The sequence below is a fragment of the Lagopus leucura genome, unplaced genomic scaffold (assembly GCF_019238085.1).
Source record: "Lagopus leucura isolate 7727_CA_CO unplaced genomic scaffold, USGS_WTPT01 Super-Scaffold_100002, whole genome shotgun sequence".
NCBI lineage: Eukaryota > Metazoa > Chordata > Aves > Galliformes > Phasianidae > Lagopus > Lagopus leucura.
In genome coordinates this window covers 69,845,756-69,917,844 of record NW_024962263.1, presented here as the reverse complement: position 1 = coordinate 69,917,844, position 72,089 = coordinate 69,845,756, and the positions used below count along the sequence as shown (strand labels likewise).

At 42.4% G+C, this 72,089-nt stretch overlaps 1 protein-coding gene across 1 annotated transcript; it reads left to right on the top strand.

Moving 5' to 3' along the window:
- The first annotated feature begins 18,134 nt into the window (after positions 1 to 18,134).
- NIPAL2 (NIPA like domain containing 2) lies at positions 18,135 to 66,130 on the top strand. Its single transcript, XM_042869584.1, has 11 exons — positions 18,135 to 18,247; positions 35,215 to 35,283; positions 37,039 to 37,210; positions 47,777 to 47,836; positions 49,812 to 49,933; positions 55,170 to 55,266; positions 59,432 to 59,567; positions 62,041 to 62,129; positions 63,835 to 63,898; positions 65,141 to 65,235; positions 65,549 to 66,130. The coding sequence occupies exons 1-11, from the start codon at positions 18,161 to 18,163 to the stop codon at positions 65,641 to 65,643; spliced, it is 1,086 nt and encodes a 361-aa protein (XP_042725518.1). The 5' UTR covers positions 18,135 to 18,160; the 3' UTR covers positions 65,644 to 66,130.
- Positions 66,131 to 72,089: the final 5,959 nt, after the last annotated feature.

Below are 72,089 nucleotides of genomic sequence, written 5' to 3'. Positions count from 1 at the left end.
AGCAGTCTATTCTAGCTGAAACTGCCATGGGAAGGATGAGCAAATGGCTGGAAAACATAGTCAAAGAAGTAGTTCTCAAGAATTTGCTGACAAACTGGACAAGTGGCATGCATGGTATTTCATAGAAATCTGTCCTGGGCTTGGTACTGTTCAGAATTGTCATGAATTACTTGAATGATGGAAGAAGAAACATGCTTGTGAAATCCACACAACACCATGCTGGCAGGCACTGTGGAGGACAGGAAAAGAATTTAGAATTGTCTTGATAAATTTAAGATATGGTCTGAAATCAATTAGATGAAATTCAATAAAGGCAAGTACAAAGTTCTAGATGTGAGAAGGGAAAAATCTATCATACTAAGATGAAATAGATTCAGGGATGTCTCTTTCTAAACATAAGGCAATTTTTTGAAGTAGAGAGAACTTATGATTGCAGTTCAATTTTCATGAATCCTGAGGGCAAAAAGTGCTACACAAAAGTGCTAGATACTACATGAGCACTCTTCTAAGACTTTCTCTTTAGCTTTCCACCTGAACAATGATCACAGAAAATTTCACATTTCCATTTCCTAAAAGCCACGGAAAGGGCAAAAGGCCAGCTTTGTTCTGCACAGTGCTGGAACCCTTCCTGGCTACTGCTATAAGTTAAGGTTCATTTGGAAACCCCTTGAACAAAGACTGATGGAAAATATGTACCTTTTGTTTTCTTCATAAATATCAATATATCAATATAATATCAAGAGCCTCTCTATTTTCCTGGCTGATAATATCCTGCCTGGCCACATGACGTTAAATCAAAGCAGGCTTTTAGTGAGAGACTAACAGGAAATGAAATGATATAAAGGTAGAAGCATAAATGAATAAGTTCCTATCTTGTAAAATAGCAATAGTACCTGAGAAAGCAATGGCAGTGATTAATGAGAAAACATCCCTTTCCATGCGCACACACGATTTTCTTTCTGTTGGGAAGGCACTGTTGCCACCAACAGAAACCTTTTTCAGTGACAGCTTTGTGAGGGGCTTTTCTGCTTGGATCCCAGCATGGGATCCAGGGACATGTGGAAGCTTCTGCTGCCTCCCAGGGACAGAAGGGGCTGAGCAAGGAGGCAGGGGCAGTTCTCAGAGCAAGGCTCTCTTGCGCTCCTCTGCTGCTCTGCAGCCCCATGAGAGACAAAGCTTTGTGCTAAATGTTGGTGTTGGCTTTGGAATCAACCCTCCCAGGCTGCTGGCACACAGCTTTGGGGCAGGCAGACTTCTGGGCACTGGACCAAGGTAGATGTCATCACTCTCCCCTGGGGATTAAGTTGGTTTTTGAGTAGTTGTTACTACTGAGGCTCCTTTGGAGCATGGGATAGCATGGAAGCCTTCCTCTGGAGCAGAAGGATGTGCTCCATGTAGGGTAACTTCCAGCTCCCCCATGCTGTCGGTGGGGTAACCACTTCCGTTGTCATTTATGAGAAAAAGCTGTCAGGGGTATAAATGATGTAGGCCTTCCAGAGACGTTGGGAGTTAAGTGGGTGTAGGAGAAACAGTGTAAGTCCTACACAAATCGGCTGAAGAATATGCCGACAGAGGAAAGGAGAGACGATGCAGCACTGGAAAAACTGAGAAAGTGACAAATTCTCTCCTTCTTAGTAAATGAGTAAGCAACAAAAAAAAGTAAATACAAATCCACTGTTTTAATTCAGAGCCAGCTCTCAACACCTTCAGCATGCATACTCTTCCCTGGACATCAGAATCATTCAGCATCATGTGAATTTAATGCTGCTTCTGTGGATGCAGAGGCACATTCTGAGGAGATCAGTGGCTTTACATAGGACACCTATGTCACTACTGTTTTGTTTGCAAACTTGGAGAAATTGGTGACAATGTCACAAACAAGTTGAAATCACAATGCTGATGTGCTGCTTGCAGCCACACAGCACCTGATGCCCTTGTTTGAGGATGACAGCTGATCAGCAGAAAAGCTTCCACCGAAAGCCAAAATAACCTCAGCACTAATTCCAACAAATGGTCTTTTTTTTTTCTCCTTGTCATTGTGATGTAGGGGCAAAACAATAGAGAAAGTAGAGACAATATTTTACTTATTATTAATATATCTGTGTTTAGTTAATCTGAATTAGCAATATCACAAAGGTTTTCAGCTGACAGCCAGAGAGAATCAGGCTAATGACAGTATGACTGCCCAATATAAATGGATCGTGGTTGTGTGGTGGTAAGAGGCTGTGTTAAAATCATATTTGCTGTCTGAAGTGATGACTTTTTGCAGAGGAAACTCTTTCCTGTGTAGAGGTGTTTGAATGTGATTCAAGCACTTAAGATTTCACAGATGGGTGATTTTCCTGCTGTGTATTTACCTTCCCTTCTGCTGACACCTGCTGAAGAAGGAAATCCCTGCTGTCAGCTCGGAAGCATCAATGCCTTTGGAGAGAGAAACATCACCTGCAGGTCCTGTGCTTGCTGCCTATGCTATGGAATGGAAATCAAGTTTTCTTGAATACTTCAGCTGAAATCATGGTTGTGTTCAAGCACAATGCTCTCCTGGATTTACTACATTTACAGCTATTGTGCCTCTGCCTGCCAACTTTAAAAGAAATAAGAAGGGTAAATTAACTCCTTGTCTAGCAAAGATCTTTTCAGTACTCCACCTGCCTTGGAAGAAGTCTATGAAAAGCCTATCTCTACAAAAGTGTATTGCTACGTTGCTATGACTTTCTTTCAACAGAAAATGCTGGCTTATCAATTAGCTAGGAAAAACTTCCTAAGCCATGCTCTTAACTCTAGATTCTCCTCTCTGTTTTAACAGAGCAAGGCAATCCAGCAACTTCTGCTTTTACTTATAAAGGTGGAAAGCAGCTGTACAGCTCCTTGTAAGAAAAAATGTGAGACCCAATGGATCACAAAATTCCTTGGTCTCCCTTCTGACAGAGTAAGGTTAGTGCTTGCTTTAGGCCTTGCAACATACCAACTGCAAAATGTTATTATTCTCATCATCATAATTGTTTTTAATTCCTACAAAGCGAATCCACATGGCAGCAAGATGCTGAGTGTATTGAAGCCATCTGAAATGCACTTTTCCTTCTGTGCTCTCCTGTCTCTCTCCATAGCATCCTGAAGGCAGTTTTTGTCCTGTGTAAATGTCAAACTGTATGTGAAGCTGAGACATGATTTTAAGGCACCCACTTGTGCCTGTAGGAAATCATTAAATACCACTGGTCAGCAAGAAGGCCAAGGGAATGTCAGCATCAGTTGGTGTATGCTTTATAAATCTTCAAGTAACTTGAGAGCTATGAGACTGAGCACTCTCACTGTGCAGGTGAATGTTGCTGCTGTAGGAATGGTTTTAACGCTGGGCTACTTGGGCAGAAGGAGTGCTTACATTCCTCTACTCAGAGTAACTTGGAGTACTAACAGAGGTACTAGTACCTATGTGATAGCTACTCGGAGTGCTAACAGAGGTGAGGACAGCAGTCACAGCTGCACACAGAAAAGCAACCTGCAACCCTGGCATTGGAAAAGTCAGTCATAACACAGAATAGAATGGCTTGTATTGGAAAGGATCATAAAGACCACCCAGTCCCAGCCCCCTGCCACGGGCAGGGTTATCACTCACCAGATCAGGATTCCCAGGACCCATCCAACCTGGTCTCAAACACCTCCAGGGTTGGAGGATACATGTGTAGAACAGGTATGAAATCTCTCACCTGTGTTTTCTACCAATGCACTAGATTAGATTAGAAGCATGAAAGAAAAGAGCTTGTAGCTTCCTTGCACTGTCATTTTTGGATGCTTCTGCAATCTTAGCAACTGATCACAATGTTAATGCTATTTGTTGGCCTTGCAACTGGAAAGAGACACCAGTGGGATGGTTTACAATGAGAAATTACATCATGTTAGAACATGTTGCTTGGGACTCCTGGTGACTACCACAGCGTAATTTCCCGTCATAAACAAGGCCTGGGAGACAGCTGTTGGGAGACAGAGCATAGCAGAGTAGTAGGCTGGGCTGATCCTGCCCATCTATGTGTCTTGGGCAGCAGTGATTCAGCGCGCACCGCTGGGCAGAGCTGAGCCCCAGCCCCAGCATAGCTCAGGATTTTTTTAGTGGTCTTCAAAGATAATGGCATTTTATCTTATTTTTTTTCCACTCTTGAAACAAGTAGAATCTTCTCCCAGTATCTTTGGCAGACTGCCACCAAGATCAGAATAGGGAAGTGTTGATAAGCAGGCTGTGTATGCTCTGTTCTGTGACTCTGTTCTGTGACTGGGTGTCAGTGCTTTTAGGCAAGGCTATATACGGCAATACACGTGTTTTGAAGCAAGTCAAGCTGCTGCAAAAAACAAGGATTCATTGGCTCCTTGCCATTAGACAATAATGAAGAAATTAAAAAATAGCACCTTCAGGAATTTTTCAGTTAAACAACAGCTTGTGACATAATGACTCAGGAAAAGTGAAACACCAGAGGACAGTGGGTTGTATTTCAGGTCAGGTTCATTATTCCCAAATGGTGCTAAAGCACTCAGGCCCTGCTCACACATCTTCTGCTGTGTGCAGGCTCCACTGCGTTGTGCAAGCCCATCACTTTGTGTAGTCCCTATCGCTCTGCACAAGCTCCTTCACTCTGTGCAGGCCCTTGGTGAGATGTGGTGCCTGTGGTTCCTGAGAACCCTTCAAGTAGTAAGTTATTTTTGTGTACTGTAGTGTGTGCATAATTTACAGGGGGGATTGGGAGACTTCTACATCAAGATAAGCATAACTATAAGCAGAAAATCTATAAAAGTAACCCAGCAAAACCCAGTCAGATTGAGTCATGTCTGACAGTGGTTTCCAGTGGCAGTACCTGCTGGACTGCTTCAAGTTTTCTTAAAATCTCAGTACCTGCCACATCCTTTAGGATCAATTTTTGTCCAAGGACAAAATTTGGAGTTTTTGAAGAGATGAGCAGAATAAATCTGCGTTGTCTTTGGGGTGAAAAACCTTAAAACATTGAGAAGTGTACTCCTGAAGTGGCAGAAAGACCAGGTTGGACACAGAGTTCTCCTAGTGCAACATGGCACTTGGGCTTGCTTCATATACATGTCTGTCATTTAATCCTGCACTGCAGCACTGAAAGGTGCTGTGAGGAGCAGATGGTGCTTTCAGTCTTCCACATCTGAATGGAGAGCATGGATGCATTAGAAATCTTCAAGATGAAATGTACAAAGCTCCCACAAAGCCAGGTCCATAGGTAGCACTGCTGTAGCTCATTGCAGAGCACTGGCACAGGTTGCCCAGAGGCTGTTGGGTCTCTTCCTCAGAGATGTTCAGAAGCTGCCTGGACATGGGCCTAGGACCCCTGCTCTGAGTGTCCCTGCTGGAGCAACGGGTGAATGAGATGGACCCAGAGGGCCCTGCCAACCTCAGCCAACCTGTGGAACTACCCAAAATGAAAGCCTATGAAACTTCTAGCCATGTGAAAGTCCTACCTTTATCCTCCTTTGATATGATCAATATGAAATTGTGGGTAAAACTTAAGCCTTGCAGGGACACTGTATTTAAGCTATTCCTAGAAGAGGTTTTTAAAAAATTTAATTAAAAAGCACCTTCCTTTCATTTCCTATTTGCTTTTCCCCATGCAGTAGGTTTCACACACAATTCTATGGAGAAGCTCACAACAACTTCAAAGATAATGCTACATTTGCAAAGGAAGGAATATGTCTCTGACAGTACAGCAGCATCAGCATGTGCTGGAAAATAAGCATGCACTACTAGGTAATGTGCTACACATGGGGAATCATAAACAAACAAACTGGTTTCAGTGTGACCGCACGCAGAGATCTAACATGATTTCGAAGTAGCTGTTCTCAGTACCTTGGAGCACTGAATCAAACTGCAAGGAGCAAATATGCAAAAATTGCTGTTTGCCTCCATGTGACAATCATTATTAGGGGAAAGCATTATTATTTTGTACAGTGGAGTTTTTGTGTGTGCCGAGGAAATGTAGGTGCAACCAGAATGCAAGTTATTAGCAGTGTCAGACACAAAATACATCCTTCCTTGTTGAAATTAGTGGGTGAGTGGAACAACATTTAACCTAGCTGCTGGGGTGAAAAGGAATAAGGAACTCTTTTATAAATACATTAACAGTAAGAGGAGGAAAAAGGAGAATATCCACTCTTTGCTGGATGAGGCTGGGAATGTGACCACTGAGGATAAGGAAAAGGCAGAGGTTCTGAATGCCTTCTTTACGTCTGTCTTTAAAAGTCAGACCAGTTATCCTCAGGATACCCCTCTCTCTGACCTGGTAATCTCAGCCGGGGAGCACACCAACCCCCCTGTGATTCTGGAAGAAACAGTCAGAGACCTACTGCTCCAGCTGGACTGCCACAAGTCGATGGGGCCAGATGAGATCCACCCGAGAGTGCTGAGGGAACTGGCGGAGGTGATAGCCGAGCCGCTTTCCATCATCTGTCAGCGCTCCTTGTTGACTGGTGAGGTCCCAGAAGACTGGAGGCTTGCCAATGTGATTCCCATTTACAAGAAAGGTCGTAAGGAGGATCCAGGGAACTACAGGCCTGTTAGCCTGACCTCGGTGCCAGGGAAGGTTATGGAGCAGATTGTCTTGAGGGAGATCATGCGGCATGTGCGGGATGAGCTGGGGATCAGGCCTAGCCAGCATGGGTTCGTGAAGGGCAGGTCCTGATTGACCAACCTGATCTCCTTCTATGATCTAGTGACCCATCTGGTGGATGAAGGAAAGGCTGTTGATGTGGTCTACCTAGACTTCAGCAAAGCCTTTGACACTGTCTCCCACAGCATTCTCCTGCACAAGCTGGCAGCCCGAGGCTTGGATGGGTACACTCTTGGCTGGGTAAGGAACTGGCTGAAGGGCCGGGCACAGAGAGTGGTGGTGAATGGAGTCAAATCCGGCTGGCGACCAGTCGTGAGTGGTGTTCCCCAGGGGTCGGTGCTGGGGCCTGTCAATATCTTCTTCCTCTATCCTTCCTTCTATCCTCTTCAATATCTTTATTGATGACCTGGATGAGGGCATCGAGTGCACCCTCAGTAAATTCGCAGATGACACCAAATTGGCTGGAAGTGTGGATCTGCCTGGGGGTAGCGAGGCCCTACAGAGGGATCTGGACAGGCTGGAGAGCTGGGCTGAAGCCAATGGGATGAGGTTCAACAAGGCCAAATGCCGGGTCCTGCACTTCGGCTACAACAACCCCAGGCGATACTACAGGCTTGGGGCGGCATGGCTGGAGGACTGCGTAGAGGAAATGGACCTGGGGGTATTGATTGATGCTCGGCTGAACATGAGCCGACAGTGTGCCCAGGTGGCCAAGAAGGCCAATGGCATCCTGGCTTGCATCAGAAACAGCGTTGCAAGCAGGAGCAGAGAGGTGATTGTTCCCCTATATTCAGCACTCGTGAGGCCGCACCTCTAGTACTGTGTCCAGTTTTGGGCCCCTCACTGCAAGAAAGATATTGAGGCCCTGGAACGTGTTCAAAGAAGGGCAACAAAGCTGGTGAGGGGTCTGGAACACAGGCCATATGAGGAGAGGCTGAAGGAGCTGGGAATGTTCAGCCTGGAGAAGAGGAGGCTCAGGGGAGACCTTATTGCTCTCTATAACTTCCTGAAGGGAGGTTGTAGTGAGCTGGGGGTCGGCCTCTTCTCTCGTGTCATTAGTGATAGGACCAGGGGGAATGGTTTCAAGCTACGGCAGGGGAGATTCAGGCTGGACATGAGGAAGTATTACTTTTCAGAAAGGGTGGTCAGGCACTGGAATGGACTGCCCAGGGAGGTGGTGGAATCACCGAGCCTGGGGGTGTTCAAGGAAAGACTGGATGTTGTGTTGAGGGACATGGTTTAGTGGGAGCTGTTGGGAATAGGTGAACGGTTGGACTGGATGATCTCTTAGGTCTTTTCCAACCTTGGTGATTCTATGATTCTATGATTCTATGATTCTATGTGTTTATCTCCAGACAACATGAGGTTGAGCTAATGGTACAGAACTGAATTGGTGCTAAAGCTTGATGCTTGCAAAATTTCATTTAAAATTACTGACGTATCTACACAGGGAACACTTTCAAGCTGTACCTGAGGCTGATGGGTGATCTACAAATGTCAAAATGCCTGGCAAATATGTTTTCTATGGAAATTTTTCAAATGAAAATTTCATTTTTATTTATTCTTTTTTTTGTCTTCTTGATGTCCAACTTGTCTTTTCAGGACTTCAAACGTTCATTAGGAAAACTGAGACTCAGATGTGCTTTATATTGAGTTTAAAAGCCATGGTATCCTTGCAAAAGAAAAAAATATCCATTTTCCAAGCAGCTCTCTCAAGGGATAATACCAGTAATGATAGGAAATTCACTTTCAGTTGTAGGTAAGGCAAAAATAGCAGAATGCTATTTTCGACTGCTTTGTCCTGAATGTCCGCGCTACACCACAACCAATGTCAAAGTAAAATCCAGCCCTGTCAGCACCATGCCACGCAGCGTGCCCCAAGGTCCTCTTTCTCCTGCCACCAGGGATGTGCATTTTTATTTGGGCTGGCTTGGTGCCTGCCTGTCCACAGGGATTTCCCATCTCAGAAGCTAAACCTGCAAATCTTTTAGAAGTCAATTTCAAGATTTTTTCTTCGTCTTTTTAGTGGTCTTTGTCTACATTTTGATTTTCCAAAGTAACAAACTCGGAGCTTTGCAGGTTAAATAAACGTGATTTCAGAAGGCTACCACAGGCTTAATGCCATAACTCCTGCTTTGCCATTCCTATATCTGAGGAGAGAGGGAATGGGGAGGATGTACCCATATGAAATCTTTATCCTGAAGGAGAATACAAAAATGGAAAAGTCAGGGGGATGAGAAAAGTCCTTACAGAAGTTGAAAATGCAGTTTGCATTCAGTGTAAAAAGCTAGAGGAAACCTGGCTTAGCCTTCAAACTCCAAAATATCATTTCTCGCTAAGAATCTAAATCATCCTCAAAGAAATTGGGGAAAAAAAATCAAAATTCCTCAAAATGTCAGAGACCACTAATCCCCATGGCTTATAGTTTCTATGTATATCTCAGCTATTTGTAAAGCCAATCACCACAGTTTCTGCCATACATTTCAGTTACACGTGTCGTGAGCTAGCAAATTAGTGTATAAACTCTGATCTACAGAACCATGGTAATAAGCACATATCTCTGTGCGCAGGCTAAACTGTGCTTATTTAAACAACAGTAATTGCCACATTTGATTTATAAAGAGATGAGTGGGTTTCTGCATGAAGTTCCACTGTGGGCTGGAAATGGGCTCTCCTCACCCACACATGCATCTGGAATTTGATCATCGACCTTTAGGAGAAAGCCACAAAACCTGTTCTGCTTTGGAGAGTATATTGCAGGGCAAAGGAAAACGTTGCAGACTTGAGATTTGGGTGGAATCCATTTATTCCACATGTGCAAAGACTGGATGAGGAATTGGAGGATCTGCAATGACCAAACTGAAACCTCTCCATGTGTTATACACATAAACCACTCTTGATTGAAATCCTGTAAATCTTTTCCTTATATAATATGTTTCCTTGTCTGGTACAGCTAGATTTGAATTTATGCTGCTCTTTTTTTCTTTCCATCATGTTCAAAACTATCATAAACAGTCTGTAAACTCTGTATCACAAATGGCTTTCTAATAATAAAAAAGGTATTTTCAGAAGGAAGATCAATTCCTCATGGCTAAGTTGAAAAAGGGACACTGTCACACATTCTAAAGTTAAAAAAAAAAAAGATCGATATGACTTAAAATTATTATAATATGGTAAAAATATAATAAGTACAGGGAGGAATGTTCTACAGACTCTAATAAGGACCTAAATTTCTGGCAAGAAAAGAAATACTTTCCCCTAAAGAAGATAAATCTCATGCAGCATCCCTGATGGAGGTACTTTCTATGCTTTTGAGAACAAATATGTATTTTAACAAAACTGTTTAGGTTTACAGAAACCACAAATCACAGACCAAATACATATTTTCTCCACTAATGTAGTTACTTTTTTCTTCAGTGCAGTGCAGTACAATTCCATCAGTTGTCTGAAGAAAGTGTAGCCCCTCTGCACTAGACACCCCTGCAAAATCTGAGTCCTGTTTGCTTACACCTGGTGATAGTATTCCTCACCAAAATAAATGTCTACGCTTCAGGGAAGCAAATGCTTCTGGGATGCTCCTTCAGGAAACATCTGTGTCCATACACCTCAGTGAGGATGCTCTCTGAGAAAGAAATCTGTCACCATGCTCTTGATTTATTAGTATTTAATGTTGCGTTGTCCAATAACCCAACAAGTTTGTGCTCATCTCTGAAGATGTGTATAGGTTTTGTTTGCAATTTACACTGATTAAAGCAGCATTTCCAAAACACTCCAGTGAGTATTTCTGTAGCTAATGTAAAAAACACCGGACTTTGATCTGTGGTGTTTATAAAAGCTAGTTTATAATCAGGATATCCTATCTATTTTTATAAGGCAAAATAGTACATTTATGAAATCAGGACTTGTAAGGAAATAAATCTCGAATCTTAATTTGAAATGGAAAGGCATAAAATCATTTTGTTCTTTGTAACGTGAAGAAAGCTTGTTTCCAATTCCCCAAATATTTTAACAAGCAATATTCTGTATATACAAGCTTTTCAATATACGTGCACTAGTTACTAAACATATTTGAGCTCCTCCCCTGCTCCCAGCACACTCATACACACACATACATATGTGATATTCATGTTAACAATAAATAAATTTTATTGAAGGGAAGAAACCAGTGCTTTCTTAGTCCATTTCTCCTGGAGGTTGCCTCAGGTTTAGTTTTTATCTTAAATATTGAAGGGATTTTATGGATTTACCAAACTACTATAATTTTTATTTTTTAATCTTTCTTCTGATAGATCCAACCCAGATCAGATCTTATCATTCTCTGTTTCAGTTCACTGCCACCATATGTAAGTATTGTCAAGGCTATAATACATGAAGTATCCGGCTCCAGGGTTGTTTTCACTGTGGTTTTGGAATAAAGAGTTTATGATATGCTGTATCCTTCCTCTGAAATCAGTCTATTCAGTGGATAAAGTTACCAAGGCACAGGTTGGATCTTCTAAGACACATAGGCATCCAAACTGTATCTAAGGATATTCCGCTGATTTGAAGCAAGGTATCTGTCTGATACCCTTCAAATGTGGGAGGGCTCTTCAGGACATTAGATAGAGACTGTTTAAACAGCCATTTGATCAACCTCAGGCAATCTCATGGCTGCAAATCCCCTAGCCTTGTGGTGAACCCACTATGTCTTATATAGGCAGAATGTGCACTCCTTCAGATGAGACTTAACTGAGGCAGAGGCGTCCCCAGATTTCTCTGGCTTAGGCTGTGAAACTGAGAGACCTGATGGATATTTTGCTTGAGAATCTGAGATGTAAATGCATGCACATGTGCACTGAGCTTGCTGTACAGATGGTCTGCAGACGTGCCTCTGATAGGGACATCTGATGCTCCTGGGATGCACCAGACCAGCTGAGCAGGAACAAGGCAGCTGAGCAGCATGTAGGCAACAGTGCTGATAGTGTCCAGAAGCACCACAGTTTTTGTCTCTTTCCTATGAACGTATGGCCGCTAAAGCTGCCCCAAAGCATCAGATCTGCCATGGTGCTGTGTGGTGACAAGAGTACGTGCCTGCAGCACAGTTCATTTGCTACAGCACAGTAGCCATGACTGAGAAGTCCAAAGGGATGCCAGTGTTTTTGCACTGGATCTTCAGCTAAATCTGCTGTACATCAGAAAGTCAGCCAAACACAGAGAAATCCTCAGAACTAACTTAAATCTCAAAGAAAGGGGGAAAAAAAAGAAAAAAGATAATGTCTGAGAAGCTCAGCTATAAGCTATTTCGACTCCCACATCCAGAGGAATATCACCTTGCCCTGCTCCCCTGGGGCTCTGACTATATTACTTGGGCTCATTCTTTCTCACAGAGTAATGCTCTTTAACCACTTGAGATGTTTGTTCTCAGTGGCAGATTGAGGGCAAAATCTGAGGTGGCAGAACAGTGTCTTCAGCTCTTCATTAAGAAAATGTATCAACATTTAAATTGTTGAGTTATGAGGATGTACACTGGGCACATTTGGCATATCAAACAGGCAAGAAAAAGACAGGGTTGGCTGAAGGTTCCCAAAGATTTGCTATTAGTCTAAAGAGGTTTGTTACTGATTTCAGAACAGAGCATAGAGCCCTCATGTGCCTGAATGAATGTCTAAAACTGCTATCACTCGATCTGCCCAGGATTAAACAGGATGATGCTTTGGTTTACTGGCATTTACCAGAGTGGGAAAGTGTCTGTCAGGAAAAAAATGACAACACCATTTTCCTGCTACTCGTTTTTTTCCCTAAGCCAGCTCTAGTACTTCTCTGTTCTCACCTCCTCAGTGGGTTCCTACTTTCCTACACAGCCAGAGTAGCCAGTGCTGCAGTATTTGGAGTCATGTGTATCTTCACTATGTATATGCAAAAGTTATCTGGATCCACACCAAGTTCCTCCCATGCCCTGGATCTGAGGGAAATGCCATGGGGGACAGGTCTGGTCCCCCATCTGCAGGCTTGTAGATGGAGAGAAGGTATTAGGGGGCAGCACTCTGCTTGGAAGGGTGAATGGACACCCCCAAGTAGAGAAGAACTGAGCAGATATTCAAGCAAAATCTTCCAGCCAACTTCTTCCAGCACATCCCAGGCATAATTTTCCCATCAGCAAAGCTGAACTTGTACATCATTTCCATGAGATAGAAGGCTTAAGTTTTATCATCATTCATTTTTAAGAGGTCTTAGGTACTTGCTCACAATCATATAGCGTATGCTGACATCTGGTGGCATTCAGTAACCAAATCTTCATTAAACAAATAAGTTTCAGCTTGAAGGAGTTACTCTCATTTTCCTTCAGTTGGATCAGGAAACTGAGGGTTCCTCCCAGACAGTTTCAGGTTGAGGAGTTAGCCTGATGCCCACCTGTGGGACTGGAATTGTTCAAAATCCCTTGAGCGACATTTAAATGGATTTTGTCCACTAGGTAAGGAAGGGAGCATTAGCCACTACTTGCCTTCAAATTCAGTTATGCCAGCGCAAAATAGAACAAATGGAGTCTTGACTTTTCTCATTCTAAAGGTGGATGATCACTACACTAAGTGAGGCAAAACTACCAGGAGCATGAACAGGAACTGAAACACTGTAAATTCTTAAATGGCTGCACTTTTCATGTAATTTATTTTATCTTTATTTCAAATTGGAGAAATATAAGAAAAATAATGTGTGAAGAGTGAGTGAGATATATCAAAACCCCATTTCATGGCAAGTGAGAATAAATGGCATGGAGTCAACTGTCATGGTTTAAAAGATATCCATGATGTAGCTGTTCCATTAAAATTTGGATTAAAATCATGTTTAAATCTCATTTCCTCCGGTCCCTATACTGCTTTTGATTAGTTTTAAGAGCAGTTGATGGTCTTGTGATTTGAAGATTTTGCATTTTAAATTTTGTGTACATGGTCTGGAATTTTATGTGAAATTATGGGTTTGATCTTTGACCTCTGTTTACTGCAGTCCTGATTTGCCACTAATTTGATAGCAAGCCATAAGAGCCTACTGTAAACAAGCTGCTCACTTTACATAGCTATGTTTGGCTCCTAAATGAACAAGTATGTATGGAGTATACTTTGGGTACCATAGCCTCCTAAAGAGATAATAAAAAACACATCACTGCTTAGCTCTCCAGGTAACGTTTACATTTGGAGAAAATCAGTTGCATACCTAATAGAGAGAGAAAATGCAATTCTTATCCATCTTTGTTTGTTTGTTTAAAATTGTTCTTTAAAGTATTTTAGAGCTCAGGCTGTCTCTTTTGAAGTTAGTGGGAACTTTGCCATTTTTTTTTTGGAAAGGATCAGTATTAAGCCCAAATTGGTAGAGTCTAAAAGGCAAAAATGAAAATATCCAAAGTCTACAAATCTCTCACTGATCCACCATCCAGAAAGAAAAGACAAAAGACTTTTCCAAGGTCTGTAATGTACATCTTGATTCCAGGACTCCTGTTTCTCATACATTTCTAGGCTTTAAGATGGAAAGTAACTTTCAGAGATTCACAGCATATGGAGTAGGACACACTTGTACTGTGGACTTGTAAAAGTTCTGAGGGAAGGGAGATGAAAATTACTTGTAAGTATCAGTGCACTGTCCGCACAAATCTTGCACAATTTGTTCTGTGCTAGTACTACACAATATACCCAACCTGTATCTCACACTGAGCAGATGCTCCAGCTCATGGAATCAGTCCTCCAGGTACCACCTTTACTTAACACAGTAAATGATCCAGCAAAAGCCTGCTGATGGACACTTAACTTAGAAATATTTCTGCACAATTTTTGTGCTTTTAGCACTAATATGACACTAGCAGCCACATCCTCAAAGCCAAGGTCTTCACTTTCTCTTCTGTTGTCCAGTTGATACCATCCATCCCAGAAGTGAACTTTCCTTTACCAGGACTCTGAACAGTGGAGAGCAGACAGTGGTAGGAACACCAACATACCCTGAAGAAAGGGGTGCTTTCCTATTTGACTGAGAAAGTAACCATAACTTCAACCATTTATGGCTTAAGGAGTGTTCATAACTGACCAAAATCCATTAGACAAGGAACGTGTACTTTCCTTATCTAAAAGTGTGATTCATCTACAGTGACAAGGTGTAAACTCTGAGAAGTGATGGGATATTGGCCAACAAAATTTAATTTCTACAGTGCAACCACAGTGCAGTTCCAGACTGTTCCAGCTGCTATCAAAATTACACCAGAAACAAAAAAGAGCCCAATGGGCACAAGTGCAATTAAAAAGAAAGAACTTTTGATGATAAGAACTAAGGCATTTCTTGTATTTGATCCTCTGACTGGCAGTGAGGCAGGTTCTTAGAAGCTTGCTCTTCTGCCATCCTATCTTATAATTGCAGAAGCTGTAGGTACCCACCAACCAAAATATAATCTTAGAAAGGGTGTAGGCTTTGGGCACCTCTCAAACAAGAAAGGCTTTAGACAACCAAGTGCATAGAGTGCCTGAAATGAAGAAACCCTAATCTCAGGGTTTGTGACTCAACAAACATCATCTTCTGTTAACGGAGACCCATGCTTGGCCAAGGAATATATGATATAAATACAATATCCAAGTAAGGGAAACCATACAATTAAATCCCATAATAGTCTACTGTGTCTCCTTTGCTCAGAAGTAACACAAGCTGATAAGAACTTGATGAAAGCCACCCCTTCTTTCCTTTCAAAATGACTCTCAATAGGATGAGAAGTGTCGAAGATTCCCATCTTATGCATGACTCAATTTAAACATCCTTGAGATTTTCTAGCAGCACTGCCAACTCAGGCAGCATCTACTCCATCTTCGGCTACACTGAAGACTGGAAACACTGCTCTCTGTCAAAACATCCTACTGATCCCATTTTCCATTTTGCCCCCATGGAACATGTCCTTAGAATGTTCTGAGCACGGGTCTCAAGGGATTTAGTACCTTTACACACATCACTTCAGTATCACTAGCAGCCTGAAATCCACAATGTACATGTACAGAGACGTGCACATACTGAATTGGTTTAAATAATGCAGGGTGGTAACTGAGCAGAAATTGTTTCTAAAGTGCTGTTTACTTTCCTGTTAGGACTGGCTTAAAACCTAAAGAAAGGTTAAATTAATCTGAGTAACTTTGAGCTCTTACACATGTGAGACAATCTGAGATTTTAATAAATAAAGCATGCCACGGCGGCCCCTGGAGTGCTTAGACAGAGCAGGCATGTCTGGACCCAGTGCAGAACAGTGATCCATCACTGCTAGATCAATTTCCAAAGCAATTCAACAAGGGCTCCACGTAGACAGCATTACAGAAAACCTGTTCCAGTAGCATTCCTATGCATGAGAAAACCACAGTCACACTGTGTTTTAGGCAGGGAACCAATGGGAATGAAGGAAAACAAGACTATCCTCAAGAGATATTCTGGGCTCTCCACTCCTTCACTCCCCTTAGCCTCTGTTTCAATCTCTTAGCAGTTTGTGAATTTTTGGCAACAGAGGACCATGTTGCATAGGTCACTGCCAGCCTGGTGGAGACTGCTGTGGATTTTGGCCACCAGAGTTAGTTTTGGGCCCCTGCCTGCTGAAATGCCAACCTCTTTTCTCCCCATTTTGAGCTAGAGCAGAGGCGACTACGGGTGATGGAAGAATGGGAGAGTCTTCCTCAGCCCAAGCAATTTTTGTCAACCGGTTAATGCTTTTCCTCCTTGCCCCAGGATCTGCCATCCAACAAGTGCAAATTGAGGATGACAAATAAGAACATTACCCTGGCGTTTCTGCTAAAATGATCCCCCTTGAAGTAGCTGATGTTGACACTTAAATTGTCAGCAGACTTCCAGTTTAGCGCTCCAGTTAGAAGAATGAGTCCATTCACACTTCCCTCTGAGCTATTGTTCCAGCTCTCTCTGGACCAGGCAAATATCACTGCAGCAGTTTACACTCCAGTTCCACTTTAAAGTAGAAGGTTGTTAGGTTTTTTTGCAATCATAATACAAATTGCCTAGAAACTTTTTTCTAAATGTAAGCTTGGACTCCAGAGAATAATTACACAACACTGTAAAAATAGTCTGCAGCAATTTACATAGCCGTGAACTATTGGAGCTGTGTTTGCTATTTTTTCAGTGTACCTACCTACACACACTGCAACTAGCTGCAGTATTTACAGAGGACTAATGGAGCTGTAGTCACAGAAACTGGTATTTCCAGTTAGACCAGACACACGAACAAAACATTTCATGTTATAAAGCAAGGTTTCTTATTGTGAGGTGTTATGTCATCATCTAAACTGAAGCACTGCTTTGCCAGTTCTGCCTCTCCCATATTCTAATTCACCTTTGGCTGGATTCAGATCCCATTCCTGTGGGGAATGCAGGAATTATTGATGTAGTGAAGAAGGAAAGTATTGATTTAATTTGGTTTCCTTCCTGTAAGTGTGCTTTCCTTTCATTTTCAACCAGCTTAATCATACTGGGGGGCTGTATCTTCATTTGTTTCTCTACAGCCATCATTGCTGTTGTGATCCATTGGGTATGGCATCTCCTTGCCTTCTGGACCACACTCCCCAGCCTGCTCTCCTGCATGCTGGTTTTTCTCTCTAAAAACTTTCTGTTGATGCTGGGACCACCAGTCCCTCTGCTAAGGGGGAAGAATCAAGCCCATTTCTTCTGCAAAAGAGCAGGAGAAATCTCTTCTGCAGCAGGTGGTACAATCACTGCAGGCTGAGCCTCATCTGTTACAGAAATTGTCACTTTGGACATTTCCAAGCCCAGCTGACCAATATTCCAGTACTTCCACCGTAGAGCATCTTCTGAGCTCTCCAGGTAACAAACAGCTTACATGCCTGGAGCCAGAAGATGCAGTAGCTTAATTTCCGCCTTCTGTACTCCTCTAGGAGGCCCTTTTTGTCCCTTTGTGCAACTCTGCCAAGCTCCTACCTTGCTAGCTGCTAGTCTACCTTTTAAGAAGCTTTTTCAGCTGTCTTCTCCAGGAGAGCTTAAGTGATTGTATTAGAAGTAACAGAATGAATGGATAAAGCCACAGGTTGGAAACAAACCCATTTCCTGAAATCTGTAAAGAATCTACTCAGGATACCTATTCACAGGTAAAGTATACATGACAGAAATAAGAATTTCTGCAAGTGAGTACATGAATATGGAAACAAAACCCATAACCTAGCAGTGAATATTCTGGCCATGAAATTTAGGCGCTGATTTGAAGGAGTTAAATTCCCAGGCTGCCTTTTCAGAGCAGGGTGGGGCACCAGGCAAGCCAGAGAGGGGGAAAAAAGGCACCTGAGAGCTCTGGGAAGGAGCAGCAACACTTGTAGACCAAGTTCCTTTCCACTCCTGTAGTCTTTGATGCAGATCTTCTCTAGCTGAGCATCTGTCAGAGCCCTTGGCTGTGCTGTGCTGCTTTGTGCACCCCTAGGTGTGGGGTGACTTACCCGCACAGCCCTGTCTGCACCAGGAAGCAAGTGCCACGTCCCCCACTCGCCTCGCCTCCAGCCGCCTATCCCTGCTGCTGTGTCTGCACATGGCATGGCCAGGGGGACATGGGCATCCTCCCCGAATCAGAGTGGGCATCCTGGAGCACGTTCTTTGAGGGCACCTTCTCCAGCTCCTGGTACAGCAAACACAAGGTAAGTGCTAGCCCTGCGGCACTAGGAGAGGGGAGAGGGGAAATCATTTCAGCTTCTCCACGTTGCTCTCTGTAAAGCACCTTCCAGCACCTGTTTGCTGCCAGTACGTGCTCCTTCTGCACCCCCTAAGCAGTGGCAGTGCAGGAGGCTGTGCTGTCCTGGTCTGGAGCATCTCTGATGTTGGAGTTTCTGATGTTGTCAGTGATGGTCATTGTGGTGTTTGGGCGACTGGAAAACAGAGACTGAAGCGGCCCCCAAGATCTAGCAAGTTGAAGCATCTGCTAACAATAAAAATGAATTGGAGACTGATTAAATCCTTTACTTCTTCCTTTCTTTTTGCCTCATAAAGTAGGAGGCATGGCAGGGTACTCAACATTCTTGTTTTTCACTACGTAAGAAGCAAACCACTTTTTTATGATGCAAAGTATTAGTATAAATTGTGCATAAAATGGCTTGTTGGTAACTGCTCTCCTTTCTCTGTGAGCAGCCCAGTAGCAGGTTGTAACTCAGGGAAGGTCCCCAAAACGTTTCCCTCTGGATTCTGCATGTGCTGCTGGCTGGATATCCAGGTGGCAGGAGGTGTTTCTCAGTTTCAGAGGGAGGAAAACCCCTCTGCTGGGGTCCCTGAGCAGTAGTGCTCCTGCCTGATGCCCAGTGGCAATGCTTCTGGGAACCAGAGCTGGGACCCCCTAAGGAAAGAAGAGTGTGGAGCCAGGAGTTGGTGTGGGTTTGGGAATTAGGGCCCTAGGGCTTGGAGTGCTTGCAGATCTGTTGGGGAATGCAGGAATGCCTGCACATCACAATGGAGTTCTAAATTTGCTTGCAAAGCATCTCAGCCCTGCTCCTGTGTTTCTTAGAGTAGTTGTATGAAAATGGCTGCTTTTTAGAGTTGGCTGTTTTCTTGCTCTGGTTTTCTGTGGTGGTATAGTTGAGGCTTTGGAGCAGACAATGCATAATTCTGAGTCATGAGCTGCCAACAACCTTCATTTTCCCAAGAGTTAGCTTCTTCTGGGCACCCTTGTTTCCACATTTTACATTTTTTGGAAGCATTGCAAACCTTTTCCTCCCTCCACTCCTGGCAAATGGATTATTCTGGTTGTCTCTGTGGATCAATCATTTCAGGTCTGCAGGCAGAGGTTCTGTCCTTTCCCCTTGGGAACACAAGGCCATTTTGTCCTCTTCATTAGGTTTTGAAGAGGAGCTCTTTGTTTTCTGCCTCTGCCAGCTCTCATCTACCTGGAAACATTACAGGAAAGAGGAAGTGGATTGTTTTGGGAGGAGCATTTTTCAGCCCTGTGAGACATGAGGAGTTTAAAGATCCCCCAGACATGAGGGCCTTGGCATGGCTGGTGGCCACAGCTGCCTCATGCCATGTGAGTATCAAGGACATCCACTGAGGCAAGAGGATCTAACATATACGATAGGGAAATGCATGGCAATCAAGTAAGTCCTGAATGATGTTTGTAAACACGAAGCTCTCTGGAAGAAGTTAAAGTGCCTGTGCCCTTACTGATCCTAGATATTGGCACAAAGGTAGCTGGAGATTGCGTGGTTGCAAAGGCTGGAAGTGGGACTTGCTGGCATCACATGGATGCAGCTTGCTTGGTGCTGCTCTGGGCCATGCACTGACAGCCTTCCCTGTCACAGTCTTGTGTTGTGCATCGTGGGTCATGGACGTGTTTAATGATGTAGCAAAATCTGACGGAACACTCATTTACCTGATGTATTTCCTGACAAGCTATCACTTCTGTAATATTTTGAGTCTGTTGGAGTAATGAGCATAGGAAGCCACCACATGTGGAATTTGTCTGCTTAATTTAAAGTGTATGTAATTGCTTCGGTTTAATCCTTTTTTTCATTTCTCTTGGCAAATCTCAAAGGTTGTTTATTTATTTCCAGTGTTGTTGTTTATGGGCAAAACCATTTTGCAGCATTAGTTGAGGTTGTTAACTATCATATTAATCAAGGTTTAACTTTGTATCAGAGAAAGAGAAAAGAGCTTGGGTAGAAATATTCAATGAAAGCTCAGAAGAAATGCTTCCTCCATTACTCAGTATTTTATGTGACTGTTGTGTATAGTCACTGTGTGTGGTTGTTCAAGTGTGGAAGCTGAGCCTGAGAGGAAAAGTCTTTTCTGTTTTTTTCCCTTCTTTGCCTGTCTTAATAAGCTTGGGGTTATTACAGGCTGCCCAGACACTCACATCAAGAGGTTGTTTTATTTCATGGGCTGTAATAAGTCATTTCAGCTCTAACCTTGAGGTTTGAAATGCTGACAGCTCCTTCAGACGGACCCGTGGCCTCCTGTCCCATGGCAATATATCAGCATCTGTCACAGGCTCACTATGCAGGTGGTGGCTGTGTGCAGCCAGAAACCCAATCTTCGTGTGCTCTGATCTGCTGGCAGCAGTGGCTGCCATCAGGTGTGGTGAGAAATCCCCAGGATTAAGCACATTGCTGTGAGGTCTTTTCTATGCCGCCTTCTATCATATACATGAAATGTAAAGTGTTACAATTAAGGCTTTAGCTCATTGTTTTGAAGGAGGAAGTCTTCAGCACTTCATCTCACCTCTCATTGCTATGAGCTCGATGCAGCCTCTTGATGTTCTAGCAAGGTGAAAGCATGGTTGGCCCTAGAGGGAGTTGCCAGAGAAGGGTTGTCTCCTCATATCCCTTGGCTGAGGAAGCACCCCAGAAACATGAGATCCTCTTCTGTGAGAGCTGGCGCTTGCACCAGAGAAAGCTGTTGTCACGTGCTGTTGTACAAGCTTCCACCAGAATGTTTAAAGCACTTAAAGAATGAATTTTCCCCTGGAAGGAGCAACCACCAGGTATTATCAGGCTGTTAATGGTGCAAACCCTCCTATTTTTGTTCCATTTTATGTGTTTTGTAGGGTATTGTTTTTTTTTTTTTCTCTTCCCAGTCTCTAGTTTCCCTCATGCCACGCTCTGCTCCCTGATAGACTGCAGATGCTCACTGTTTTAGGCTGATCGGGAAGCCAGTCCCTGAGCACAAAGAGAGCAGAAACAAGCATGCCCTCGCCCTGCTTTCTGCTGCCATGCTCATCTGTGTAGGCTATGGTGGAAAGTTTTCCCCTACTCCAGCTCCCTCTTCTAAAACTATTGAAAGCCAACAAGGGTATCAAACTGACTCTACTTCCTCATATCATGCTCAACCTGTTAGGCTTCAGAGTTCAAAGGGTTTCCATTTCCTTCATTACACAAGGTAACTGCATGGGAGAAAATGTGTGCAGAATTCTCAGTGGAAATGCATGTTCTTCACAGCCCTTGAAGTTATAAAAAGGAGCTGCCTCTCTCTTTTAATCTGTCATGGGGAATCCAAAAGTCAAAACTTATAATTAAAAAAGCTCTGTGAGCACTTGCTGTCAGTGCTGTTACATGCTCTTTTGGTGTGTTGTTCTGTCGGGAATCCAGCAGCAGTTCCACTGCTCTGTCCGCATTTAATTAAGCTCTTCTAGAAAAGGACATGTTGCTTAGGATCACAACTGCAGGGCTGTCAGCTGGGCCAGCTTTTGAGCACAAGCTTTCAGATTCTGCCAAAGCTCCAGCTCTGATCTACACTCTCCAGGTTAGAGAAAGAACAGCTGCTGCATGAGAATTTATTAATTACTCACAGATAAAGGAAATAACTACACAAGAGCCTTACCCTTGTCCTGTCCTCCTTGTGCTCATACCATAGAAAAATTTGTATTATTGCAGCTCTCAAATTCCTTTTTTCCTCTACTAATTGTAGGAAGAATGAGAGTAAGCCATGGGGCAGTTTATACCTTAATATAGGGAAGGCAGGGCAGCAGGTCTGGAGCAGATGCCATGGATGAGCAAGTAGTCCAAAGACTGGAGGCAGCTTACGGTTTTCTCAGCCAATTTAAGGAATGATCTGCTGATCTGGTTTTCACCAAGCACTGCTGTGGGTCCAGAACTATATGTGTATAGGCCTAACTAGTGCTCTGCTGAGCGTATTTCCTGATTCTCACTGAGTTATTTTTCCCACATCTCAGACTTCTTCCAGTGCTTCCCCTTCCACCCTTGATAGAGTAAAATGAGTTTTTCAGTTTTTCTGAGGATATTAAAGAGCATATAAATTTGATTTCTTTTTCTTTCTTTCTTTCATTTTTTTTTTAATTGTTCAGGAGATAGAGTTAAACTGAGGCTTCTTAATCATGCTAATCCGTTTTAATAGATTTGAGAGCATTAATTTGGAATTTTCTAGGCATTAATAACACCTTACCATCAGTTGGAAAGGGGGAACAGAAGACCAGTGCAAGAGAACTTTACTCACCATTTTACATATCCTGCTTAGTGTATAAATTAGTTTTGGTTTGGACTGCTTCAAAATGGTATTTAACTGAAAGATTTTCGTTATAGTGCAGACTCTGTCAGATATCCAGCTCACGCTGATTGCAGAGCTTAAAACAGGCACTGTCCTTCAGGACAGTGATTCAGAGCAGTGGAATCAGATTTATTCTGGAGCAGAGCAGGGTGGTTGCTTCCCCTTGTCATCACCAAGTAGGAAACGCCAGGCACAGGACAAGCTTCAATCCCTACCCTGCTTTGTCCTGCCCACCCTGAAGCTCTGTAAACAGTGGGCTCGAAATTAAACTGGCCATGGCTATTATGTTGATTTTGGTGTCCCACAGTCTTGCCTCAGAGTTGCAAGGTGTGGTTGAAGGTCTGGCTGCTCATGCGATCACCAGTCTGCAGGTGAGATTTCATGAAGGTGCTGCATGCTTCTGGGACATCACTGAAGATATTGAAGATATCAAACCTGTGCTTCTGCTGCTTCACTTGCTGTAGTGCCTCATTTAGTGAGACAGTTTGGATAAATGGGCGGCAGAATACTCATCTAATTTCTTAAATAGAAGTTGCCCTTCTCATGAAATCCCACCTACGATCACATGGGCACTTACGATTTTGTGATCCAAAGAAGACTTCGTTGTTCTTTGAAGCTAAGATACAATGTTCATCTTCTTATGTCCTGGAAGTCTGCTTTGGGCATAAAAAAATCAATGTCTCAATCTTACCTTTGCATCTCTCTAGCAGTATGTTGGGACTGATTAACTCCTGTTTGAAGGAATTAAAAAAATCCCAGTGACTCGTGTAGAAATTTGACCGAACTCAGGAAACAAGGCTTTAGAAATATGAGCAAACTCCAGAATGTGCACTTCAGCCATAAGGGGAGTGAGGACCTTTGGCTAACCTAATAACCAAGGCTGTGATCATTCCATTTGGAGTTTTGGTGACATGTATAAACTGTTACGTCCATGTTTATAATGTCACCACACGTCGTCCCAGAAGAATGGCATTTATTAATGTGAACAGTTGGGAGATATGCTTTCCATTCTGTGACTAATCTAGACTTAGAAACATACTGCCAGCAGCTTCAAAAGACAGCCAGTTGGTGTGCAAATCAACGCCAGGCCTAGAACAGAGATCTTGAGAAATGTGGCACTGATATTTGCAGAGTAAGCTCAAAAGTAAATAATATCAAACACACAGATGTGTATTGCAAAAATTGGGGTTACACCAGTGTAACTTCACTGTTTTCTGTGATGCTCATGGCTAATTTACGTTATCTAAGCTAGAAGCTTTGGCCTCCTTTGGTGATATGAACTGTTTTGCCTGTAAGGTGAAGAGATATTGTGGAAAAGTGGAGAGAAATCATGGGACTGCTGGACTTCAACGCCTGAATGAGGCACCCAGTAACTGTCTAAGAGAAGGCCTGTATCATCCGTTGTATCCAGCAGTGTTTCTGCAGAAGCAATCCCGTGGTGCATGGGCATGTGGGATATTGGCCCACCATACTGAGTGCAAGATCTGGAGGAAGACACTCCATGTGTGAAGGTCATGACTCACAGGAAAGCAAGCTGGCTGCTTGGACATTGCTGCTTCAGGATGGCTAAGACAAAGTAGTTAATAAGCCTAATTTGCTGACTTTAATTCCTTTAACTGAATCAGCTCAGAAGGAGCTAAAATCTACACCGGAGTCTTAGCTAGCATGTACAATGATTTAACCTTTATCTTGATCAAAATGCAGTCATTTTGCCAACTGATACGAATTGCACTTGAATCCTTTTTCATCAACAGCCAAAGATATCCACACTGGAAAGAGATTCCTGTAAAAACAATCAAAATATGAGCTTTGTGTACATAACAGACTTGTAACCAGAGAGTCAACTGACAATTAAAACCTGCTTTAAATTTTAGGGATTCCAACCTTGGAGTGAGTGAATTCTGATTCCGTTTACTTTGCTTTATGACTCTAACCTACTCTTTCCAGGCATTTTATTTACATATTTATGTTTTGGACTTGTCACAAAGTTCTTGCATTTATTGACTTCTAATGACATTAATCTTTTTGCTTTTTTTTCCTATTTCAGTGACAGTCTGTTGCTCCTTGCAGTGATTAAAGTACCATGAACATTCATTGTCTGTGTTATCATGCAGTAGTGACTTAGTCATCATGTCAAAATGATGGAGAACAAAGCTTGTAGTGTCTGCTAAACCTTGAGTCAAACAAAGACTAACAGCTTTTATCAGATCAAGGCTCTAGCATCTCTTGGCTATAGATCAAAAGCTTCTAGGACAAACTAGAAGCTTTTGATCATTATGTGTTTTACAAGAGAGAGCTGATAGCACCTAAAGAAAAGGGTGCTCAGTTCTCACTTTTTCTTTCAATTTCTAAAACAGAATGGACGGAATTTATCTGTATAGGTCTCATCTCTCTAGTGCTCCCCGTTGAGTGGAAACTGTTTTACTACATAGATTGCTCTGAAAGTAATGCCTCCTATTTATTCCACAGAAACTACAACAGATAAAAAAAGCACAACAACACTGTTTGGTAGAGCAGTTCATCAGTTACAAAGCAATATTTTTAAGCCTAGTTACTGTTATTAGCTATGCATTTTTGCCAGTGATGAAGAAAAGCCTGCATGCAGCACTTGTAAAAATCTGCACTAGCACAGGTGACCTGCTTTCACCACTGCTGAAATGCACCACCACTTCACTGTGCTCACATCCACTGTTTGGCCTCCACATTCAGAAAGTATCAATGGATATCAGTGGGTGCCATTTTTTCCAGACAGAGGAATGCAGTAACACACATTCACTTCATACACGTTTCTATGTCAGATGCCATTTTGTCAGACTGGCCTTCTGCTGCCATGTGTCACACAGCAACAAAACAGAACAGAATATTGGTGGGAAGTTTCAACCTTTACTGCCATACTGCCCAGCTGCCTTTGTCATCACGGGCCAACTTAATAAAATAGGAGGCATTAGTCTTGGAGCAGCGCTCATACTGTATTCAATATTATATTAAAATACCAATAAGAAGCCAGCAAATTCTATAAGACAAACTTTCTGGAAGAATGCTCCAAATTAGGTGAAAATACTTTTTATCTCATTTAAGAGCAACAGAGAGCATAAAAAGTAGATAAAGGTACCTAGAAGGAATTGTCCATCTAAGCTGATTCCTGTTTTCTCCAGCAGGTCAAAAAATGTTTTGGTTTGTGGTAAACTAGACATTCCTTTGTATACCAGCCAGCACCCATCATGAACTACAGTTGGCTCACAGTGCTTTAAATCAAGTTACAAATCAAAGTAAAAGATCAAAATGTACAACTGTAATGTGTCACAGGAAAACAGAAAGGGAAAATGAGGCCATTGTCTATATCCCAGGCCCCTGCAAGAAGTTGGCGTACGAGATCATTTCTCTAAGAAATGCATTCGTTATCCTAAACCCCAGATTTACATCTTAAAGTTTTTACCAGAAGCATCTGCGAATTAAAAGCATCCAGTTGTGTTTGTGTGTCTATGCACCCATATACATGTGTGTGAATATTTTAGTGAGTGCAAGACCTCTTGTTTCTAAATCATCACTGATAATCTAACAGTTGTTTATATTTAAATGAATGGTGTTGCTAACCAGAATGTTCTGCCTTCTGGAGTCCAGTCCTTTTTTTACATTACAAACTATCTGTAAATGATTAACGCTCTCTGTGGAATTGAACAAGGAGAGCCAAGTGCGTGAGGGGCAGGAAGAAAAGCAAGAAAATGTGCAGCACCCCTCCTCTGCAAGAACTGGAAAGGCCTTTGGGCTGTCCATTCCTCTACTATATAATCACATAATTCTTTTCGCAGATGGATCAAACTTCATTCTAAATGCAGTTGGGTCTTTTCTTTTTACCCCTCCTCTTGTTACTTCTCTTAGAAGCTGCTCCGAAATGCCACCAGCCTGTGAGTGTACTAATCATAGAATCACTCAGGTTGGAAAAGACCTTAAAGATCATCGAGTCCAACCACAACCTAACCATACTACCCTAACTCTAACAACCCTCTGCTAAATCATGTCCCTGAGCACCACATCCAAATGGTTTTTAAACACATCCAGGGATGGTGACTCAACCACCTCCCTGGGGAGCCTATTGCAGTGCTTAACAACCCTTCTGTAAAGAGGTGTTTCCCGATATCCAACCTAAACTTACCCTGGCACAACTTGAGGCCATTTTCCCTCATCCTGTCACCTGTTACCAGTAAGAAGAAACCAACCCCGCTCTCACTGTAAGCACCTTTCAGGTATTGGGAGAGAGCAGTAAGGTCTCCCCTCAGCCTCTTCTTCCCAAACTGAACATCCGCAGTTCCTTCAGTCTCTCCTCGTAGGGCATATTCTCCAAGCCCTTCACAAGTCTGATTTCCCATTCATGTTTACCCAGGCCCACGAGTTTGACAGTGGGGTCCAACAACTGAGCATGTTGAGAAGACTCTTCTGTGCACATTGAGGGAAGAGTTTGCTACCGCTAACAGATTCACTGAGAGGGGATGAGAGTAGTCTGCCTTTGTTGGAAAGCAATGCTGAGAGGTGCATGCTGGGAAAGGCATATCATTGCCCTGCTCCTCACAGCTGGTATAGGAGATTTTTACTGTTGCTGTCCGGCCTTTGTGTATCTCTGTATACCAGCAAGGCTTGTACTAAAATACCAGAAGGGAACAAGCTGAGTGTGTTTTGTTCCAAGGCATGATTGTGTGTACAGGCAGAGCGAGGCACTCTGTGCCTTCTCCTGCAACCTAACATTACACTTACAGCATGATTTATTCAGTCATTCAGGTAGCTCCCTACTGAGTTTGCAGTGTTTCTGAGTACGGACAGAGCTACTCCATCTTCTAGAGCATGAACTGTCCCCATGAACCTTGTGTGTGCTCCGTGCTTTGATCTGCCTCCTCCTCAGCTTTCTGGACTCTTAGGTGTCCAGAGAGACATGTCTAACAGGTGGAGCATCTCACTATGAGCCATGCTATAATTTCTGGGAATTAATATATCAAATGTTTTAGTGGTTGGGATTGTTCCTTGCCTTTTATACCAGAAACAAGGCAGGGCCAGACTGGAATACCTAGGAAGCCAGCTCAAGCACAGCAGCAGAGGGATATCCCTCAGCCAGTTGGCCTTTGTGTGGGAGAAGCTGGTCAGACATCCTTGTTTCTCCTGAGGGACCTGAAAACTGACAAAGTTAAGCAATCCTTTTCTTGCTTTTCTGGGTATGTAATTTCTGTAGTTGCCATGGAGATGTTATGTGATGATCCTTGAGAAAATCCTTCTATTAAGATGTTATCAACTATGATTGAAATTTTTAGAGCCTCTATTGTGCACACACTGGAGAGGCTTTTATTTGCAATCTAACAGGTAATATTAAAACATGAAATGCTCTCTGATTATGCAGCACGGTGCCTCAGTCTCTTCATCTGAGGAACAGTGTAAAAATCCATTCTGTCCCTTCCCTGTTCTCTCATTTATTTCCTAATTCTGCTATTTGATTCTTGAGTATAGGAAATTGAAATTTAGGAGATGAGAGATTTTGCTGTAACTCCTCAAAAAGAAATTACTGTTCATAGTGCTTGTAATATTATAGTGGATGGATATGTCTGTATACATCTATAGTGAGCATGTTAAAAGTTATTTTTTTTATTATCTTTTACCATTAAAATTCATCACCTCAGTTTGGAATACATTATGGACATTACCTAATCGGACTGAGGAATATAAATAAGAATGCATGAAAATGATTGAAGCGTGGAGCTGAGCAGAAGTGCCCCATTTCTGTGGATGATCTATCCTCTCAAGCTCCCACACCCTTTGATACCTTACCAAGATTTTTTTCTCAGCCTTTACAATTTGTATCTTTCATGAAAAAAAAAGATGCACTCTAAATTCAGAAGCTAATGGAAGACAAAACCTAGCAAAGGCAAGAGAACTGCAATAGTTGTGAGATAGGAACTATATCTACTGTGGTTTGGAATACTGTGTAACAACTCATGTAAAACATGTGAAGTGTCTTGTCTTCAGTCAGATTTACTCTGGCTTAGTTCCCTAGCTCTCCTCTCTTCTTTTGCTCCTAAAAAAGACAGAGACAAATGTTTTAATTCTCTCCTTGTATGTCCTTTGTCTTCCATGTCACAGTGAGGGATCCACATGTATTTTCATTAAATGTTCCAATACTGTTAATTGCTCTTTTGCTATTGTTTCAGGTCTCCTTCAGTACTTTACGCGGGGCTGAATCATATGAATATACAAATTGTACTGTGAAAACCCCTGAAAACAAGGAACTTATTTTCTTTATACATCTGTAAAGCACTGAGTACAGCCAGAGCTTTATAAGTAATAATAGCTAAATGATAAGCGTCTCCTAATTCCACATGGTAACTCTTTCAAAGCTATGTTTTTTGTTAAGGATTCTGAATTTGCCTTGCTTCAGAGTTAATTCAGAATTGTAATTTTAGGAGGCGTTTCTCCTATTTTTGTTACAGGATCCATTCATCTCTGTCTGGAGAAATCCTAATTACTGGAATTCAGATGTGGCATTTGAAGCCATGTAATTCATAACGTTTGTTGAGAACACCTTTAGATCACAAATAAATGCAGAAATAAAGACAAATAGTTTAACTGGCATTGTAAAGCTAGCAGAGAACATGCCTTCAAAATGATTTTTTTTTCTTTTCATCAGTTTAATTTACCAGCATGAAAAGTTTCCACAAATAATGCCCATATACCTTTTACTCAATACAAATTCAGTTAATCTTTCTAAGTATTCATTTCAGGGGCTTGGAAACTTCAGATTAATGTGCAATAGGAAAACACAGCTGTTGTATGGGTAACTTGCATCTCACTGTATAACTGAATCTCCAATGCAGATTTTACTGTGCTGGGAATAAATTTATTAGAATTATTGCCAAAAATTTAGATTTCAGCCTGGCTTTCATTTGTCATAAGTCCCTTGCTTTACTTTAACAATAAAAAGAGACCTTGCATATAAAAGGCTCTTTTAAAACACTGCCAGAATGATGTGAAAAGGTGTTAGGGTAAATAAGCATCAGGCTCTGCATGAGTGCTCAGAGGAGGATCATATGCAGCAATATGTAATTCTGCCGTTCATTTATTTTGATTAGCAATACACTGCCACTCCAGTTGGCAAATAGATGCCTTCTGTCTGATCCTTCAGAGCCCCCTTCCCCACGCCTGAGCTTGCGTGAGAGGCTTATGCATCTGGGACGTGGGATGCCACGTACTGGTGAGAGTGCCTTACTTGAGACAAGTTTATCACTTCTTGAATCCCCCGGGCAGTCCCTCGTAAAGTCATGATCCTTTGGTCACTTTCATGGCTGGCAAACCACGCAGGGTCACCATTTTACAGCACTTGCTGTGGCTTTTGAATTTTAATCCACCTTCAGCGTTCAACATTGGCAGGTGGTTTATAAAGAACATGATGCTAATGGGGTATATTTTGGGAGGGTTGTTTCAAACCTGGAACAGTGCCTTCGTAGACTCGCAAACAGTTGTTTTAACACAAATGAGGCAGTGAGGAGTGGAGGCCTACAAATGGGAATCGAAAGGCATTCCTTGAGCCAGTTTTGCCAGCAAGGGAAACACAGAATCATAAATTCATAGAATTGCTTGAGTTAGAAGAGATCCTTAAAGGTCGTCTGGTTTAATTCCCCTGTAATGAACAGGAATGTCTACAGCTAGATCTGCTTGCTCAGAGCCTCATCTAGCCTGACCAGTATGTCTCCAGGGATGGGGCATCCTCCACCTCTCTTGGCAACAGGTTCCAGTGCCTCACCACCCTTACCATAAGAAACCTCTTCCTTATATCCAATCTAAATCCTCCCTCTTTTAGTTTGAAACCACTTTCCCTTGTTCTATCACTGCAGACCCTGCTAAAGAGTCTGTCTCCTTACTTACAGCCCCCCTTCAGATACTGAAAGGCCACTGTCAGGTCTCCCTTGAGCCTTCTCTTTTCCAAGCTGAACAGCCCCAGCTCTCTCATAGGAAGGGTGTTTCATCCCTTGGATCATTTTTGTGGCCCTCTCTGGACACACTCCAACAGATCCACATCTCTCCTGTACTGAGGATTCCACATCTGGATGCAGTACTCCAGATGAGGCCTTACCAGCACAGAGCAGAGGGGCAGGATCACCTCCCTCCACCTGCTGGCCACGCTTCTTTTGATGCAGTCAATGATACAGTTGGCTTTCTGGGCTGTGAGGGCACATTGCTGACTCATGGTCAGCTTGCCATTCACCAGTACTGCCAAGTCCTTTTTGGTACGGCTGTGTTCCTTCCTTATATCTCCCAGCTTGTACTGATAGCAATGGTTGCCACAACCCAAGTGCAAGGCCTTGCACTTCGATTTGTTGGAACTCATGAGGTTTGTGTGGATCCATTGCTTAAGCCTGTCTAGGTCTTTCTGGACAGCATCCCATCTCTCAGGCGTGTTGACCACACCACGCAGTTTTGTGTAATTCAGAAAATAATGACTGCACTTCTTGGTGTCATTGATGAAGATGTTAAAGAGCATTGGTTCCAGTACTGACCCCTGAGGTACAACACTCATCTCTGATCTCCATCCAGACATTGAACCTTTGACCACCGCTCTTTGGGTACAGTTGCGCAACTAGAGATCTGACAAACATTGGTAAATCCTCTGTCTATTGTCCATGTGCTGCAAAGCCAGCAAGTGACTTTAACAGCTTGTTTCAAATCAAATTAAGGTAAATGAAATAAAATGTCTGTATTCTTTTACTTTTTGGAAAACTTACAGGAAGGATGTTTCTAGGACAAGTGTAATGTATTTGGAAGCATTGGAAGAATGCGTCAACAGTTTGAAATCTGGGGTACAACAAAGTGGCCTGTAGGTTCAGACAGATGTTTTGGAGATGAAGGGATTTGCATCTTATGCCAACAGTTTTGAGTATTTCAGTCTTTTTCCTGTAGAACTTCTTAGTCGAGTGAAGTAGCACCATGGCTCTGGAGTTGTGTCTGCAACTGAATTCCCTTGTGGAGATTTGTCTCAAGACTTTTGTGTGGGAAGTTCTGCAGTTGTATGGATGATATCACAACTGGATATCACAACTGGAAACTCTGTGTTCCAGAGAATGTCATGTTTATTACTTAGAAAACTGGCTGCTACACCAGTCCTCTAACCTCTAAAGGACACTGAATTGTGGACACAGCACAAATGCTAAAGCCTTTTATATGACAAGGTTAGAATACAAGGATTCTGGTGGCCTTCAGGCCAATACAGCAACCATTTCAGTTTGATAGTGTAATCTTTCTTCTGTTGCAAGTCATCATCTTTCATTCATGCCTGGTTTTATTAGTCTGAGATGTTGTATCCTATTTTTTCTTTCTCGCTTTGAGCACTACTTTATATGATAGCTCTTGTGCATTAGGAAAAGTCTGTTAGCTTATGGTGCTCTTTGATTTGTGAAGTTTACAATCTAATTTTCTCCTTTACTGAATTTTTGTTCCGTGTTGTTTTCTTTAACATTGGCATGTCTGAGTATGAACACACATAAGACAGTTTTGCCGTGCTATAGCTGTGTGGTGTGACTGTACTTTCATCTTGCCTCCCATGTGATATTTGACCTCCCTCATGCACTGCACTCTGCTTTTAATCTTTAGGGGTCTGTCCAGCCCTGGCTTTGGAAGTACGATGCTATCACACTATTAACCAGAGCTCATTAACACATGTCAATTTAGAGCAGGCAGCGCAGTATATATGCCAACAGCAACATTCAGGTGAACCATGTGGTCATTACGATAAAATGATCTGAGCAGTGAGGGTAAGTTTAGAGCTCAGACTGCCACTATAGATTTGCCATGATCCTGTGCAAGCACTGTTTTCCCTGGCTCCTCAGCCCTGCCCATGGCCTAAGTCTCCACATTAGCCTTATGACTGTCAGAGTCTGCCCCAGCGAGGCCACAGAAAGGCCAGGCTCCAGTCTGAAATGGGCTTTTGCCAAGCCAAGCCTATGGCCCTGCCCATCCTCTGTCTCCATCCCCAGGGAGCTGCTTGGTGCCCCTGGCTGCCTGTTCCTGTCTTAGTATGGGAAGGCCTTACCCTTATGGTCTCCATGAGGAATTGCTGGCACTATTGGCCCTGGGAGATGTCATATGGAATGCTGAGGGAAATTTTGGTCTCAGTACCAGGGAAGTAATGAAACTATGGTTGCATACATTGTCTCAGTAGTTCCCAGAAAATTAGAAGGCCAAATATTTGAGCTGCTCTCAGGAATTTCTGGAAACTGCAAAAAGAGCAATGACTTTTGAGAGATAATTCCAATTCAGAACTTGGGTGATCATGGTGAGAAATCTGGAGCAGCCCACAAGGCTAGTTGAAGAAAGCTCACTCTAATCTAATGAAGCAAAGCTCTCATGTAATTGACAAACCAACTGCTGAGGTACAAAAGCATTTAGTGCTGGAGGGGGCACCAGCGATGCACAGCATGGGAAGACTTCCTACTGGAATCCCTATTCATGTGTTACATAGAGCCATAAAAGGGGCATTTGATTCAGAGTTCCTGGAGGTAGATACTCAGATCATCATTGGAAGCAGTAAGTGAGTGTAATTTTGCAGTTTTTGTTTATAATGACAAATTAAACAGAGTCTCATCCTCTGCCACCAGCTGCATGCAAGTTTTATCTTAAGAGAAAAGGAACGGTTCTGAGAAAAATTATAGGCCAAGACAGTCATTCTATATGATACCTTATACCTGGATTTTCAGCAACCCAGAATGGATGTAAGTGCACAGGTCTGCCCACTCATGCAGATTGAGCTTGGTGACCTTACTGTTTCCACCCATGTTCTTCACTGACAGTGTTGCTCATCCTTTGCAGCCATGGCACGTACACCTCGTCTGAGGACTGCTGGCTGCCATCAGGAGTTAGGGCTCATAGGGAATTTTACACCAAATGATGAAAGTGCTTTTGGCAGCTTAAAAGCTGGATTGAGAGCCCCCTTTGAGACCAGCACAGTTTCTCCCTGAGTCTGGTTGCCTCCTGCTTGGTTTCTGCAACCGTTGGCTGGGATTAAGGAGCTGTAAGGTGCTGCTCAGAGATACAGCTGTGAGGGCTGCATTGGCTGCTGATCTGGAAAAAGCTGCAGAGCCCATGCTCTGTGCTGCAACTAGCAGGGATGTATTACAATTACTTACGTGAAGGCAACAAAATGATGAGGTAAATGAACTGGCAGTTCCTGTTTTTTGTTCCCTGCTGCCGCCTTATTCTTAAACCCTTCATGATGAGGCTGACAAGGTCACCTCTCCACCCCCTCACAAAGGAAAATGTGTCATTTAGAAAGACCAAGTCTTAGGGAGCAAGAAAACAATTTTGATTTAACTACTATTTTATTGATAATGCTGTCTGTTTGCTGGATGAAGAAAGGAACACAGTAATCCACATATGAATAGTCAAACTTTGCACAAGATTTAATACCACCAACACCAAAGCTCTGGGGAGGAAAACTCACCCCCCTGTGCTTCTATGAGGCCCTGGGTGATGGCCATTTGATAGCAGTTTCCCAGTGTAGAAGGAGAATGCAAGACTCATCATGTTCCCGTAGTACTTGTCTTCGTGACATTTTGCAATCTGCAGAGCATTTCACCATGTATGATTCTGTTGTCTGCTTTTCCTCCTGAGCCTAAGCTGCTGCAGAAGTGAATGGGGCTGGAGATAGATGGATTCAAATATGCCTCTTAAGATTATCATCCTTTGCTAGACCTTTTGTGGTAAGGCTGCTCTTTCTTCATGCTTTTGGAGATGTTCATTCATTGTCTTTGTTTGTAAAAGTCCACTGATACTACATTTGTCCTCTCTGCAAGCTAATGTGTCTTCTCACGGCACCATACCAGTGGCCTTGGATGGGTGAGTATACTTATGGCAGCATACAAAGGTTGCAACATTTCAAACATAGATGGGAAGCTCTGCTGTGCATCTGTTCATTGAACTTGCTGAAATGACATCTTTGAATGGCAGTTTCCCAAAATAAGAGAGTCCTACTTGAATGCTTTTAATTTCTCAGCCTCACAGAAAGTTTGCAACGTTTTTTAAAGAAAATTAGGCTGATTAGAAAAGGATTTGGTTAAATAACATGGTACATTAAAGAAACTGTCAGCAGACTTATGACCCATATGACTTATGACAGGCTGCTCTGTCAAATAGTGGATATGTTGAAACATAAAATCACTGTGTTCTAATATGAACAGTGTGATTGCTGTTGATTTTACTTCTGGGTTATGTAATAAAACACACACTTAAAAAAAAAGAAAGAAGAATCTGTGTGTGTAGTGTTCGTGTGAGACACATCTAGTTTTTCCTTTTGCAAGATTAAAGGACATTTTCTTCTAAAGGGCTGCAAAACCACCTCCTGCATTGGGATGCCCTTCCAGTTCCCAGTTGTTTACTACTCAAGCCCTAGGCACCATGCACAAGCTTTCTTATTACAGTCCACTGTACAGAGAGAATTTTTATCAGTTTCTTAGTGCAGCCTGAACTTAGTGACTAAAAAGTGCAATAATTTGTTTTTGATCCTGTTATGATGTACTATCAGAAAACCACTGTTATATTGTTCTTCTTCACCTAATAAGTATGTTTTGTATTTCTCTGTTTGGTGATCCTGCAGACTGAGCTCTTGGGAGTTTTACTTGCTGCTGCCTCAAATGTTCTGATTAGCATCTCTTTGAGTATACAGGTATGAAATCATTACTCTTTATTCTGCGTTGTTTGTATTTAGAAAGCAATTTATTTTATGATCTGTTTTTATGGTGAAGTTCAAAATACAAATTTTGTTGCATTTAATAAACATTCCTTCTCTTTAACTCGCGTTAACTTGCAGCAGTTCTTGGCTAGGTGGTATACCTCAGTTGGTTATTTGCTGTGATTCCCATATGAGAACAGAATCAAAATTCATAAGTCCTCCTGCACCTCCTTGTACTGTGCTGTAAGAATGATCAGATGTGACCTCCATCTGGTCCCAATGCACATCACAGAAACCTGTCTCATTAGGTCCAATCTAAACTGGAAGTGACTGCATATTCTTAAGAATGCTTAGTGAAGTGATCAATGTGATTAAATATATGCAGGCATAAAGATGGTTTTTTGGTGTTTTTTTTTTTTTTTTTTTTTTAATAGAGATGCAACATACAAAATAGTGTACATTACTGTGCATTGGTGGCCTGTGGCTTGGAGAATTATGTTTTTCTTTATATTCCCTTTTCCTTCAAGGGCTAAGCTTCTTCCTAGGATTTAATCCCCTGAGCATTTTCCAAAGCATGAAGCTGCCATAATGTTCTGCTTTTTCTCACAAAGGGTTATAACTGAGGCTATGGCATATCACAGACATCACTGTTTGACCCATATTCTGTAGCGAAACCTGCCGATTGAAATGGAAGCATGAGGAAAATGATTTAGAACTTCCTTGTGACTCTGCAGTGGCACTTCCAAAAGCAAATATCAGATGGTGGTATAAAATGCATACTTTACAATAATTTATACTATGATAGCTATATCAGTTTGCTTCCATCTTTTTTTTTTTTTTTTTTCTTTTGACTCATTTCCCCATGCAGAGAGGCTGATGGGGTATCTGAGAAAGGAAATGATATTCTGCAGTACCAATGTGGTAGACATGATGTTCTTCCCCATAATGACACCTTCCTTGTGGTGAATGCCTGGGTTCTGTTTCAGAACTCCAGCATGGTCAAAATCAAATTATCCTGTTATATACAGGTACTTTCTGTACAGTCAGAGGGAAAACAATGATGCTGTGTAAGTGATACCTTCTCTATGTGGCAAGTACTGATGAAATACTACTTGAGCATGTATTTCTCTTGTTGATACTGTTAAAGCTGGTTTTTCTTTTGAAAATAATGCTTTAGCTGAGGTCTTTTTCTAAGGTCAGGTAGGAGATTGTAGCCAAATCCTAAATTCTCCGTAATGAATTAACAGTCCTCCCAACAGTAGAAGTAGTTAAGTGCTGCCTTTTCCATCTTGGAATTGTATTCCTAGCTAGAATACTTATCAGGAGCAGAAACAGCAGGTTGTTCAGTCCCCTTCTCCTAGTCTGTTGCCAGAGTTCTGATTCTGGCCCATTTCTTCTCCCTGGGTGTTGCTAAATTCACAGCGCAACCTGCTCTTCTGTACTTTGAGACTAGCACAGAGGCTTGCAGGGATGGCTGAGAAACACTAGCTAGCATTCACTTCATGCTTTTCAGGTTTGTTCAGAGGTCTAATTTTTCAGTCATTTCCACCATGGCTTAGGAAGTACACATCTGAGTTAACACAAAGCCATCTGTCTGCAATAGCAAGCTGAAAAGCGTGCTTAAAGAGAAAACGTTGACGCACCTGGAATTCAGAGATGACAACCCCTTAATTACTCCACTTTTGCTATCCATAAGAACACAATGGAAGTCTTTCTTTTCATGCCTGTTCCTAATAATTAATTTTCCAGAAATGCATTCATCTCCGACTGGCTCGCCAAGCAGAGCTGAAGCCCTTCTACAGGAGCAAGCTGTGGTGGTATGGAGCTGTCCTGCTGGGCCTTGGAGAGCTGGGCAATTTCACAGCCTATGGATTTGCCCCCATTGCCCTTGTTGCTCCACTAGGATGTGTATCTATCATAGGTGAGATGTTTCCCATGTTTTGCTTGGGTACCTGCTTTAATTGAATGCTTATTTGTGACTGGAGGATAATACCACAGGAACTGCAGCAGGAGCATGAGGGGAAAATGCTAATGCTGTGGTTTGAAAAGAAATGACTCATATATAATTACGTGAGCTAACAATTTAACACAAACCCTGTACTTAACTCAGAGACTCTTCTAATATTTTTCTTTTTTCTTTTCTTTTCTTTTTTTTTTTTTTTTTTTGCTCTGGGGACTCTTGTCACTCTGTGCTGTGCTAATTCCTGCCATTTGGTCACCTGGTTCTGTACCACTGGTGCTGGCAACACAAGCTGTCAAGGCCAGGGGCTGATATCCTGCTGCCTGCAGAGCTATGGTCAGATCCTGAGTACCCAGTGTGTTTTCTGTGCTACCATCACACCAAGTAGTTCCTGCTGCCTGCTCCTTGCCCGTCCCTGTACTTAATGTTGGGTTGGGCAAATTCACCTGTCTGTACTCACCTGGCACTGGCAGGTACCCTCACACTTGGGTGTACCTTGGGGTCTGAATGGTACCAGTTTGTCCTGACCCACACACTAGAGTCACTTCTGCAGAACAGTATGCTCTGTAAAAATGAGCAGCAATTTTTCTTTCATTTGATCATTACTTTCTTTTTCTCACTGTGTTTTACGAACCCTTCTCTGACCAAAGAATACTTATGGCAGCAGGGAGCAGAAATTTCCTGGAATTCTTATCTTAGTTATGGATATTTCATAGAATCATAGAATATTCCAAGCTGGAAGAAATCCATAAGGATCATCAAGTCCAACTCCTGGCTTCACTGAAGACCACCCAAAAATCAGATGTGCAGATAGGACTTCAGTAGAATCATTTGTATTGTTAGGATGCAATTGATGCAATCTTTATTTCATCATTTATTTATATCATAGTTGTTTTTTGTTTTGGACTTTTTTTTTTTGTAGTTAGGGTTTTTAGAGGGCTATCCCAGGTATGAGGTCTCTTGCTTCTTTGATAAAGAAACATACATTTTAAAAGACGTGGTTATGTTGTGCTAATGCAAAGCAGAGTGCACAGGGCAGTATCATACAGAGTGTGGGAAAACAGAGATACAGAGTGCAGCATATCCCTTAATCATATTGTTCACATCCACAGCTGAAACACACAGGGCTGAGATATAACAGTTCTGTATACACTGAAGCTCATTTGTTTGCTATTGACAAGTGATAACATTTCATGGTCTTTGTCTCGCTACCAGTTTCAAGCTCAGAAGCAATGCTGCAGTGAGCAATTCTGCATGGGAAGGTCGAAAAATGAATTATCTTCCCTGTGGACTGTCTGTCTGTATTGGAAGGAGGCAGCCAAACATATGTGGGTGCAATTTAGCAAAGAAGTTGTGGGGGAAGGAAACTGCAGGCAATTTACTGTAACCTTTAATGTTAAACTATTGCAGAATTTTGGAGAAAGATAAAAAACCACTGTAGTTCACCACTGTAGGAAAGATTTCTCAAGGAAAGGAATGAGATATTACCTGAGATGAAAATGTAAATTAACAGGACAGATCCCAGTGTGATTTTGGTGGCTGCAGTTTTATCTTTAACAATTGTAGGCATTTCCAGATGTTTCTGAACATACGGGAACCTGATCTAATTTGTTGCCCATACTGAAGAAAACGCAAACATATACATCTAGAAAGAAGAAATGAAAAGCATTAGGAAGGGAAAAAATTACTTTGGTTATTAAGCTGCTGCAAAGAAAAGGTCATATTTAGGGTGATTTTTATCTGAAGAGATTTCTTCTTCCGTACCTTTGCAATATATGAAGAATCACTGCATCTGTTTCCTTCATTTTCCATTTCCCTTACTTGTAACAAATACCAAGAAATCATTTTCCTTACTGCTATATTTTGTCAAAACACTTATCCATTTTTCGTTTTTTTTTTTTTTTAATCTTTAACTGACCCCAAAATGTTTATCCTGGAAGACCCCAGAAAGCACTTTAATAACTTGTATTCCATTCCCATATATCAGCTGGCAGTATCCCTTTCTTAGCCCAAACAATAGAGATATCTGAAGTTGTATTTAGTCTAGCTAACATTCCCTTAAGGAAGGGAAAGTAAAAATGATGTGGATGGCCAATTGCAACAATAACTTCCCAGTAACACTTCCTACCACAAGATACTTCCCTGTCTTCTGAAATTAGAATCAGAGAAAGAGCAAGCCTCTTTTCAATTTTAGAATAGTTCAGAGTTTAGGGCAATGACAAACTGACCAAGATGCAGCACATCAGCTGCCAGTGGCTGTGCAGAGAATAGGTCTTCCATTTTTAGAGATCAAGAAATACTTTTTCATTATGATGTGATCTCGTTTAGGTGGAGACTGTGGACTTTGTGTCGTCTAGTTGGCTGCTCTTTTGAGGCACACTGTTGAATGTGCAACTTTTCATAACTTATTTTTTTTAAATGAAGAAATTAATCACTTGTTAACAAACTCCAAATCTGTATTTGAACCTTCTGAGAAGCACTTTTTTTCTGAATGTGTTTTCAACACACCTACAAGAATAGAGTTCTCTGTCACTGACTGGGTGCTCAGCACCTGTGGCCGTGCAGAGAAAAGCTGTGCTTCATGGTGCGCCCAGCTGTCCCTGAAGATCTCTGTGACTCGGGGTCCACATTTTTCTTTGCTTCAAAACCAGGATGTGGAAAGAGAATAAGGCATATTGGAGTCTGCCCAGTCCAGATTTGGGCTATTCCCATAATGTATCTCAAAACTTCTGAAATAGAAAGCATCTTGGGTCTTAAAATAGATGGAGCCAACAACTATTATATCCTGCAATCACGGTTAACCAAATCCAACTGAATTTTGCATTTAATTCAGTATCAATTAAATAGCAAAAAGTTTGTGCTTCATCCTATTGAGATGGGTGCTTTAGAAAGAATTCATCACCACAGACCATGAGTTGGCACAACACCAGTAGATTTTTCTCTTTTCTTAGAATTAAGCTACAAAGAGTATATATTCTTTTCTTGCACAGTGGAAGCATTTCTGTGTGTGGTTGCAATGATGCAAGCTCTGCATCTGTTCAGGGTTTTAAATAGTTTGAGAAGACAGCAGTTGTTTTCTTTCAGAGGAAAAATTGGTAAATTTTTAATTAAAAAAAAAAAAGGAGGGGTAATACATGTTTGATGTGATCATTAAAAAGCTTTTTATACTTAAAAATTAAAAATCATTTTTTACAAGCAGCTTGGGTAATTTTAGACCCGTGTGGTTTTTTTGTTCATTCCCTCGCTTTTGCTTGCAGAAATAACTTAGGGGAGTTGTGTGAGGAGAGGCCAGTGGAATCAGAGATGGCTTCTTATGCAGTTTTCATCATTCTCTAGAGAGTTTTTTTTACACTTAACTCACTTAGGCTGACAGTGTTGAGATCCCTTTTCATTTTCGTATGCTCCTTCTAAATAGCCATGGGGCAAGACGTTGCTTAAGGCTTTGGAAAATGATATCCCTGATGGTGTTTTAGGGAAAAAACAATCTCAGATATTTGTGCAGAAAAGTATTTCTCCCACTCCATGTAACATAACACCTTTGTGGTCCAAGACCATGAGATTCTGAGAACTCTGTTACTAATGGGAACTGGGAAGCAGTCACCAGACTGTTCTTTAAAGTGCTTTTCTGAAGATGCAACAAAATCATTTCCAGGGTTCTTCCTTCTCTCTTCAATGTGTATGTTCTATAACCCAGTTTCCAGAATCAAACTCACCATAATGGCCTTTCTTTTGAGCAGTTTCTCTGAGATCTTGCTTGCTTGTTTATTAGGATATTGACACAGGGGAAAAGCAAATAATGTCTTGTCCACCACTTTTCCAGTAGTGATGTTTCGTCACATTAGAAATGTTGCATGTTCAGTTTGCAGAATATCTGTCATGAGGTCAGGCACCATCTGACTAAAATCTTTAATACCTTCCTTTGTATTTAGCACACCATTAATAGCTATAGTTTAAACTAACAGTAGTCTTAATGATTAGCTGTGATGAATTTGTGCATGGATGTCCTGGGCAGAGCTGCCTCTCTGTTTAACTCTATCTATGCATGCAGATGTTCCTTCATGTTCTCCAAATCCATGTTAATGGGCAACAAAGGAGGCCTAGGTTCCACCAGGTCTAACAGTACCTCTTCACCTCACACCTGAAGCCTCTCCCTTGTCTTCCCAAAACGACCCACAGTAGGACCATAGCCTGGATTTTCTTGGGCTGCTGCCCTCCCTGTGAGTGAGATAGGAATGCAGAAGGATAAGATGGTAGAAGCTTCAAGCTGATATTCTCTGGGAGATTCTGCTGTGAATTATTTACTTGCAGACTCCACCATGGAGATGTCATTACAGGTGCTTATTCTTCAGCTACGTCCCATTCTTGTGATGACCAGCAACCTAGCAACCTCAACTGTTCACTTTTTTCTTGTCCCACTCTTAGTGCTTGGCCTCCAGAACCCCTGTGGACATATTGGTACTCACCCAGGAAGAGCTGCTCCCCATCATCTGTCTCCTTAGCCTCCTGCTCATTTGGGTTACAGTGATCAAATGTACTACCTGCCTCATCTTCTCTCCGTATTTCCCTGCCTATGTGGCAGCCTACATTAGATTGGATGGATTAGTGGTCTTTTTCAACCTGTAGGATTCTGTGATTTATGATCTTTCTCACATCTGTACCAGGATGGTCCTGAATCTCTTCAGCTCAGTAGATAGGCAGAGGTCTGAGGATCTCCTTGTACAGAGCACATTTTACGGTCACATTTTCAGATGTGACCTTCCTGAGCAGCAGCATCTTCATAGTCTGAGCATTCCTCAGCAGTTCTAGTGTGAAATCATCTGGGTGAGTTTAAACTGCTTCATAAGTTGCAGGCAGGCCCATAAAGTGGTGCAAATGCTTGCACATCAAGTGAAATGTTTTCCCTGCTGCATAAACTGGGAGAGGTGCAAACATTAAAAAAATCTTCACATCATGGCTAGTACTCCTCCTTTGGCATTTATCCAGCTTGCCAGTGAAAAGCATAGAGAAGCATTCTGCAAAACAGGTGCCTTTAGGAGCCTTTGCCTAACTGGTGTGATCTCAGCTTTGCTACCAATCAGCTAAGCTTAGAATCATAGAATCATAGAATCATAGAATCACTAAGATTGGAAAAGACCTAAAAGATCACCCAGTCCAACCGTTCACCTATTCCCAATAGCTCCTACTAAACCATGTCCCTCAACACAACATCCAGTCTTTCCTTGAACACCCCCAGGGTCGGTGACTCCACCACCTCCCTGGGCAGTCCATTCCAGTGCCTGACCACCCTTTGAAAAGTAATACTTCCTCATGTTCAGCCTGAATCTCCCCTGGCGTAGCTTGAAACCATTCCCCCTGGTCCTATCACTAACGACACGAGAGAAGAGGACGACCCCCAGCTCACTACAACCTCCCTTCAGGAAGTTATAGAGAGCAATAAGGTCTCCCCTGAGCCTCCTCTTCTCCAGGCTGAACATTCCCAGCTCCTTCAGCCTCTCCTCATATGGCCTGTGTTTCAGACCCCTCACCAGCTTTGTTGCCCTCCTTTGAACACGTTCCAGGGCCTCAATATCTTTCTTGCAGTGAGGGGCCCAAAACTGGACACAGTACTCGAGGTGCGGCCTCACGAGTGCTGAATATAGGGGAACAATCACCTCTCTGCTCCTGCTTGCAACACTGTTTCTGATGCAAGCCAGGATGCCATTGGCCTTCTTGGCCACCTGGGCACACTGTCGGCTCATGTTCAGCCAAGCATCAATCAATACCCCCAGGTCCATTTCCTCTACGCAGTCCTCCAGCCACACCGCCCCAAGCCTGTAGCGTCGCCTGGGGTTGTTGTAGCCGAAGTGCAGGACCCGGCATTTGGCCTTGTTGAAACTCATCCTATTGGCTTCAGCCCAGCTCTCCAGCCTGTCCAGATCCCTCTGTAGGGCCTCGCTACCCCCAGGCAGATCCACACTTCCAGCCAATTTGGTGTCATCTGCGAATTTACTGAGGGTGCACTCGATGCCCTCATCCAGGTCATCAATCAAGATATTGAAGAGGACAGGCCCCAGCACCGACCCCTGGGGAACACCACTCACGACTGGTCGCCAGCTGGATTTGACTCCATTCACCACCACTCTCTGTGCCCGGCCCTCCAGCCAGCTCCTTACCCAGCCAAGAGTGTATCCATCATAAGAGAATAGCAATTTGAGACTAATGTTCAATTTCTTTTTCTCTCTATCAAAAAGACAGAAACAGCAAAATTTATCTGTGCATTTCTGAAGATTGTACCAATTATTCTAAATAAAGCTAATCTAAGACTTAAAATGAGGAAAATTAAGGATATACTAGCATTTTGGATGGTCCTGTGTGGAGCCAGGAGTTGGACTCAGTGATCCTTGAAGGTCCCTTTCGGTCTGGGGTATTCTATGATTTATAGTTATGGACAGTTATAGAAATCACTGCTTGAGGTAGGGTCTGAAATTAAAAATAAAGGTAAAGAGCTGAGATTCGTAGATGGTTTCAGTACCAGGAAAACAGTTTAATGAATGAAAAATATTCATTAAATTGTTTTGCGTAGAAAAAATGAATAATGGACACTGATTTTTATTTGAGTCTTTTAAGATTGGATTGGATTAAATGCAAAAAATGCACCCTAATGTTCAGTATTTATTCTCTGTTTTAACTTCTATTGCTCTATATTATTCCTTTCTTAAAAATAAGCAAGCAAACAAACAAGAAACAAGCTGAACTGCACATTTCTTGACTAGGAGGCAGAGGAGTTGTTTTCTCAGCTGGATTCTCACCCTTCAGTGTCTGCTGGTGGTAGAACCCACACATCATGCTATTCTTTATTCCTGTTTCTCCTGCAGAAAACCTACATATGGAGATAATCGCATGCTATCGCTCTCTGAGGAGAATCAGCATTGACTAATTTGTGTGTAGCACTATTACACCTCTCCCTTAAGGCCCTTAATTGTATACCATGCAGAAAATGGACATTTCCTATCATATTTTTCAATTTAAATAGAAATTCATACGCTGTAGTAACAGACAGTGAATGCAAAACAGACTGTTTTATGCCGGTGTGTAAAAAAGCGTGGTTGTTTCAACATAACAATTAAGCTTCTTAACAAACTCTTTTTTTTCCCTTTCCCATTTGATAGTTTATATTCATCACAATTTTGATGTAATAGCAAGCCATAATATTTTTCATTTGAAATAATAATTCCAGATTTCCAGATTGAAGAGCTTCAGGAGCTTTCAAAAAGGCTCTATTATAGAGATACAGACATTTTATTGATTTTATTTTATTTCATCTGATTTGCATGGTTCTCCTCTGCCCAGGCTTGATTATGTAATGTTCAGCCCTTAACAGATCATAGAATCATTGAGGTTGGAAAAGACCACTTATATCATCTAGTCCAACCACCAGCCTGTCACCACCATGCCCACTGACCGATGTCTGTCAGTGCCACATCTACACTTTTCTTGAACCCTTCCAGTGATGATTTTCTGCCCTTTTTTTTGGTCTAGCAGGCCAGCTGTGTCTGCTTTCAGCTGGAGTAAGATCCATGCCTTGTTTTTAAAATTTTACCTCATTAGTTAATAAACTGAAAACGTTTTGATCCAGCTGAAAGTATACAAATTGTCTCAGACAAGTGGAGATGCAGTCTTTGCTTCAGTGACTACAGGCTGACAATTCAGACTTAGAGCTGTGCGTGTGGTTGAACCAGTGGTTCCAAAACAATTAGTGTGTAGAACTATGATAAATTGCTTGCTTTAGTGCCATGCTGTTGCCAGCTTATGCTCTGACAATTTTTTTTGTTGTTTACTTTTCTTTGTTGCTGAATTCAATTGCTGACCAATTAAGAAAACAACCAGAGAATAGTCCTCGGTGACATGGATCTCAATCTCTATGACTGTCCACAGATTTTTATGATTATTATTTTAAAGAAAAGCAGGCTAACAAATGAAGAATTGGAAAGATGCATTAATACTTTTCAGCACAGCGATTGCCCAACTTCCTTAGTCTGTTCATTCATATGGTTGAACACAATGTTCAGTGATCTCCTTCCCACATTGGTATAACATCAGAGGATGCCCACAGCTCCTGTGGCAGAGAGGGGAACAAGAGGACCTTCCGTAGGAAAGGGGAGACTGGAGTGGGGTGATGGGAAGGGTTTTTACTCATATATGTGGTGTGCTTAGCTCTGGCCTTTGGCAGCCCATTTATTCTTTTGCCAGGGGTGACCACAGCCCTAGGATAACTCAGGCTGGAGGGGACCTTAGGAGGTCCCAGCCTCCTGCCCATAGCATGGCAGGTCACCGTGCACAGAGGAGATGGCAGGGACAATGTTTGTCAGCTAACACTGGCTTGAGAAGTGAACATTTTAAGGAGCGGAATGCACCTGAGGCTGTGAGGTTTTTGCTTTTCTGCTTCACCTGAATACATATTAAGTATTGGTGGCTTATCCACAGGGACAGGTGCCTTTTCTGTTCAAAGTCTCCCCTGGGTTTCACTCTGCTCCTCTTCCATTGGCATCTTCCCTCCTACTTCAGATTTTACCAATTCCTCCCATCCCAGGTGGCCTAATATACATTCTCTGAACCTCTTCTTTTTTTAAATCCCTCTACATATTACACATCATAAAGAGCATTAATTATACATATATTCTGTTGAGCTTGTGATCTCCTGTGCATTACTAGCTATCTCTGGAGAAAGAGCTTGCCACATTTGCATTATTCAAGTGGATGACAGTCTGAGTGACTGGAATCCTTATCTGGATGCATTCCTGTGCCTACTGCCAGCCTCAGAGATTGTGGTGTACCCAGGTTGCTATTTATCATCTCCAGAGATCCAGGCAGTGGAAATGTGGGCTTAAATCATATCACTCCAAATTGGATGCCAATACCAGGATCGAACTCTGTGTTGTGTTTATTAGATCTCCATGGGGAGCCCAGACAAAGTAGTCAAGAAAAGAAATCACTGAGACATCAGTTCATTAAACAACAGGTCTGTACTGTTACAGTGGCTACATATGGGGTGGTCTGAGATGTGGTTTGGGAGAGCTCTGACAGCAGTAATTAATTCCTGCACTAACTCAGGTTGCTGCTGCTTCTCTCCTGCCTTTTATCCTCTCTCTTTTCAGAAACTAGTTAGCTCCAGTATTGCCAGTGTTGCCTGGATACCAGTGTCTTCTATAGCAGAGTCTTCATTTAAAAAGAAAACTGTGTCAGATAGTTTGCTTTCAGCGTGGCATTTTCAGTTAGAGATTCCTTTACTGTTCTTATTCATTTGCATAGAGCTCCATTACTCTTCATGCTGTTTAAGTTTTGTCTCATTTTCTACTGACATGATGCTGAATTCTCATTCTAATTATCTCGTTATGAACCTATTTTGATATATCTAGAGTGTATCTAGTAGTTAACAAGTGATTAATTTTTCCATTGGAATGATAATGATGCAAAGATGGTCACAAAAAGATCTATTATTTCAAGAATAAACCAATAACCAATGTAGACAGGAACAGAGAACTTATAACAGCTTCCCACAACTTAGGTAAATGTGTCCTTTCACAGTCCCTACTGGGACAGTGAGGTTTCTAAATCTCATTCTTTGAAGTTTCTAAATCTAACATTACCAGTGCACCTCTCCCAAAGGCTTTTCTCCACCTCTTTTAGCTATTCAGCCTCTTTGCCTCCCCTTAGATGTAGATACTCTAATACTGCATACTGGAAGAGAGCCATTTCTTACAAGTGTCTGACAATCTTAGTGGTACATCTTCGTTCCAAACCCCTTCTTCCTTCTCTAGCACACGTCCAGACTGAGCTGCTCACCAGAAATACTGTTGTGATGGCTGCTGCTGCTCACCCACTCCCTACTGCTGAATTGGGCTGGAAGCTGCCACAGGCAATGTGGGAAACCTGGGCAAGGGGTGGAGCTGCTGAGGAAAGACGAGTTCATTTCCATTTTTGCGAACATTTCAAGTGCTCACTTCCATTTTTCCCCTTTCTCATTACAAGTCATTCTAGAAGACTGTGAGTAGCCCTCCTATATGTACTAATTCCTCCTCCCACTTGTTCATGACATTAGGCTTTTTCAGTGGTTTTCTTCCTTTCAGTTGTATTTCTGCTAGTTTACTTACAGGCTTCTAATACACTGAAGTTTGGAGAAGCAGAAATTTATCCTTCTATGCCTTGTCTGAATCCATGGAGATAGTTGTGGGAAAAATAGGGAGTGGAACAGCAGGATTGATCAGTGCCCAAGTTTCCTGATGCTTCCACATATGACTGAATCAGGGCAGTTCGTGTAGTGTCTGTGTGGGAGCTCTTCAACTACGTAAGAGCATGCTGGTTATGTCTAAAATTATACAAAATTAAGTATTGGTTGTTTGCTGGAATGAACTCCTGTCTGGTTATATCATGGTACAGTGCAACAGCTTTGAGGTATATTTATACTTGGCTCAGAGTGGCTTTTTGCTATAGCACTTGATATTCTATCCAATATATATAGAAAAAAAAGACTTGATATTTCTGTTCTAGGTAGCGCATTTATTTCTGTCTTATTCCTAAAGAGGACCATGAGGGCTGCAGATATACTGGGTAAGTGTTTGCTAATATGGACGTGTGTGGCCATATGCTTAGCAAGCTGAAACTCTCACGCAACCCCCCACTTCACACTCCCACTTCCCGAGTGTTTTGAGGCAGTTACTTATAAAATTGGGAAGAAGTGACAAAAAGAGGGAGAATCTTCAGTGCATGTGAAACAGGCTGCGCTCCCAAATCCTCTGAGCTTATAGCCATAACTCATTCCTTATGTGTCCTTTGCTCAGATTTATTTTCATTGTCTGGTTTTACTTGTGAGGTTGTATTTAGCGTTATCTTTGTGAGTAAATTCTAATAAAATTAATGATATTATTGAGTTATTCATTCAAATATAAGGTTCTTTTTCTTACTGCATAGATATTGCACAAAAATTTGAGTTCAATTAAAAGTGGCAAATTCCCTTTTGGTATTAATTTTATCACTTCAAAGAGCAAGCAATCATGTTGTCAAGAGTTCTGTTGGGAAATGTGGTCTTCATTACAAAAGTATGTCATGTTTGTGTGTGTGTGTCCAGGATTTTTTACGTATCAAAACTGCCCTGCTTGTAATAGTGAGAGACAAGCATATTTCAGAATTTGGATTTTGCACCAAGCATTCTCAATATAGAGAGCACACCTGACAGGTACCTGCCATGGGGCATCTGGTGTTACTGCAGAGCTTCCAGCATCTAGGCTTGATTGTCCATACTATAACAAGTTCATCCCAGCTGTTCTCATGAATGTTTTGGAGAGATCCATTCAGAATTGTTCCAGGAATACTATATAATATTTATTTAGGTTTTAGATCCAAATTTGCCAGCTCAGCTGCTACATTCAAAATTCCCCCTCTCCCCTCAACTGATCATGTTTCCCTTATGGCCTTATAACTGTGGGCTGTTTTAACTAGTGCTCAGCACTGATTTATTTTATTTCTGTGAGTTAGACTATGCAAGAAGGATTTAACAATGTTGCTACATTCCATAGGAATGAGCTGTATGATGGGAAATATGGTGATGTTTTTGCGAGCACATAAATATAGAACAGTGCTGCTTTTCCAAAGAAATTGTGTGTGATAGCAGTGCCAGCAAAACCCTCCGGATGTGCTTTGTTTTGTATTCCTGAGCATTGTACTCCACACCGATCTGTAGGTTTGCCAAGAATTTTAAAGATTGCTTGAAAAAAAATTGATTAGCTAATATCTTCCCTAATCCAGTACAGCTTATGAGCTCAGGATCAGCTCACTTCTATCTAGATAACTCAATGAACATCTGTGTTTGTCAGCTGGCTGTCCACAAGGCAGAACTTCCAGATTTTTATTAAAAGCGCAACAATGCAAGTTTGACCTTGAAAAGGGGCCCCAGCAACCCAATGGCTGAGCAGTCTTTTGCAAATCAGACTTTCATAAAACAGTTCATAGGTCTGCAAGTGCAGCAAGGAGTGGCTGAAACACTGGCTTCCTGACAGCTTTGCATAAGCATTGGACTCGAACCTATCTGTTGCACTTACTGTTTGCATGGCAGATCTCTGTGGACAGATCTCTGTGGACACAGTGACTTCAGGAGAGCAGTGTGTTTATGCTGGTTGATGATCTGTCTTAGTAACATGTTCTCCCAGGTTAGGAGAAGTTTCTGCGACCTGCACTGTGCCTATGAAGAATACAAAAGATCAATTCTCCTTTGCAAAGCACTTGGTATTAGAATTGAGCATAAATGAAGATCTGCTGCTGCACTGTGATCCTAATCCATGAGGCTTTACTGACAGCTTTTTATTTTGTAATTCCAGAATTCTTTATGTCTTTAATAAAAATTGTACTTGATAGAACCACAGACAGTCCAAATACCTAATCCCAGATCTGATCAAGAAGACTTCAGTCTTCTTTTTGAAGCTGTTTCTAAGTAAGCCGGAGAGCAAGAATCACCACAGCTACAAGTCATTAACAAGTCAAGCTACAAGTCATTAACAATTAACAAGTCATTATTTCCTTTTCTTTAAAGGAGGAACTCTGGCAGTAGTAGGGACATTCCTGTTGGTGACATTTGCTCCAAATGTACCCCAAGAGCTCACAGCAAAACGAGTACAGAATGACTTAGTGAGCTGGCCTTTCTTGGTATACGTGGTGAGTATTTGGTTCACATTTCTGCCTAAATCAGAGAAACTGGGGTTCTTCGGCTGTGGGCAGCCATATGAATTAGTGGCAGAAAAACTGCTGCTGCAGGTACAGGCATTGTTCCCTGTGTGGCTTTCACAGGCAAGAGAGCTCCAGTCTCCAAGCTGAAAATGTGCTGAACCAAAATATGTGTTCATGCCACACTGTCTGCATATATATACATTAGTTACAGTGTTTTTCTGGAATGTAATGGAACTGCACTTTTGAAAATAGTCCTCTGTTCTTCTATATCGCCCCTTTTTATCTACATGTTGCTGAGTCTGCCCCAGAGGAGCTTTGTATGGAGCTGAAATGTAGATAGCCTGTCTCACTTCCATTCAGATTCATCTGAACTGCAGTTTGAATTAAATACAAAAATGCCATTTTGGTTAAACTATCCGCATACAAACTTCAAATCCCGTGCAGTTTCTTTGATGTATGTAATTAGCATCAGGAACAAGACAAGAGTGAACAGGAGGAATTTCTCTCTCTCTTCCTCTCTGGAATTTTGAAAAATTTTACCTCCTGCTGAATGTAAAAGATGCTTCAGAAGTGCTTACTTTTCTCTCACTTGGGTTAGATTAGTGCCCAGTTTTCTCTCCAGGAGGAAGCTGAGTTAGAAAACCACTGAGTAGGCGGACTGAGGGTCTTTATGCTTCATCCAGCATGCAAATTTAAAATATATATTAACCACTCATTGAGGATACTTGCTGAGCACAAAGTACACGATAACACAAAACAAAAGTTGATCCTCTTGCTCTATTATTTGTGCACTTTTAAAGCTTCTGAAATATGATAATCCAACCCAAGGAAAGAAATTAATGGTTACACTCCAAAGACATACGTAACATAGCATGCACTTCATATCATGTAGCAGATTGGCTTGTGAAGGCAATGCCTAGGAGTTCTGAGGTACTCACTTAGGCCATCCTCAGCTCTGACAAGAGCTTCAGCAAGTCTGTGTAATTAGCAGAGGAAGGGGGACCCTTTAAGGAGGTAATTCAGAACAAAAAACTCAGTTGCTTGAGCACCCTGTCTTTTTCCTACTGAATATTCTCTTCAACCATGTGCTTCCACCTATAGGTACCAAAACAGACTGTTGTTCTAGGTACAGACTTTAACTACTGCCTCACCCTTTTGTGTAAAGAATGTGGAAGGAGACAACCCTCCATCCACCCACCGTGACACCACAAACTTCTGTGCCATATAATGTGCACGTTATTACAGGTTGTTGAAAAAGTGCTTTTCCCCAGGACTTCATTTCAGGAACATTTAATAAGAACACAGCTGAATACATAGGAAGATTTTATTCTGTTCTTCTTAGGAGAAAGTATAAGGAAGTTACAGGCAACCCCTCGACTTTCTTTCCCCTCTCCTCTTTTCCCTGCCTCAGCCAGCATCCAGTTCTCTAGCATGGATTGCAGGGGAGAATGGAGCAACTACATAGCAAGTGTTCTTGATTCAACAACAAATCAAGCTTGATTTGTTTCTTCTACTCCCTAGATTCATTTGGTTTGAGCTTTTTGTTTCAAAAGAAAAGGGAAGAATTAAAGTCTCCTCAAGAGGTACCAGCCTGATGTGCCTGGCATGCTGCTGGAAGTTCAAGCAGACCCTCCTGTAAATATTCTCTTTGGACAGGGAATTAGCTCGTCATATTTGTTTGTGAAATTTCTAGTGCAGGTTGACTGATGATGATGTATAAAAAAGCACAGCTACAGCTACAGAAGTTGCTGAGTATCCAGTATAAATATATATAGAAAGGAGACAGTGCAGCAGTATAAAGCAGGCCAACGGTTTTTCTAAAAGTAGTCCTGAAGTATGGTCTGCTGAGGAATACAAAGCCCCAGTGGTACAAAATGTTCTGTGTGGGTGATAAACCATCCTCCTGTGGCTCACCACTGGCATCAGTGGAGTTCTGCAGAAATAGTCTGTGGCTCCCATGAGACAACTTCAAGCCACCTTCTGAGACTTTGCATTCATGTCTAAGTGGGAATGACTATCTTAGCTTTCTTTCTCTTTTGTATATGCACACTTTGAGTCACTGCAGAAGACATCAATTATGGATGAAGCTTTTAGACTTCCCTAAACAGAAGAATAGTGAGCACTGGGTTGCTAATTTTTAATATCTATACAATCGGTTTCAAAACATTTCTGTTTTTCCTTCAAAGTGTCTAGGAGACCATTCTGGTTCATTGGTCCCTGCATTGCTGTATGTCTCAGAAAAACAACAGAGGCAGACAATGCAGTATGTTATTCTAAGTTCTGATAATGCTTAGAAACATAGAAAACATCACAATTATAAAAATGGTGATAATGTGGACCTGAGAAGACTTCAGTGCACATCAGTTACAGTTGTAAAAATTATTGTAAACGAGTCAAGTTCCTTCAGTTCTATAAACAGAATATATTAAGAAAGTTGTTAGATTCTACACACTTCTCATTCCTGGTTGCTGTGCTTAAGACAACTGCAGCTAACATCTATTGAAACTGAGCACCACTTGGTGTAATTCTCAAGACACATCCAAAGGCAGCAGCTAGAACACCCCCAGGAAGGACTCCATCTGCATGAGGTCTTGTTAGGAGCCATGCACTCCGCTTGCAGTGTGACTCAGTGCAGTGTCCTCCCCTTGTCTTCTGATTAAAGAGGACCTCTTGATGGTAAGAGCAGTTTGGCTGCTGGGCAAGAGGAGGTAAGAACTAAGTTTTTGTATTTCATGCAAAATGCGCGAAAGGAGAGTTGTATAAACTTAAATAGCAGCCCTGAAAAGCAAGCATCTGCTTTCTTCCTAGGTTCAGCTGCATATAAAGGCACTTTTCTTTCATGGTGACTGGATCTCTTAAAGCTGTCTAGGGAGTATAGAATGAATGGATACCCGAGGTACAGCTGGCTGCTCACAGCAGGCTGTCTCATGCATTTATGCATGCTCTGCACAACTAGTCCAAGCAGCTGGGATAGGCAGTGGGTGCTCAGGTTTACACCAGGGCCTTGGGAGCAGGTCCTGCAGTGCCATGTCACATGATGCCACATCCCCATCCCTGTCACAACTCTCTGCTTGCCCACCCTGAGCCAGTTGAGCCTTTCACCTCCTGAGCCAGCACATCATGGAGGAAGAGTTCTTGGACATCTCTGGAACTTCTTTCTAGCATGAGGACCTTTCCACATGGGAGATACTTATTTAGTACAGCTTTCTTCTATTCCATTAGCAATTGTTCTCTGATTAAAATAAAAACAAAACAAAAAGCAACTGAAGCAATTTGAAGGCTATTGTAACTGCAGCTGGATAATGTGATATTTCCCTCAGGCCCTGAGATGTGTTTGCCAGTGGCACAAACAGTGAAGCTGCTACCTTTACTCTTCCTCTTGAGTTCCCTCAGAACCATTGCAGTTTTCCACAGGGAAACCAAGATGAACTCACAAGCCTGCAGTTGCTAACGTCTTCTGCTTTGTTTCCCAGCTGAGACATAACCAGTGTTACACTGCTAAATGAAGCTGGGTAGGCTGCATAGGTTCCCTACTGGGAGGCTGAGGCAAAGGCCTCGTTCTACCATATGGTGTCCCAGCTTTCATCCCTGCAGGCACACAAGGGGTGTTGTTCTGGGGGGAGAGGAGAGCAGAATTCTGCAAGAGATTGCAAAGATGATAGATCAACTAGTCCGGAAATGTTTTGGTTTCTTTGAACCAGTAGCAAAATGCTTTCCTACATTGAAACATTTATCAAAAAATGTTTGTTAGTTTGTTTGTTTTACACTTGTAAGAAATGCTTGAATTTCTTTGAAGAATGGTGGTATAAAATTATAAAATCTAAATTTGTGTTTGCACTGTTTTGAGATGCAATGGTCTCTCAGTTGTCTTCAAGAGCAAGAGATCAGTGTGAAAGCAAATCAAAAGTGAATTAAAGCATACCACATTCTGTTCATATTTTTGCACACTAACAATCTGGGGGAAGGTTGAGCGTGGTAGAAAATGTTAGTTGCTGAATGCAGCTGACAGCTTCTTACTTGTGCACTCATTTTCCATGATGAGAAATTTGCAGTCTTACATTATATAACTATTGTTGCTAATCATTCAGTTCCTTCTTTGTAAATAGCAGCAGAGCAACACCCAGATCTTCTTTATTGGAGTGCTGTGTTAAGAGTGGAGGGGCTGTATAGAATATAAAATAACATGGTATTGATGGAGCCAAAGGAGTAGAGGCAAGGTTCTTCTTTGACTTGTTTCACTGGTAAAACAATGAAAATAATCAGATTCAATACTGATGACAATCTCATTTTCTGTCTTATTTCCTCCATTCAGTTACTTCCTCATGTGCACCAACCTCTCTTTCTCCATCCACTTGCTCAGGTCAGGGGGCTCTCAGTACCCCTCAGAATTGAGGTCCTTTCATTCTTGTTTTCAAGAGGCTTTCTGCACTTGCAATTTCTGTTGACTTTAGCAAAGAGGGGCATTTGTGCAACTACATTATGCATGGTAAGAGAGGAATCCCCATCCTTTTGGGATGTTGTGGAAGCTCAGTCACTCCCTGAAGCCATTCAGCACCACTAAGCACAGAGGAAAGCCTGGTGGTGGCTTGGGCAGCTGGAACAGCAGGGAGCTTCTGCTGAGGTGGTGATGCAATGAGACAAATTAACAGCGAGTCCATAAATTTAACCAGCCGTCAGATGTTATTGAGGGAGCAAGTCTGGACCATGGGCAGTGTGAGTAAAAGTGCTTCAGCAGCTGCAGCTGTCCTGCAGTGTGGTCTGCTGGTGTGTCACTGAGCTTTTCCAGGTGAGCTCCTGACAGGTACCCTGCCATCTGAGAAATGCCACAGCAAATAAATGTTTTCTCCTTGATGATGTATGGCAGAAAGTCAGAGCAGAAAGCCTGGGTTAGGTGGATTTTTCTGAGCAGGGCTTGAGAGAAGGGCAAAGAGGTCAACAAGCATTCTGCACATCACAAGGAGTGACACTAAGAATATCATATCCAGAAGGAGAAACTGCTGTTTCCCCAGGTAAGTGCCTTACTCTATAAGAATTAAAAACACAGAAGTTCTGAAAAAATTATTTTCAGTAATTATAGATATCTTTACTGTCACCTTGAAAGTCGTCCAGTGCTACCAATGAGAAAATATAGCTAGAAGTACAAAAACATGACATTTACAAGACTTTGAATGAAGCATTTATTACACAGTTTTACAGCTCTAACTTTCTTCCCTTTTATTTCCAGATTTTAGAAATTATAATATTCTGCATTCTCCTTTATTTTCACAAAAGAAAGGCTGTGAAGCACATTGTGGTTTTGTTAATGATGGTGGCAATGCTGGGTAAGAACGTATTACTCACTTTGATGTTCCTGTCAGTCACTTGATAATTCCTTGTCACCCAGACTCCCCAACCAGTTTAGATTAGGGTCACTTCAAAGGGAAGAAGAATCACTGAAACATTTCACATCGTTTTACTGTGGTCTTTTTGAAGAGGGAAGCCAATTACGGAATGTAGTTTCTGTGCTCATTGCTGGGGTTAGTTCTCTTTAGAGAGCTCCTTATATGAATATGGTGTGTGCAACAATACTGTGAAGCTTTTTTAACCAATGCTTTGGATCTTGGGAAAGTGAACTGTTTGAAACTTTCTTTTGTGGAGCAGAGCAGGATAGCTGAGAAAATCAACTGTTTAAGCTAGAGCAATTTTAAGACTGTGTAAGCACTCTGTAAGCATATGCAGTGACACTCTGTGACTATATGGGTGCCTGTACTTCACCATCTTTCTAGAAACACAACAAGCATTCAGCAGGTCACTGAAGTTTGCCCCCTGATTAACACTGCCACCAGAAAAGAATCAATACCCAGAGAAATGAGAGCATTTAATCAGGTAGTTTTCACTGAAGTCAAACTGGAACCAGTTATGAAAAATACCAGGAGGCTGCCTTTAAAGCTCCACTGCAAGCAGGCATATATTAAGAATTTGTCACTGCTCCATCTCTTTTCTCATCTTTGTCTTGTCAACTTGTCTATGAAACCCTGATGGTACACCATCTCCATACGCACATCCACATCAATGTCATTCTGTCAGACTGTCCCTCTGCTGCCATCTGTCACACAGCAAAAACATGTAACAGAATACTGGTGGGAAGGTTCAAACCTCTACTGCCATACCACCAACATGAGCCTCTGATGTCATGGGCCAACATGATGAAATAGGAGACATTACGGTTGGAGAAGCCCTTGTATTTTAACTGTGTTCACTGGATGGATGTGTCATCCTACAAAGACAGAGAGTTTCTCATGGAGCTGGTCAGAACTGTTTTGATAAAACTGAATTTGAATGAAGTTTGCCAGTGATACACTGTAAAACACATGCAGATTTATTGGCCACATTCCTCCAGACTCCTGCCTGGCTTCTCACCTAGCTGAAAAGCTCAGACTTCCTTTCATATCTACCTTTCTGGGACTGTCCCCCTACTAAATTTCCCAGCACCTTGAACATTAGGATCAGCAGCTCTGCAGAAGCCTTGAAGGATTTCCTTCTCCCTGGAAGAAGCAGAGATCAAAGAGTCCCAAAAGCCATCAGTGTGTTTGACTGCTGTTTCGCTTTGGAAGAGAGGTTGTGAGTCCAGACAACTCCTAGCATGGAAGCCTGGCAGCTCTGGCAGAACTCACTGAGCTGCCCAGTGGTTTCCAACCCCTCAGTGCTCCTGGGCAATGAGAGCTTTGGCGTTCTTGCCACACAGCTAAAGAACTCAGGATGGATTTCCATGCTCATCTTCCACAGTTTGGGGCAGACCCGGCAGAAAGTCATCTGGGCTAAGTCTAGGAGAGCTGGTCCGTCAGGCTGTGAAGCCCTATGTGTTTGTTTTGCTGTGGAGCCTGCTAGTCCCAACACCAGCAGTGCCAAATGGACGTATGGGGATGCTGATGCAGGAAGCCCAGGAGGCACTCATTGCAGCTTGGTGGGAAGGCTGAAATCAAGCGTAAACAACAATTGCAGCTGGTGGCTGCTGAGGTTTTGGTGAGCATGTGCAGCTTTAGGACAAATGTGTCATTATTCCTGCTCTATTAAAAGAGGCACAAACAAACAAATCCTGGTTCATGGGAAACTTTGAAATTCAGACAGTTCCCTCAAGCAGGAAGTGCAGAACTCTGGCTGGCTCCAGCTCCTGAAGCTGTCCTGGTGCCTGGGAGTCCCTGCAGAGCTGCAGTGCTTCCTATCTGACATTTCTGTTGGGCACAGCCATGAGAATGTGAGGAAGGGCTCACAGCCATCCTGTGTGTTCCCTGCCCTTGGAGTGGCTGTAGGACAGGCAGATGAGGAATGGGGTCACCATGCCCAAAATTCTCAAGGACAGCTCACGGGAAGGAGATTTCTGCCTTACCTAACATCTGCATAGATTCATTCCTGGTGGAGAGTTCACATGGATGTAAATGAAATGTAGAAAGAAAAGGCATCCTTCGTGTTCCATTGGATGGGAAAGCTACTTCCATTACAAAGAAAATGCAGAGGTGATCATGAAATCTGAAATTACTTACTGTAAATCTTCAAGTCCATTCGGTGAGACTTATCTTACCTCATGCTTATACTGGGAGTTATCATAAATTTGGGGGGAAATATTTCAGATTAAAGTGGGATTTCTGAGTTTCCTGCTCTAACAGCTGGACAGTGGCATCATTTGTCACGCTAGGTTGGAAGGGGTCATTCTATCAGAAACAGAGAAACCATCTCCTAGGGGTTTGAAACCTATTCCAGGTCTATGTTAGCTAAAAGAGCATTCCATCTTTTCAAACAAAACAAAGTCAAAACAAAAATAACAGCATAAACCAAAAAATCCCTTCTGCTTATTTTTTCTGGTTTGTTAAAATATAAGGGAAAGTAATTACGCTTTTATCAGAAACTAATTTTCAGCAATTTTTACTTAGTTGGACAATTCAAACTGCTGACTTTTACCTGGAATTGTTCTTTCCAAAATAATAACTCTCCCAGCTGCAACACGAATCTCAGTTATTATGTGGGCTGCTTGGTGGGGGCTTTGTGTATTTTTGGCTTTTTATCATAAGCCCTAGCGTGGGTCAGGATTTGACCCATCCTGCTCACTGTTACTGCTGTGTTTGGTGAACTACTCCACCTATTTCAATTATAGAGCAGGAAGTAAAGCACTGGGTGCAAAGGTTGCTGTTAGAGGAGTGAATTCCATGATAGTGAGCAGGATCATCACAAGTGTATACAACTCCAAAACTCCCTCTGAACTTTTGGACTTGTTGTAAGAAAAATGCTTGCAGTCAAAACCTCAGGCCCAAATCCATTCTTCTTCCCCTACCTTTCCTCCGAGCCCCTGTTTTGAACTCTTTGCACAATGCAGCTTGCCTTGCCAATCTGAATTTTGCAGTGACAGGAGGATGAATCAGACACAGAAATTCAACACTCCCAGCTCTGGAACAGGGTGGAACTGGATCTCAGCTGGGGAGCGGTGCTCCTGACAATGAATTACCTCTCTTTGAAGGTCACCGCTGCACCCTGATTCTTCTTACCATTATCAGTTTGTTTTGAGGTTGTTGTATTTTTTCTTGCTGTCACCACAACCTCGTTAGTTTAGCTTCAACAAACCACAAGCGCACTCCAAAAAGAATCCTGAAGTAGCTCTTAGCTCAGCTCTCATCCCCTTTCTCAAAGATGGGCATTGCAAGACTTCTCCAAATTGCTGACGTATACCAAATCATTTTTATTTTTTATTTGTGATGCACTGAAGATGAGTTAATGGATTGAAAACACACTATTCTCTGTTCTTAAGACTCACCCCTGACATTTAGTGCAGAGGCTGTGCTCACTGCTTGAACCCTGTACACAACCTGTGGGAAAGTTAGATGCTTGGTGATGCGATCCCACAGATCAGCTCCGACCAGCTCCTGTCTCAGCAGAGAAATCTTGAGGGTTAGCAGTAATTTCTGGCTGCCATGTCATGTGCAGGCTGCCAGTAGGTGTGCTGGCTTCTCTGAATGGAGAAGGATGCCTCTCATGCTTGCACACTGCAACGAGGACTCCGGATTAACAGCTGGGCTGAATAAAGGATGTCTGGCAGATGTGGAGGCTATTTGAGCACCTCTGCCCATTGCGGAGGGCATATACTCAACAGCAGAAAATGGATGGGGTCTTTCTTTGAACGCAGCTCAATTTCTGTCTCTTTCTCACACACTGTGCAAGATTTTATTAGTCTATTACCTCTGCCACACTGAAAGCAGAGAGACTTTGGACAGATGCAAGGTTGCAGACATCAGTTCTGGAAGACCTGTAAAACACATCAGTAAAGCACACACACAGTTAAGGCTGCTCTGAGCTGAGACATCAACTTAGCAAATGTTCATAAATCACACGTTTGGCTTTAGGTGCCCAAACTCCACCTCGGTGTCTCTCAAGGCATCAATTCCACGGCACATCTCTCGCTGATGCTCTGAGGTCATCACTGTGGGTCCTGCCCTGTTAATCCTTCCTTTTCCCTTTCAGCTTCGCTGACTGTCATTGCTGTGAAGGCTGTGGCCAGCATGATAACGCTCTCTGCCAAAGGGAAAATGCAGCTAACTTACCCTGTTTTCTATATCATGCTCATCTTAATGGCAACTTCTTGTGTTTTCCAGGTCAAGTAAGTGAGTTTCTCCTTATCTCCTCATCTTTGTATCAATTAATCTGTCAGTTCTCTGCAGCACTGACATGGACCCTAGATGTAAGTTGCTCTTCAAGGCAGCAAATTCCTGGCAGAACCCTGAAAGATGCATGAATTGTCTACAACTGATAATACTGTTTATTTAGGCTTTATTTCTCAGTTTATAATTGATTAGTTAGACAGATGCTTTCTCTCACTATCACCTTAAACAAAGTTTGGCCAAATATAGTTCTTGTTTCAGCACAAGTTTTGGACTTATTACATAAAATTTATATTCCTGATACTTTTTTTTTTTTTAATTACTTTCAGAAACCTTCAGTGCTGAATAATCAAATGGCCACATTTACCCTCACTTTGCACCTCTTGTCCCTAGCTCATGCCACTCATTATACTGAAGAAGAGTTAACGTTAACCCCCACTTTTTCCCCACTTCTGTTACATGTGCATGCTGCTCTCTGCTACCTTATATGTCTGTACTTTAGGAAGTAGTTTGCTTTTGGTGAATGGGGGACATCAGAGTTTTCCCTGCTGGCCTCTGGCCTGTTAAGTGATTGTTTTAGGCTGGCTTTGCAGGTTGCTGGGGGTGGCAGCCTGGTAAAATATGACTTGCAGCTGAACAGAGAGTCCCTTCCCTTTATGCTTCAGGTGGTGATAGCATCACTCAGTAATTTCATCTAGGCTGCTCCAGTGTTTACTTGCAGGATTATTTTCTGGTAGAAGAGCCAATCCAGCTTTGCTGTGGCAGAACATACCATTTCCATGTGTAATCAGAAAGTCCATGCATTACTGTGCAGTGGCTCTCCATGGCTGACTCAGGAACTTCGTCATAACTGATAGTGGAGTGATTTACAACCAGCTTGTCTTCACCAGGACAACAGCTCAGGGCATTAAAAATAGGAAATAACAGTTTGGTAAATAGGGAGCTGCTGAATTAACCTCTCCTTGCCAATAGGAAGCTGCTGAATTAACCTGTCCTTGCCAACACTTTCATTATTTCTTTTTGCTGGGTCAAAATGAAAATGTGCCCATTTTGTTTCCTGGGCTCAGTGACTCTTCATCCTTGCTCTGTTTGGAAACATTTTCTAACTGACAGTGCTGTCAGTTTAGTTTTTTTCATTCTCACTGTTTCTTCTCTTATTTTACTTGACTGTCATGTCAGCTCACAATGACATCCTGGGCTGCTGCATCCTCCTCGACTCAGTGCTGGGCTTAGTATCACTGTTTTAGTCCCTGTGACCAAGTTTGTGGCAAGTGAGAGAAAATAATGAGGTGTTTTCAATGACTTCAAAATCCTGACTATCCTGTGGATATGTAGAATTTCTTTATTTTTAAAGCACCATGGAGACTGTTCAACAGTTGCTAAAATAACCATGCAATTACTTTAATGGCTAAAACAGATCCAAGCTTGGATTTTTACTGTTCACATATATTGTACCACCGAAACATTTAAGTGTGGTTCTTTTTATAGGTTTTGAATGCACACTTCAGTCTTCTGATTTTTCTCTTTCAGTTTGAAATGCACCGTTCCTGTAACAGACTATCGGTGCATCCAAGAGCTCATGCTCATGATTCATCACCTTGTGGGTAAATGTTGATGGCTTTGGTCTCCTTACAAGTGGGTTAGTGCTTGGCCTTCTTTGCTTGCTGATGCAGAATGTGTGGGCTGCTCCATGGCCGGTGCCTCAGTGCTGCATGTTTGTGTGCAGTGCACACTCACATGCTCCTGCAAATTCATGTTGATTATTTTGATGAGGGTTTGGGTTGCCTTTCTGAGGAGCACAGCAGAGAGTTTCCACACCAAGGAGCACAGGCCTGGAGCCACTTCCCTGGACTTTTCTAGTGGAACTGAGTGTGTCTGGGTGTGATTGCATGGGGTGATAAACATGCAAATACATGCTTTAGCCAAGTTGGACTGAGCAACAGTTCTGTGAGGAGTTGCATATGCATGTCCGTGCTGGAAATATATCCTTACCCAACCTGCTCAAATTAGAGCAACTTGTCCCTGGCAGCACTTCTTCCAAGAGCTGAGGCACACCATGGCCAGCAATATCCTAGCATTCCTCCCTTATCTGTGGCAAGCAATTTTTCCAGCAGTACTTCAAAGGTCTCTCTGGCAGTCTATGGCCAGAAGAATCCAATCCAACTTTCTTGCTTTGCTCTTTTTTTGTTGTTGTTGTTTCTACTCTGCAAAGTCAGAGCTAGTAAGTGAATTCAATACACATACCTATCTGTCAAGGACTATTTGCTGTAGTGGTAAGAAATCATAGAATCATAGAATCACAAGGTTGGAAATGACCTCTAAGATCATCTACTCCAACTGTCTTCTTATTACCACTGCTACCAAAAGCTACTAAAAAGATAGTCACACTGAACCGACAGAAGCCAGCTTAACTTTACTTAAAGTGTAATGAATCTCCTGTAGCCAAGTGGTGCAATAACACTTGTTTTCCAGGTTCTTAAATCAAGCAATGCATCTATATGAAGCAAGAGCAGTTGTGCCCATTAACTTTGTGTTCTGCACCACGACCGCCATCATATCAGGTTGGTTTCTGACCCTCAGTCTCTATAGAATGGTTTTCTAAACACTGAGTTTTCAGACATTACTGTCTTCAGACAGGACCACAAACGAATCACATTTGTCTCCACAAGAAGATTTTCCTAAGTGACAGGTGTTTATGCTCTGAAAAATGAGCCAGTTTGCAACTTTCAAAGCAAAATAAAAAATACTGAATTCTGGCATTAACAGAATTGATATGTACAGCTTGCTGTGCCTTACTGGCTCACTAGAATTACCTGCATTTATCTTAGCCGCATCTTGACATCAAGCAAATGCATTTCCCATGTGCACACCAACCTCCCCGTATCTGAGCTGGTAGAGTAATTTTAACAGCCTGGCAAACTGCTCAAATGACAACCAGCTGTGATTCATAGTAGTTAGTGTATATTCAGTTTCAGAAGGTGGAATTCTAGGTTAAGTAAAGGAAATAAAATGACTCCAAAGACCTTTTAAGCATTTAGCATTTTATTCTGGGTGAGAACTCTGAACTCGGTGCTGTTAAAGAGGAACTTCAGATCTTGGAAATGGTGCAGAGTGAAAGAACATGAGCAGGGAGGACAACTAGGACGCTGTATCAGCAATGAGCCAAAATGATCGTGTTGTTATAACATTTATGACTCATTTTAGCACACACTGGGGGCTTTCCTGTCATTGCTGCACAGGAGTTTCTCATGCAGAGCTGCCATTAATGAGAAGGGGAGTTAGCTTCGTGCACAGATTGCCCTCAGCACCTGCATTAGGAGGCCTACAGTTTGTGACTGAGACTTTTTCCAAAAGGGGGTTGCATTCTTGCAGCCATATGGGGAAATTGGCCTTGTGCCTCAGTAAGAGATCAAGTACCTATTCAGGAACGGCTTAATGGCTTTGAGACTGGATACATATGCATTTGCATCAGGTTAGTTAAACCAGTGTAGAACTTAGAGAACAAGCTCTGCTGAATCTTGCTGGGATACTGGTGGAAAATATCTCTTCTCGTGATTTCCCCGTCCCAAGCTGCAGTCTTCGAATATACAGACACACTTCAGTGGCTCTGGTTCACACTCTGGTGTTTCTAATCAAAACTATGCTCATCAGTGGTTTAAAACAAATACACTTGGCTGTGCATTAGGGCAGCTGAGATCCAGATACACATCTGGCTCTGTCATCTCCACTGCAGAGGTGCTAATTCCTGTTCGAGGGGTGACCAGAAAGAGTTAGTGATCCCTTCAGCCAGAAGGATTTGGCAAACTTGGCTGCTGGAGCCCTTAACTTGGTGCAAATACCAGGGACACAGCTAGTTATCAAAAAGCTGTTCCCAATTGGAGTTGATGTGTCCACACTGTTGGAGTGGCTTAATTAAATCCATGAGGAACCTGCTAGCTGTATGCCCGTGAGTTAGACTTTGAGTTTGACCTGCACAAAAACTGTTGCTGACAATGCAAAAAATAGCCTGCATCTGTGCAGTTACTAACATAGCACATGCTCCAGCCTGATAGACTAAATCTTCTCCAGTCTCTTGCAGTATCTTGAGAAAGCCTTGATAATGGCATACGGGTATATAATATGAACCCACCACAATGTGTATTAATACCATATTTGGCATTTCTTTGCTCCACTTGAGCATGACACCGCTCCTGACCCTCCCAGCTGTAATTCATATCACTTGGAATCCAGTCAAGATCTGCAATTCTTGTTTCTGTCACATTCCAGGGGTCATATTTTATCAGGAATTCCAAAGTGCAACTTTCCTGAGCGTGTTCATGTTTCTGTTCGGGTAAGTGTATCAGCCTACAATCTGCACAAACGCTTGTACTGCAACAGCATTGCCTTGGGGAACCCCTTCTTTTCTCAGTAAGAAGAACCCATCTTGTTATTAAAGTATTATGGAATTGTAGGATGAAAAGACATTAAAGGAATGACTTAATATCTATGTTATGGGAGTTTGGAGGCTGGATTTTGAATCCAAATATGTAAAAATGTGAGATACTTGCGAACTACTACCACAGTGGTATGAAAACCTAGCAGCAAGTGTTCCTCCAATGCTCTCCACCAAAGATGATGTTGTAGGGGTGCTTGTACCTATGTGAGAAATCTCCCATGGCACCGTTCCACCTGCATGTCCAGCTGCCCTTTGATGCCATTAGATGTGGGCACTTAGAGGAGTTGCTTGCCTACAAGGATCTTCCTGTGCCAAGGAAGCCTGCTAAGAAGCTGTTAAAACACATTTGAAGAAGACCCTGAGTGTTGAGAGCCAGAAATCCGATGGCTGCCAGCACAGCAACAGCTCAGGGGAGGGGTGAATATTACTTAAGGATGGGATATAGATGGTTAATAGCACCTTCCAGAACTGCGGGACCATCTTGTCCCCTTGCTGTCAAACAGCTGGGCCAACAGCTGCAGACATCTTTGTCCCCTGCAATCAGACTGCAGTAGATGCCCAGAACTGCAGTGTTGCATGACTATGGGAAAAGTGAAAGAAAATGGAGATGAGCACATCCAACCATGGATTTGGCAGGCAGGAGTTAGTGATTGTGTGTCCAACACAGAGTGGATAGGAGATTTGTCCAAGCGTAGCAGTTTCTCATTGCTCCTGGCTTACAGCTTGCCCCTGAGACACACAGTCGAGTGAGAAAAACAACAGAGATGTTGATTGTCTGCAACAAGCCTGAGTTATTGATGAAATCACAGATGCTGCAGTGCTAGCTGAGACGCTGTGTCAAGATTTGGTCAGGAACCCAAAGGTTGCGGTCTCACGCTCACAGGTATTTGATTAGGTATATGTTACTGAAAGCATCATTCTCCTACAAAGCCTTGGAAGCAATTGTAAAGCTTCAGGAGGCACAAACTAGTCTGACAGGAGCTCAAGATGAAGGTACAGAACAGCCAGGAGGAAACGGCTCTTTAAGAACAGAGCAGCTTGTGTTTGGAAATCCTTGAACGAGAAACATGGGTAAAAGTTCTCATCTCAGACGCAGTGAACTGCTCCTAATAATACGATGCCACTGTTATTTTGCAGGTGTCTCCTATCTTTCCTCAGTGTATTTGTAATTGCAGTAAATAAAAAAGAGGAGCATTTACAAGTTCCTTATATTGACTGTGGATGTATTCCTGGTAAGTAGGACTTTTTTTCCTGTCTGTTTAAAAATGAGATATCAGATAATGGAATGACCTAGGAGAGTTGAGTCAGAAATGTGCTGTAGTCGTATTTAATAAATATACTGTTCCCTTAATTTCTATTCCTGTTCCCAACAGATTTTTCAAATAATTTTTGAGAGTTTTTCCAAGCTATTGTTACAACCAGTCAAATGAAAACAATGATTACTGGAGCAAGGAATGTTCAAATGATGGATTGGTTGGGGGATTTGTTTTATTAAAATTCTTCACAGAGTTGTTGTTTTTCCCTTCTCTCACCCCATTTCCTTAGGACAAAAATTGACAGGCAAAATACAACCAGATTCTTACGGTTCATGCTATGGCACTTTGAATAATAAAGATGACTCGGGGAAAAATCAAAGCTGAAAGAAGAAGGCACCTTACGTTCCACTTAATGAGAGGAATGCCACTGGAACAAGAAGCCGTAGCACCTTTTCATTGGATGTACTCAAGTAGACATTGAATTCCTGCACGTTGATGAGTCATATGTTATTTAATCTTACTTAATTTATCCTCTGGCTGTCCCAAATGTGTTTTGAAGATAAAGAAAACCTTAAGAAAAACTTACTTACATTAATGAAACAGAATGTTCTAGAAGTATAAATGCCTCTCAGTGACGAGTACGGATATTTTTAGACTTTTAATTGCCTAGAAATGCAAATAGGCACATGACAGGATTTTTAAAAGTTGTTTTTGAAAACCCCCAGATGTGCATAGATGCTTAAGGACAAATATGGGAAATAAAGAGGATTTTTGTGAGAGACTTCAAAATATTCTGCTGTATATCTACTGCCTTTAAAAATCTGATCCTGCTTGTTCAATAATCAAAATTGTAGGTATATATGCGGTATGAATAATCATGTACACACATTTTTACTATGTGCAGAGGGAAAATCCTGATTATCTTTTGCTATCAGACTAATTCTCTTATCTTCAAAGGACACACATGCACGTATTTGCAAGGAATCCAGCCAAGGTGGAGCTGAGCAATCAAGTGTGGCATTTTATATCCTTCCCATGTCTTGCGTACTGAGTTGGACTGGCCATATTTTAAATTAGTCTAGACTAGTCTGTTTTTAGGAAAAGAGGGTTTAATGAAGGAAGTGCAAAGAGAAAAAGAGGGATCCAGGCTTCCTCTCTTTATATGTATTTCAACACCCCAAGAAAGCTCTGTATGATAGATAGAGTGATAAAAATATTTATAAAATCTTGGGAACTATTAACCAGGGAGGAGAGGGTGGTGAAACCTTGGCACAGGCTGCCCAGAGGAGCTGTGGATGCCCCATCCCGTAGGCACTCAAGTCCTGGTTGGATGGGGCCCTGTGCAGCCTGAGATGGCAGGTGGCAGCCCTACCCATGGCAGGGGCTTGGAATTGGGTGGGCCCTAATGTTCCTTCCAACCTCAGTTATTCTGTGATTCTATGGTATTGCAGAAATACTCCTGAAATAGAAATTAATGCAAATTTTGCACCCTTACTACAGCCATGGTAATCTTGCATGAGGAAAGCCTGTAAAACATAGGGTCACTAGAGTCACAATAACGGCACAAATTTTCCTTCATTAAATGGTAGTTTCTCTACACTTATTTGAAGAGCTGACATCAATGAGGGACCATAGCAGTTTTCAGATAACTAGCAGTGTTCCTCAGGGTCGGTGCTGGGTCCGGTCTTGTTCAACATCTTCATCAATGACCTTGATGAGGGGATAATGGCCACCCTCAGCAAGTTTGCTGATGATACGAAGTTGGGAGGATTGGCTGACACGCCTGAAGGCTGTGCTGCCATTCAGCAAGACCTGGACAGGCTGGAGAGCTGGGCAGTAAGAAACCAGATGAGGTTTAACAAAAGCAAGTGTAGAGTCTTGCATCTGGGGAGGAATAATTCCATGCACCAGTACAGGTTGGGGGATGAGCTGCTGGAGGGGAGCTCTGCGGAAAGGGACCTGGGTGTCCTGGTGGACGACAGGTTGGCCACGAGCCAGCAGTGTGCCCTTGTGGCCAAGAGGGCCAATGGCATCCTGGGGTGCATTAAGAAGAGCATGGCCAGCAGGTTGAGGGAGGTGATCCTCCCCCTCTACTCTGCCCTGGTGAGGCCTCATCTGGAGTACTGCCTCCAGTTCTGGGCTCCCCAGTACAAAAAAGACAGGGATCTCTTGGAAAGAGTCCAGCAGAGGGCCACGAAGATGGTGAAGGGCCTGGAGCATCTCTCCTATGAGGAAAGGCTGAGTGAACTGGGTCTGTTCAGCCTTGAGAAAAGAAGACTGAGAGGGGACCTGATCCAGGTCTATAAATATCTAAGGTGTGGGGGGCAGAGTGGAGAGGCCAGACTCTTTTCAGCAGTGTATGGAGACAGGACAAGGGGAAACAGACAGAAACTGCAGCATAGGAAGTTCTGCACAAATTGTGCAAGAACTTCTTTACAGTGAGGTGACGGAGCACTGGAACAGGCTGCCCAGGGAGGTGGTGGAGTCTCCTTCTCTGGAGATGTTCAAGACCTGCCTGGACACCTACTTCTGCAACCTGGCGTAGGGAACCTGCTTTGGCAGGGGGGTTGGACTCGATGATCTCTGGAGGTTCCTTCCAACCCCTATGATTCTGTGATTCAGTGATTCAGTGATTCTGTGATTCAGGTCTGGGATGTTGTGGTGTCCCCAGGTCCCAGCCTCCTGGAAAGAGAACTGCTGTTGGGCATTAATGGTGTGTCCATCCACCCTGCTGGTAGATCTGGCCTGCCCCAGCTGATACTGCGATGTTCACACACCTCCTCTGAGACAAAAAGTGCTCTTGAAAAGCATTCAATAATAGCCTTCACATCTTGGACAAGATACTTCTTTTGGGATTGGATTAATCTTCTGTAATGGATATGGGCCATAGGCTGAGCAGATTTTGTTTCATTGGGATACAATGAAATGAGATCTTCCTTTTTTTTCCCTCCCAAGTAATTGTTTATTTCATTCTAACATAGGTAGAGCCAAAGATCCATGAGATGGTTTCACTTCAAACAAAGTGTGCACAGCTCTGTAGATTTTCCTATTCAAGCGATGTTCCAGCTGTGAAATTTGCAGAGCTGTTTTTTACTGTGGATCTTTTCCAGCTGGTACAGGACAGGGCTCAGTGTCTGCACCTTGCTTGTACCAGTTGCCTTCTTGCAGCCTTCCTTTACTCTCTCATAGTTTAAGTTCAATTTTCCCACAGTTCATGAAAGAAAAGTTACCAGATTCTGTATGCTTTCTGCAGGGAATAAGGGCATACTTCTGTGCCTCCTATGCCCCTTGCCTCTTGTGTGTCAAATGTAAGTAACTTTCTGATTCTCAAGTGAGAACATGTGCTAAAGATGTAAATAGGAGGCCTATAGTTTTTCATTCTATGACCTGGGATGTGAAGTGGGACATAATTTATTTTTGCTTCCTGTTAAAATTACTGGCCTTGGGCATCTTTCTGAAATCTGCCTCCGTGATTCATGAGGGTTGAAGGAGATATAGTATTTTCTCTTCAATGTACAAAATGAAATGTAAAAACCCATAGCAAAAGTTATTATTGATTTTTAATTTTTGTATTCTCAAATAATATAACTTTCCTTCATATGGGTCTATGCAAAACTATAAGGGTTAAAAATGTTTTCCGTAAACTTGAATGTAATTAAAATGAATTTATAGAGGAAAATCTTGGCAGGAATTATGTGCAGTTAAAACTGGTGATTAGACATGATTTTGGAAGTGTTATATTATATTATAATATATATATTTTATATATATATATATATATTTATATATTTGGAAGTGTGAGCATATTCCGAAAAATTAACATATCACAGGGTCAGAGAAACGTGGTGATGGTAATTTATTACTGCTCTGCAAAGAAAGGGACGCAATTTGTTTCAAGAATCAGTTTCTAATCAGTGTTATTTTCAGGGTGGCCAGGCTGCCCAGGAAGGTGGTGGAGTCACCATCCCTGGAGGTGTTAAGAGACATGTGGACGTCACACTGAGAGACGTGCTTAGTGAGCATGGTGAGAATGGGCTGATGGTTGCACTAGGTGACCTTAGTCTTTTTCAACCTGAATGATTCTGTGATTTTGTGATTTGCCTTGTGATGTTTAGGTGACAAGTAGCACAGACAAATGAGTACTGAAAAAAAGTTTTTTTCACTGGAACACAAAAAAAGCTCCTGGAACCCTTCTCTTCACCAATGAGTTATTTTCTTGCAGTGTTTTTCCTGACATCAAATACATGTGCCAGATACAAAATGTGAAACTTGCACCTGCAGACTGAACTTTCTTGAGCAGATGCACCACAGGATTTGAAATAAAACTGAAGGGAGTCATGGAGGACAGTCTGCATCTCAGATGGTCCCTGCTGGCTCCAGGCTGGGATTTCTGACAGATCAGAACCAGCAGGACTCACTCAGTGCTTGTTCCACTACTGGTCAGCTGCAGTAAAAGATGAAATATTAACTGGCCACAGGCCTGGAAATGGGAACTCTGGAGGAGAGCTAGGCAGTTTGTTTTTTGCCATAAGAAAATATCAGGATGCATTTCAGCTTGCAAATAATAATAATAATCTTGGACTGGATTCCTACATCTGCCAATGATAGAAGCCTGGCATTTGCCTGTGAGGGTTGATGCCAACTCCTCACTAACCTGGCAGCTTCTGGTGGCATGTGAGGGCTCTGGAGTTCTGACTTCGTAGCTTGAGCTTCTTTGCTTGGAAGCTATGGTGACAGTGCAAAACCCTGGGCCAGACTCACTAGGCCATGGCTAGTGAGCACTGGGAAGCTCTTGTGGAGCTGAGGTAGGCAGCTCATGGCATGAGGAGAGCCCTGAAGGCAGTGAGGAGCAGGGACACGTGCACAGCTCGGCGTAAGGACTGACTTTTTCTATCCAATCACCATTTGCTATAAGGGGCATGAACAGTGCTGGAAGGATGCACAGGAACCAAATCTCCCTACTTCTGACCTCAGAATGGTCTCCCATTGCAATCTCTCCTCCCAACCCAGTTGCAGGATCTTTGCTTGGAGAGAAAACTGGTAACAGTGGGGTGCAGATGATTAGACAGAGCTGTCTTTCAGTTTGGCCTTTTGCTTTTATCCTCAGAGACATGACCTTCTCTTCTTTTTTTTTTTTTTTCTTTTTTTGTTTGTTTATTCCTCTTGTAGAAATCAGCTGGGCTGTGTTAGCAGCTGGCCCAAAGGAGATAAAGGCTAATTACCATAATTATTATTGGAGGGCCAAGCTGGATGTTGTACAGCATTGGGCTTCTTGAGGAGAAAAAGGTAGGGAAAAGCTCAGCTCTCTGGTTTCACAGGAGTTTGAAAAATCCTGTGTTTGCAGTGTTTCTGGATTCCGGGACAGAATTAGAGATATCAGTGAATAAACAGTGATTCTATATATTACTGAATGTGTTTTTAATTTTTTAAACTGATTTGGAAGTGAAGGATGGCCATTCTCTGCCTAGAGAAGCAAAGAGAAAATCAGCTGGAGATGTTGGCAGCTGGGAGTTGTTTCAACGTTTTGGAGCTGGAAGAAGCACAGAGGCTCCTTCCAACTGTTAAGTAACTGAGGGGCAGCACTGGCAAATGCACCACTACATATTAAGCAGTTATGACTTTTAAGAAGGGATCCTTGTCCTGTTGTCATGTCTGAAGCTGTTCAGAGGACATGTGGCTGATCTGGCTTCTTAGGCTGCACATAAACATATTTTTGAAGCATACTGAGCCACACTGTGGACTCTGGCCCCTTGAGCATCCTACCAATACGTCTTCGGTGTGCACTCCATGCGGAGCTGTTGTGAAAATCCTGCTGTGCGGTGTGCGTGTACCACAGGCTTAGTCTGTAAAGATACCAGTATTGCAGTACATTTCCTTTAACTTAAGAAGAGTTTCTGTCTATCAGGAAGTTATGAAAACCTACGGATTTGGATAATATTCTCTTTACTTCTTGACTGCCACCAGAGTTAGCAAAGACAGTTCTGCGTATCCACAGGAGCAGAACTATTGTCACCTCAGGAACTTCCAGACTCAACAGATGAGACCCCGAATAAAGAGTTAGGGGGCTACTCAATAGGTTTCTTATTTAACCTACCTCCCAGTTTTGCTGTTAGGCCCCTACAGTTAACTCAAGCCTTTCAGGGGGAAAGTGCACTTAATAATATAAAATCTGCAGCAGCATTTTGATTGCTGGCAGACGTGGCCATTGGTGGTGGCAGCCAGCTTTGCATGGACACAGAGAAATGGGATCAGGTGACTGGTAAGCTACAGCGGCTCCTGGACAACTGGCCACAGTGCCAACAGGACAATGCTGACAGTTCTCAGAACAGAACCGCTGTAAAAGAACAACTAGACAGGTGGCTTCAACACTGACTGCTTAACGTGAAGTTAATGTATCACTGCAGCTGGCGGCACTAATACCTTAAACATGAAAGTGGCCTGTGGCTGCTTGATGAACGAGCCAATTTCTGTATTTTGCTAGGTCACAACGGGGAAAATGGAAATGATTGATTTAAGCTTCCAGCACAAATACGCACTTGCCAGCTCTCCAGTTTGGAGATTTCCACTCTTGGAATAGGCATTGCCTAGATGAAATCTTTGGAGCCTGCTGCCAGGTCTTTTGCCAGAATCATTAAATAGGTTGAAAGAGCAGCACCGTCATTCGTCTTCTGGTTGATAGCTAGTGGGCATACGTCCAGAGCTGCATTAACACAGGATCAGGACTTTTCTCCATGTTTAAAAAAATGACAGTGTTTTTCTTGAGTTTCAATAGCATGTGCACAGGCCTGGAGCCTCATGTTGTCAAACGCTCTCTTGTACACTCAGCCAGC

What these genes read in the sequence shown, in the direction of transcription:
- NIPAL2 (XM_042869584.1), top strand. Translation starts at nt 18,161, where the DNA reads ATGGGCATCCTCCCCGAATCAGAGTGGGCATCCTGGAGCACGTTCTTT. An exon ending in GCATCTCTTTGAGTATACAG is followed by an intron (nt 35,284 to 37,038) that starts GTATGAAATCAT and finishes TTAATTTTCCAG; the next exon opens with AAATGCATTCATCTCCGACT. An exon ending in AATGATGGTGGCAATGCTGG is followed by an intron (nt 55,267 to 59,431) that starts GTAAGAACGTAT and finishes TTTCCCTTTCAG; the next exon opens with CTTCGCTGACTGTCATTGCT.